Source organism: Pistacia vera, unplaced genomic scaffold, assembly GCF_008641045.1.
Source record: "Pistacia vera cultivar Batoury unplaced genomic scaffold, PisVer_v2 Contig276, whole genome shotgun sequence".
NCBI lineage: Eukaryota > Viridiplantae > Streptophyta > Magnoliopsida > Sapindales > Anacardiaceae > Pistacia > Pistacia vera.
Window position 1 is genome coordinate 262,169 of NW_022196086.1, and position 72,089 is coordinate 334,257.

Below are 72,089 nucleotides of genomic sequence, written 5' to 3' on the forward strand. Positions count from 1 at the left end.
TCTTTTTGTCTTTTTTGTTATGATAAATTTTTTAATATTAAATTAAAACAATATAATAACATACGTAGTTAGCTTTAATTTATATATAATATTTGTTTTATTTTGATTTCCATAATTTAATAATTTAAAATTGTTTAAAGCATATAAAAAAATCATATAATATTTAATAAGGGTATATGTGTCAAAAATAATTTTAAGATATTTACGGTACATAAAAGAAAAAGTTCAACAGTTATAATTAGACGTGGAATAATAAAAAACAAATATATAATTTATACATCTAGACTGATACAATTAACAAATGCATTAAGCTCACATACAAAAACAAGCATAACCTAAGGCCTTTTATTTGGTTTATTTTGGTTTTTTCTTAAACATACAACATTTTTCATATAATATGATATGATAAAAGATGAATGACTGATTTTAAATTAAAAATAAACGTTCATTCAATCATCTTTTGTTACACCATGTTGTATGAAAATATTGTAGGTGTAGTATTACTCTTTTTTTAAATAACAAAAATAATTTTCTAATAGTCTTGGTAATGTTTTTTGGTCTTAGTCTTATATCAATTCAAAATTAACTGAAATTATCCCAAAACTTCGATATTATAAGTAGAGTAAACGACTTTTTCTCACCCAAGGTTTGCCTTACTAACATTTTTGCCTCCAAGAGTTTTAAAAGTACCACTTTCTCACCTAAAGTTAATATTTTGATATTATCCAAAGTTAATTCCGACTACGAAAATTCTCGTAGTCACCACAATTTGAACATCTGCTCTCCTCTTTACAAAATTCCTCTCACTTTGCAACTATTTCTCGCCAATTATCAGTCATCGCGAAGCTAGAGTTTTTGGTTCTTAACTAATTTCCGACGGCGAATATTCAATCGATCACTACGATTTGATCCATCGACCTCCACTATATAAAACCCCTCTTACATTGGCTTTTGATAACTTGTCGAACGCCGGCTGAGAAAGTAAAGTGTATTTTGGGTATTAATGGAATATAAACTTTGGGTGAGAAAGTGGTATTTTGAAACTTATTGGGTGAGAAATGTCATTTGGCCAAACCTTGGGTGGAAAAAAGTCATTTACAGTATTATGTATTTTCCCAAAGTCCCCAGTCAATGCAGGTTTTCTTCCTCTATTTCCTCGTGTTAAACCACAAAACCTGGCAAACCTTGTATCAAATTTAAAACAACGCCTAACCCACCCAGCTGAAATTGAGAATAAAAAGTAACACCCACTTTGTGAACTTTAACAAACTATCTTTGAGAATTGAATAATGCTTTTTATTCCAAGTTTTCATCTCAGATTTTACCTATCAAATGATATTTTATTGTTTTACCGGTATATAACTATATATGAATTAAATGATCATGTTGCTATAATTTTTATCTTTGCTTTCGTTTATAGATACCCTCGGCCTCAAATATGGCGAAATGCGTGCAAATCAGAAAATGGCTCCACAAGAGGCCCAAGAGACCAAAGCTGAAGGCCAGTTGAATCTCATCCCATTATCTATGGCCGAACATGCAGATCTTGAGTGGATTAATAATGTTTGATAGCAATGAAAAGTCTCAACAAAATTGTGACAACAATAAAAGTATATTGGGTGGATCTAATAAGAATAAAAAGCATGAACCCAATGCATAGTTTTGGCCATATTCTTACTACGTTTGTCCAATTACTTCGAATATAGATAACAAATTTGATGTAGGATAACGACATTTGCTTTTTGGCTCTTTGATTGAGATTCAAATGTTTTAGTTTGATTACCTGCTTTGAAAGCTATGCCGTCTGGGACCACATATTTATTAAGGGATAACGACTTATACGTACCCAAGGTTTGTCATAATGACAAGTTAGTACTCAAAAGGTTTTGAAATAACAAATAGGTACTTTCCGTCATGTTCTGTTAGTGATTTCTGTTTATTACTGTTTATTAATAGTGAAAAGACTAAAATATCCTTAAAAGTTTGAATTTTAGTTTTTTATAAATTTAAAAATTTCTAAAAAACCCCCTAAGTTTACGACACAGACCCGTCGGATCTGTGTCGTAACGCGTCGATCTGGCCTTTTCCGGCCAGATCCGTGGCTGCTGCTTCGACGGCCAGATCTTACCTTTTCCGGCCAGATCCGTGGCGGATCTGACCGGAAAAGGATAGATCGGCACGTTACGACACAGATCCGACGGATCTGTGTCGTAATGCAGTTTTCCGGCCAGTTTCCGGCGATGGTGGCCGGAATCTGGCACAGGGGTGGTGGGGGTGTTTTTGTTATTTAACAAACTTTTTATATATGGAGGTGTTTAATTAAATTAGCAAACCTAGGGGGTTTTTTAGATATTTTAAATTTATAAAAAACTAAAATTGAAACTTTGAAGGGCATTTTAGTCTTTTCACTATTAATAAACAAAAATCACTAACAGAACATGACGGAAGGTACCTATTTGTCGTTTCAAAACCTTTTAAGTACCAACTTGTCATTACGATAAATCTTGGGTATGCACAAGTCGTTCGGCCTATTTATTAATCAAGTTGTTTTAAATTTNTGATGAAGTAATGATATCTTGCTGGAAATGCATTATTCAGAGACTGGTTTTTTGAAAATGTTTTTGGCGCCAAGGAAGACTCTTTTGCTATGCTGTACAAAGTTGGATGTGGGGCAGCTGGATGATTTGTTTTTGTGATGTAATTAGGTAGATGGAGCCGGGATTATGGCATTATGTCTTTAAATTATAATGTATTAGTTTAACTTGTGTGGCTTAGTTTAAATTCTGTACAAGTGTCCCCGCAAGAGTGGTTGTAACAGTGGACTCTAAGCAAGTATTTTGTATAAGTTTGTTCCATGTTGTTCAATGAAATATAACCTTCTCTTCTCCTAGTTCTTTTCTTCTTTTCCTTCTTTGATTGATCTGGCATTAACACCAACAAATGGTATCAGGGCCATTTCACCAGACCTTTAGATAGAATCAAAAATCTGATCGTCAAGCTCAATCACCCTCCATTTTTTCCAAAAAAACAGCTTTATCCCAAGTCTCAAAACCTGCTTCTATGGCCTCTAAATTAGCCTCCCTTTCACCTCCTGTCTTCAATGGTGAGCAGTACCACATGTGGGCTATCAGAATAAAGGCTTATCTAAGAGGGTAGGGACTCTGGTAGTATATGGAAGAAGAGAAACAACCTCCTCAGTTGGGTCCAAATCCTACTCTTAATCAAATAAGGCTACACGAAGAGGAATTGTCAAAGGCTCCAAGAGCTTTATCCCATATTCATTTAGTTGTTACAGACCTTGTGTTTACAAGGATAATGGCGTGTGAAACAGCAAAAGAAGCATGGGACAAGTTGAGAGAGGAGTTCATGGGAAGTGACACAATAAGAAACATGTAAGTGCTGAATTTGAGATGTTGAGAATGCAAGAAGCTGAGAAGGTAAAAGAGTATGTGGATAGACTGATGAGCGTGATCAATAAAATTAGGCTGCTTGGAGTAGAGATGACTAACAAGATGATTGTTAAGAAGGTGCTAATGAGTTTGCCTGAGAGGTTTGAGTCAAAGATTTCCTCCCTAGAGGAATCTAAGGACCTGTCTCAGATCACCTTTACTGAGTTGGTCCATGCATTGCAAGCTCAAGAGCAAAAAAGGTTATTAAGGCAGGAAGATGTTAATGAAGGTGCTATGATGGCAGCTCAAAGAGGCAAGGTATGCCGGAGATAAGAAAGGGAAGGAAAAGACTAGTGGTCAGTGGGGAAAATCAAGTGGAACAAGAGGCTATCCACCATGTCCTCACTGCAAGAAAAAGAGTCATGCAGAGAACAGGTGATGATTTAGGCCTGGAATTCAATGTAGAGCCTGCAAACAATTTGGCCACATTGAGAAGGTATGTAAGAATGAAAGAACTCAGCCACAACAACAGGCACAAGCCGTGGAAGATCAACAGCAAGGCAATGAGTCTGAACAACTTTTTGTGGCTTCTTGTTATACAACTCAGGTCAGCAATGAGGTTTGGTTGATAGATAGTGGCTGCACTAACCACATGGCAACAGATTTGCAAAATTTCTTCAAGCTGGATAAGTCATACAACTCCAGAGTCAAAATAGGGAATGGTGATTATGTGGAGGCCAAGGGAATTGGTGATGTTGCTGTCCTAACACTATTAGGTACAAAAATTATTTCAAATGTTTTGTATGTACCCGAGATTAGTCAGAATTTATTAAGTGTTGGACAAATGTTAGAAAATGATTATTCCCTGCATTTTCAAAATCAATCATTTGTTATATTAGATAGAGAGGAAAATGAATTGATAAGTGTGAAGATGTTGGGAAAGAGTTTCCCAATTGAGTGGAAAAAATCAGAAACTCTTGCACTAACTAGTAGGCTAGAAGAGTCTAAACTTTGGCCCAAAAGATTTGGCCATTTCCACTACACTGGCCTTAAAGAGCTTAGAAGTAAAGACATGTCCTAGTTTACCTGAAATTGAAGAGAAGAAGCGCCATTGCACAGCTTGCCAACTTGGTAAACTCAGCAGACCAACTTTTCCATCAGATCAGGCCTGGAGAGCAACTGATAAACTCCAGCTAATCCACACTGATGTGTGTGGCCCCATGAAAACTGAATCACTGAATGGAAGTAAGTATTTTGTTTTGTTTATTGATGATTTCTCCCAGCTGGTCTGGGTGTACTTCCTAAAGCAGAAGAATGAAGTGACTATTGTGTTTAGAAAATTCAAGCTTCTGGTGGAGAATCAACCAGGGTTGAAGATCAAGGCCATAAGGAGTGACAATGGGACAAAATATACATCAAGTGAGTTTGACTCAATTTGCAAAGAAGCTGGGATTATGAATCAATTCACCACTCCATACACCCCATAGCAAAATTGGGTAAGTGAAAAGAGAAATAGAACAATCATGGAAATGGTAAACTTGCTATTTGATGGGACGTGTGATGACCCCACAAGGGCGTCAAGTCCATAATGAGTGATGACCTCACAATGATGCAAAACCCATAAGGTTTGTCCCATCCTATATAGACATGCAAGGTTCATAAAATTCATTTTAGGTGAAAGACGCTTGTGAAGCCTAAATGCAAATGTGCAAGCCTAACAAAGCTGTGCATTTTGATTAATGGACGCTTAAGTGATGCCCAAATACAAATCTGTGCAAGCCTGGTAAAGCGAATAATATCTACTCAATTGGACCTACGATTTTATTATAACTATTATAAAAATATTCTCTAAACATTGTAACTAGTAAGATACAGTTGTGAAAGGTTTCCATCATTATTCTAAGACTAAAAATATCACTTATATATCTAATTGTGAAACAGAAAAAAGTATCACTTCCACAGTCTAAATAAATAAAAAGAAAAAGAAAAACATGTCATTTGTGACTTGTTTGCCATAAACTCTTGGACAAATTTTCACCATCTGATAATGGAATTTACTTGGGCATGCAATTTACAAGAAAGGACATTTCAAAATTTGTTGAAGCCATATAAGCACAACTTCGATTAGCAAAGTACCGGATGTTCCCAACACAGTTTCCTTAAGGAACTGAATTCATGTTTAATCGCAACGGTCCTGAAAAGTTCTATGACAAAGTTGATGAGGGCAGCATCATTTTGAAGAAATCTCCAAGCTTCAGCTTTTGTGAAGAAGGCATCTTGGTTAATGGAGAGACCGAGCCTACTGATTTGGTGATATTGCCTACAGGATCGGTGAAAAAAAGCTCAAAGACTTTTTGTCTCCCAAACCTTTCAAGACTACATTTTAGGCTCGCCAAAGGAAGCAATCCACTTTACAGTTAGCATATACATTAATGAAAATATTCAGCAGCTACCAACCTCTTATTTTTCTTCACATGATTATACTTTTAATATGTTTACTTTGATCAGGGAAATCATTATCCCCGAATTCCTCAACTGGCAGTAATTGGATTCTCGGAAAGTGTGCAAATTTGTACACCTCAGAGGTAAGATGCCAGTGGCTCGCAGAACTTCTCTAGGGAACTTTATATTACCTAACATAAAGAGATGGAAAGGATATAAAGAATGGGATAATTCATGAAGCAATCCTCTGGTGAATACTACAGGAGATCGCATAGTGTGTCTCATATATGGTATATGATCAACTGTGCAGGACATGGGATGGAACCCCAGAGGAAGAAATTTTTTGCTGAACTATTTGAGCCTTATGGACCATCTGATTACCTCCCTTCTTCAAGAAGCAATTAAACTGAATGATAGTAATGTTCTGAAATGCTGATTATTCAGAGACTGGTTTTTTGAAAATGTTTTTGGCGCCAAGGAAGACTCTTTGCTTGCGGTACAAGTTGGATGGGGGCAGCTGGATGATTTGTTTTTGTGATGTATAGGTAGATGGAGCGGGATTATGGCATTAGTCTTTAATTATAATGTATTGTTAACTTGTGTGGCTTAGTTTAAATTCTGTACAAGTGTCCCCGCAAGTGGTTGTAACAGTGGACTTAAGCAAGTATTTTGTATAAGTTTGTTCCATGTTGTTCAATGAAATAACCTTCTCTTCCTATCTTTTCTTCTTTTCCTTCTTTGATTATCTGGCATTAACACCAACAAATGGTCTAGGGTTTGTGTCTTGTTTAGTTGAGACTTAGACTTGGTTAGGTGCTTGGTTTCTGCTAAAGTTGATTTGTAATAAGTTTATTATATTGCAGTAGGTAATACAGTGCTAAAAGTCTGTATAAATGACTCTGTTTTATGAATGAAAAATATAGACTGAAAAGTGCCTTTTTTGCCGTCTCCTTTCATTGCAAAACATTCATCCTTTCATTTGAACTTCTCTTTCAAGAACCAACAGGTTTACCAAGTGGACTTTGTAATTATATCCTTGGGGCGATTTAGTGATGTTCCAAACATGCCAGAATTCCCACCAAACAAGGGTCCAGAAGCATTTCATGGCAAGGTGATACACTCTCTGGAATACGTTGCCATGGATTACAAAAGTGCTGCTGAGTTGTGAAAGGGAAGCGAGTTACCGTGGTTGGGTTCCAAAAAAATGCATTAGACATTGCAATGGAATGCAGTGCAGTAAATGGTAAGACAAACTTAACAACTAATCATTCTCAACTAAAGTTTCCTGTAAAAGACCAAGCAATTTGTAGATCATTATATAACTTGTGCCAAAAGTAAAAGGAATCTCCAGTTTATTGCATTGATCTTCTATTAACCAATTTTATTGGATTCCAGGGTTGGAATTTCCATGTACGTTTATGTACAAGACTGAACACTGGAATGTCCCTGATTACCTTCCCTGGGGAGTCCCTTTGGCATACTTTTACCTGAACAGGTTCTCAAAGCTTTTGGTTCATAAGCCTGGAGAAGGAATTCTACTGAGCCTCGTGGCAACATTGTTTTCACCACTGGTACACTTTTTGCATTCCTTTATGAATCATTCAAAATATTTCTTCCATTCCAAAGAAAAATAATCACCNCCTTGCATTTGGGTTAGGTATCCTCCAAAAATTAAGTCTTTGTATTCTTAGTTTGAGTGTGGTGTCTTGAGTGTGAGTTGTGAGCTTTCTTTTGAGTGTTTGTATTTCTCTTCAAATTGTGAGTGATTTTTGAAAAGTGTTGTAGTATCTTTTATTGTGGGTATAATACAAGTAATTTATTTACTTGTTTGGGTCCAACATTAGTAAGTTTAGAGTTGTGCACTCTAAATTTTACTCAAAAATTGGTATCAGAGCGGGACGGTCAGGGATCGTTCTTGGAGTTATCTTGAGTCGTGAGGAGTTTGGTACTCTGCAAGTTTGTTAGTCAAGCTTGTTCGGTATGGTCGAAGTCCTGCCGTAGTTGGAGGAATCAAGAAGCTCAACAACAAAAACTACAACACGTGGGCAACATGTATGGAGTCTTACCTACAAGGTTAGGACCTTTGGGAGGTTGTCGGTTGTGATGAAGTTACACAACCAGAGGTAGAAGATGCCAATGGCGTCTTGCGAAAGTGGAAAATTAAAGCAGGCAAAGCAATGTTTGCTTTAAAGACCACAATTGAAGAAAAAATGTTGGAGCACATTCGGGATGCCAAAACACCAAAGGAAGCATGGGACACTTTTGTTACACTCTTTTCAAAGAAGAATGATACAAGACTGCAACTTCTAGAGAACGAGTTGCTATCGATGGCGCAACGTGACATGACGATTGCCCAGTACTTTCACAAGGTGAAGTCAATATGCCGCGAAATTTCAGAATTAGATCCAACAGCTCGTATTGGGGAAACCAGGATAAAGAGAATAATTATCCATGGTTTGAGACCCGAATATTGAGGGTTCGTTACCGCTGTACAAGGATGGCCAACACAACCATCTCTTGTTGAGTTTGAGAATTTGCTGGTTGATCAAGAAGCTATGGCTAAGCAAATGGGAGGAGTCTTGCTGAAGGGTGAGGAAGAAGCGCTCTACACCAACAAAAGCAGAGGAACTTTCAAGCGGTACAATGGTAGTAGATTTAAAAAGGATGGTGACAAAGGGAAAATTCCTCAAGGAAAGGGAGGCTCTCGTCCAAGGGAAGCTTCGAAGAATCGCGGTAATAACAGAAAATTCGATGGTGAGTGTTACAGCTGCGGGAAGATGGGTCACATGGCGAAAGACTGTTGGACCAAGAAAAAGCATGTTGAAAGTAATACTACTACTTCCAGTCCTAAGGAGAATAACGAAAATGATTGGGATGCCGAAGCGTTATTCGCTATGGAGGAAGAAGAATTAGCCCTTACGACAACAATACCAGGAAAGATTGACTATGAGAATGATTGGATCGTAGACTCGGGTTGCTCAAATCATATGACGGGTGATAGACAGAAGTTGCAAAATCTGTCTGAATATCAGGGAAATCATGTGGTGGTAACAGTCGACAACTCAAGGTTACAGATAACACACATCGGTAAAACAATAGTTACACCTCGATATAATCCTAACCAGGTGCAACTTCAAGATGTCTACCATGTTCCAGGAATGAAGAAAAATTTGCTATCTGTGGCTCAATTGACATCATCAGGCCACTATCTCTTGTTTGGGCCGCAAGATGTGAAGGTGTTTTGAGACCTCAAGATCTCAGAAAAACCAACGATGGAGGGACGACGATTGGAGTCAGTTTACGTGATGTCAGCAGAGTCTGCATACGTAGACAAGATAAGAAGGAACAAGACAGTAGACCTGTGGCACATGCGGCTGGGACACGTTAGCTATTCTAAGCTAAGCGTGATGATGAAGAAGTCAATGCTAAAGGGGCTTCCTTAACTTGACGTGCGAACAGACACGGTCTGTGCAGGATGCTAGTATGGTAAAGCACACCAATTTCCATACGAGGAATCGAAGTTTAAAGCAAAAGAACCATTGGAACTAGTTCACTCTGATGTATTCAGGCCCGTTAAGCAACCATCAATTGGCGGTATGCGGTACATGGTGACATTCATTGATGACTTTTCAAGGTATGTGTGGGTTTTCTTTATGAAAGAAAATTCTGACACATTCTCAAAGTTTAAAGAGTTTAGAGATTCAACTGAAGGAGAAGTGGGAAAGAAGACCCGTTGCTTGCTCACAGACAACGGGGGAGAATATAGCTCAAGCGAGTTCTCTCAATACCTAAGGGAATGCCAAATACGTCATCAGTACACTTGTGCCAACACGCCATAATAGAATGGTGTAGCGGAGAGAAAGAACTGGCATCTTGTAGAAATTTGTCGGAGTATGCTACATGAAAAGAATGTACTTGGAAGGTTTTGGGCTGAAGCAATGAGGACTGCAGCCTTTGTGATCAACAAACTTCCTCAATCGAGGTTAGGATTTGTTTCACCCTTTGAGAAACTGTAGAACATGAAACCTGCAGTTAGCTACTTTCGAGTATTTGGCTGTGTATGTTATGTATTTGTTCCTGATCATTTACAGAGCAAGTTTGACAAGAAAGTTGTTAGATGTCTCTTTGTGGGATACGACAGCTAGAGAAAGGGGTGGAAATGTTGCAATCCAATGAGTGGAAGATGATACACTTCACGAGATGTGGTGTTCGATGAAGCATCTTTTTGGTGGTCCTCAGAGAAGGAGGTGCTGCCTGACTCAAGAGAATTTGAAGACAAGTTGCAACAAAAGATGGGGGAGCATACTATTCAACTTCAACCAAGTTCAAATGAATCAGAAGATCCAAACGGCAACGATGTCGAACAAAGAGTGACTCATAATCCTTGGCAAACCGGCGTATATCAACAACTAACGAAGAAGGTGGGCCTAGTGAAACGGAAGAATCAACTCCACAATCTCAACTCCGAAGGTCAACAAGAACACAAAGGTCAAATCCCAAATACGCCAATGCAGCCATAGTTGAAGAAGCAACTATAATAGAACCTGAGACGTTTGAAGAAGCATTGCAAAGTTCTAAGTGGATGACAGCTATGAAAGAAGAGATCGATGCACTTCAGCAAAATCAGACTTGGGATCTTTTGCCAAAGCCAAGAGATGTGAAACCCATATCCTGTAAGTGGGCTTATAAGATAAAACGTTGTCCAGATGGGTCAATTGAGAGGTACAAGGCACGCTTGGTAGCTCATGGTTTCTCTCAACAATAAGGACTAAACTATGATGAAACATTTAGTCCAATGGCGAAATTTACAACTATATGAGTCTTACTTGTACTTGTAGCCAACAAAGATTGGAATTTTTGGCAGATGGATGTGAAGAATGCTTTTCTTCATGGAGAGTTGGACCGAGAGATCTACATGATCCAACCAATGGGTTTTCAGAGCCAAGATCATCCTAAATATGTGTGTAAGCTACGGAAAGCACTTTACGGGTTGAAACAAGCACCCAGGGCATGGTATGGTAAGATAGCTAAATTTCTAACACAAAGTGGTTATTCAGTAACACCTACAGATTCCAGCTTGTTTGTCAAAGCCAATGAAGGAAAGCTAGCTATCGTGCTAGTGTACGTAGATGATTTAATCATAACCGGTGATGATGAGGCAGAAATTCTTCAGACAAAGGAGAATTTATCAATTCGTTTCCAGATGAAGGAACTTGGACAGCTCAAGCACTTCCTTGGTCTAGAGGTAGATCGTACACAAGAAGGAATATTTCTTTGTCAGCAGAAATATTCCAAAGATTTGTTGAAGAGGTTCGGAATGCTTGAATGCAAGTCGATTTCGACACCGATGGAACCAAATGCCAAAATGTGTGCACATGAAGGAAAAGATTTGTAAGATGCGACAATGTATCAAAAATTGGTAGGCAGTCTAATCTACTTAACCTTGACTCGACCTGACATTTCTTATGTAGTTAATGTGATGAGCTGGTACAAGCAAAATCCAAAGAAGCCTCATTTGGAAGCAGTTCGATGAATACTGAGATATGTGAAGAGTACAATTGACTATGGTCTTTTGTACAAGAAAGGTGAAGACTGCAAGTTAGTTGGTTACTGCGATGCCGACTATGCAAGAGATCATGACACCAGGAGATCAACAACTGGATATGTGTTTAAGCTTGGTTCTGGAACAATTTCTTGGTGTAGCAAGAGACAGCCGACGGTATCATTATAAACTACTGAAGCTGAGTATCGAGCAGCGGCAATGGCAGCTCAAGAGAGTACATGGTTGATATAGGTAATGAATAATCTACATCAACAAGTAGATTATGCAGTTCCGTTATACTGTGACAATCAGTCAGCAATTCGTTTGACAGAGTCTCCAGTCTTTCATGCAAGAACTAAGCATGTTGAAGTGCACTATCATTTTATCAGAGAAAAGGTTTTGCAAGAGGAAATTGAGATGAGGCAAATCAAGACAGATGATCAAGTTGCGGACTTGTTCACAAAAGGCTTGAGCATTGGCAAATTCGAAATGTTTCGTTGTCAACTCGGCACAGTGAAAATAGTGAGAGCTGGTGTTGAGAGGGAGTGTTGAAGATCAACCCCAGCCCATTACAGAACCCAACCAATATTTTGATTTCAACCCAAGGAAAATAAAAGCCCAATCCATTTTATCTTAGTCCAAAACAATAGAAGCTTCTCAACAAATGTGGAAGAAAAATATTTTTAGAGAAAATTGTAGAAGGATATAGAAAAGAAATTTTTAGGAGAGTGTAGAATTTGGTAATAATGTGTAGTTAGAATTATTTCTTAATTTTATATTTATGTGGTGTAGATTGCATGGTGAGGACTATAAATACCCTCCCTTGCATTTGGGTTAGGTATCCTCCAAAAATTAAGTCTTTGTATTCTTAGTTTGAGTGTAGTGCCTTGAGTGTGAGTTGTGAGCTTTCTTTTGAGTGTTTGCATTTCTCTTCAAATTGTGAGTGATTTTTGAAAAGTGTTGTAGTATCTTTTATTGTGGGTATAATACAAGTAATTTGTTTACTTGTTTGGATCCAACATTAGTAAGTTTAGAGTTGTGCACTCTAAATTTTACTCAACATGTGACAATTTTCATGTCTGGTGCTATAAAACTGATCAAGGAAAATAAACCCATGGCTGCTGCAAATTAACTCAGCTCCCTCTTGAATTATGTGAATGAGTTTCACATTGAATTTCAACAAATTGTAGAGAATTAATCTGATCACATATATATTTTACTTTTCTGGTTTGCTTGCTGTTTAATTGGAAGAATAATTTATTAAAATTTACACATGGTTGATTATTGTGGTCAACTATAAAAATATTTAACTCCCCACTTCTATGTATAAATATATGCAGGCTCTAAGGAGGAAGAAGCATATGCAATTGATAGCTAATAGTAACAACAAGCAATGGAGAAAAGAATAGCCATCATTGGAGCTGGTATTAGTGGTCTTCTTGCCTGTAAGTACATTTTGTCAAAAGGTTTCCATCCCATTGTTTTTGAGTCATAAAGTTGCATTGGAGGAGTATGGACTAAAACTTTCCAGACAACAAAGCTACAGACTCCAAAATCACAGTATCAGTTCTCTAATTTTCCATGGCCCTCTTCGGTAACGAAACACTACCCTAACCAACATCAAGTCCTTGATTATATTCAATTTTATGCACATCAAATTCAATACCAAGGTGGTTGGCATTGAATATGGTGTATCAGATGAAGAATTGCGGTCTTGGAGGTTATGGAATGGCGATGGTACGCCCTTTAGCTCTCAGGGGAAATGGAAGGTTGTAGCAACATACTAAACCATTTAACTGAGGTATATGTATCCTCTATATATCTTGTTTAGTTTTTTAATAAAATATAGATTTTTACATATACAGTTCATTTATGGACCTAATAGTCATGTCTAGTATGTTTCTTTTTTCTAAGAACTAAATGAAAATGCAGGTTTACCAAGTGAATTTTCTAATTCTGTGCGTTGGGCAATTTGGCGATTGTCCACATGTTGAATTCTGATAATTGGCTGGAAATGTAGCAGTTTATCAGCTTGGTTTTTGAACATGTCTGGCGCCAAAATAGAAATGCAATCTGCCGTCTGTCATTTTGTGAGGCAGCATAGTATAATTCATTTTGTAGTGTTTAGATGTGTACTGCCAGGTTATATGGGATGTGTTTGTAATGGTTGTTGTAAGTTGGTATTAATGTATGGCTTTAGATTAATGTAGGATAAAATATGTCTGCAAAGTTGGTGTCAACAGTAAATTATTTGCCTTATTAGTTATGCTGTAATCTCAGTTGGTAATGCAGTAAGATAACTCTCTTCATTTTTCTCAAGTTGTTCTCTTTCTTTTCTTAGCATTCTCCGGTGTAAGCAACAACACCAAACATCCCAAATTTCCTCCAAACAAGGGTCCAGAAGCATTTCATGGCAAGGTGATACCCTCCATGGAATATGCCGCCATGGATTATGAAAGTGTTGCTGAGTTTGTGAAAAGGAAGCGAGTTAAGGCTACATTTTAGGCTCTCCAAAGGAAGCAATTCCACTCAACAGGTTAGCATATACATTAACGAAAATTTAAGCATGTGTAGCTACTAGATTCTTAATTAGGTGGAAACTTTTAATGTGTTTTCATTTGGTCAGGGAAGTGGTTCATCACCGAATTCCTCAACTAGCAGTGATTGGATTCTCAGAAAGTGTTGCAAACTTGCACACCTCAGAGGTGAGGTGCCAGTGGCTAGCAGGTTTCTTGATGGAACATTCAAATTACCAGGAATAAAAGAGATGGAAAACGATATATAGAAATGGGATGAATTCGCTAAGCGATCCTCTGGTGAATACTACAGAAGATCATGCATAGGTGGGCATCATATTTGGTACAATGATCAACTATACAAGGACATGGGATTGAACCCCAAGAGGAAGAAAGGATTTTTTGCTGAAATATTTGAGCCTTATGGACCAACTGATTATGTCCCATCTGGAAGAAGCAATTAAGCAATTGTCCAACCACCTTTTCTTTTTCTTTTTCCTGGATGCAAAAGGGTTGTGGTTGAAACATTTGATGTAATGTTATGTATGATGAAGCAACATGTAAAATACCGCAGCAAAATCAATAAAAATGAGTATTGCGTTCTGTAAATCATTCTCTGAAGTGTTAGAGGCTCAAATGATTGAGAATTAATTGTTAATAGAAGATCAATCTCTTACAATATTAAGAAACAGAAATGTATTTGTAGTTGAAGAAAGATAAATTGGTTAAGAAGTTGTGGGGTAGGATAGATACAAGAAAATGGAAAAGGATATAAAGAATGACATGTCGTTAAGTTCTTCCAAAACCCACCAGCAAATCATTCGAAAGAGTATGACAAGTCGTCCATTTGTGGAAAGTATGAACGAAATGTCGAAGGCAAGGGAAATGAAAGAGACTTACCACAATGTTATTGCAATTGAAGGGAACAGTTTTTCTTAATACTGGTAAACCGTTTTCAAACAATCTACAATATTCCTTTTGAGAATTCTCAGCCGTAACGTCTTTACTTTTTTTTCTTAAAATCAACAACTCAATTCAGAGGTAGGAACTGATAATGTTGTCAAAAATCTTCCCTTTTTGCTTTTTTTCCATGGCTAGATTGAATGAATTTAGTAAAACGACAAAATTCTATTAGTTATTATATATTATCCAACTTTCAAGATATGCGGTGAGTTACTTTTTACAGTTTTTGACCGACGATGAATGGAACAAAGTGGACTAAAATATCTTTGTGCGATCAAAATGATTTACCTCTTTTGGGTACATGGACCAGAATGTTTTAGCTTCAATAATGGTGTTTTGTAGAAGATAAGGCCATGCTCAAGTTGATCNTCCTAGATCACGGGACCACCAAGGTACGGGACCACCTCCGGGACCACCTAACACGGCTGACCAACGGTTAACAAGCTGACCAAGCGCAACCTAGAATCAGTTCTAGAGTTCTTCTAGATTAAAACTTTCTAAATTTATCTAACCCTTAATTCAATCAAGTCGTGAACAGTGTACAGATGAACAGTAATCTACAGTAACTGCTACAGTGCATAACCAGTAATAGTGAATAGTGATGAACAGTAATATCCTATGAACAGTAATTTGCTACAGTACTTCGTTATGGGCGTTGTTTTGTGCAGTTTTTAATTCATAATCATAACTTCTATTGACACTACTTGGTTCTGATACCATATAAAGCAGGATCGTTAAAAAACAAAGTAATTGAAACAAAAAAATGTAAATGAATGAAGTAAAAGCAAAGTAATTGAAAGAAAAGTAAAGTCAAGTCAAATATTTAAAGCAAAAACAATGTAAATTAATTGAATGTAAACTGAGTCAAAATAAATTGAATGTAATGAAGAAACTTACAACTTTTATTGCTTTGATAATTTGTACACGAGAGGAAACTTTCTCTCTCAAAGTGTTTGAAAACTTAAAACTTAATTTTTATGACTTTTCTGTGACTTCAAAAAAACTTTACGCTTACAACGGAAGTGATCAATATTTATACTACAACAGACCGGATTTCAAAAAGATTTGAATCCATTACATTAAGACATTACAGAGAAAAGATAAAATTGTTGATAAGTGATGAACTGTCTTGGATACGTGTCTTGAATTATTGAGGATCTGTTCTGAAAATGGAAGACAAACTGATAAGGATATCTTGAAAGTCTTGCTTGTTGTCAGGGGAGCTTGACAATTGTAAACTTTGGGAAAGGATAAGTCTGGCGGATGTCTTTAATGTTGGAAGAGATAAATTTGATAAATTACTTTTGGTTCTGACAAGTACAAGTCTTGAAGTCTTGATATTTTGCAGAGATGCTTCCTACAAGTGATAAAGTCAGTTGGAGAAAAATCTTCTTGATAGCGCCGAAACTTTTGAATCTTGAGATTTGAAACTATTGCATAAGCCACGTGAAAGGATTATCTTGAAGAACATTTATTGCTGCAGGAAGGTGATGCAAGCATGTGATAAAAGTTTTTGTTGAAACGCAAGTAACTCTTTCTTGAAATGTGTTGTAGAGAACCAAGAAAATTCTTGAAGATCCGTCGAAAGTGTTAAAAAATGATGCTGAGTCATCAACCTTTATTGAAGTCATAATTGATCTGGTTTTGGAACATGACAAAATAGTCATCCTCATCTTGATCGCTCAGTGATTTGGTGCTGTCCGAGTCTGCTTTTTGAGATGTTGAAGATCCAATGGCCATAATAATTTTGTCCATATCTTGAGGGTTTTGACATTGAGCCAACAGAGCAAGAAGTCTTGATTTTTGCGTCAAAAATGTTGATTGTTGTTGAGGCTGACATAGCTGCGAGTGTTGAGAGATCCATATCTGCACAGCTTGTGGACTAATATTTTGGATGGAAAAACTAGGCCACCATTTAATAAGAAATTTTCTTTGTAATTCTCGAAATTTTGGAGGAGGAGTAGTGATGTGAAATTGCCAACTCATCATCCAGGCAATTAAGAAATTGCTGGAAAAAGCTAGCAAAGGGTCTTCACTGTTGTTGAAATTTTTTGTAAACAAATGATATCCTTCCAAGACCGAAGGTGGAAAGATTTTTTCATTTAAACCGAAAAAATTAAACCATTGTTGAAACCATTTTGGAAACGTTTTTGGGCAAGTTTTGTCAAAAATGAAAAACCAGGAATGTGTTGTATGAGTTAAACAGAAAGCATGAAACCAAGCTTTTTGATAATCTTTATAAGAAAATTCTTGGGGAATGAAGGATTGAGAAAATGGGCGTTTTTGATAAATTCCAGTGCGTCAATCTTGAGGTCTTAAAACCTTTTTAATTTTGCATTTTGAAAAAGCAATTCTATTGGGATCATTTTTATCAGGATTATGGGTAATCTCTATTGAATCAGTATCAACTAAAATAAATTCATAAAATGTTCTTGTTTTTAATAAATCATCAGGAATAAAATAAAAATCTGGAGGAAAAATTTTTGATAAAGTTTCTTGCATAGTTTGTCCCCAATATTCGGGTTCAACAATGCAAATCGATTGAGTTATATTTTTCTCAATGTATTGAAAAGTGGGATTAATGTCGACAGGTTTTGATGAGGAAGGTGTATAGGTTGGTGGTATGGTAAGGGCTTGTTGGTAATTTCTTGGTGGAGATGAAGAAACAGATTCTTCATCAAGAAGAGTAAACCGGTTTGGTTGGGTGATAATGTTTTTCTGTTTATTGGGTTTTGAGGATCTTGATTGTGAAGGTTTTGTTTGTGGGGTAATAGGTTGTTGAGGTGGTAGCATCGCATACGATGCCTTTGATTTTGGATCGTTTTTGGGTTTGATGGGAGTGCCCATCTTTTCCTCACTCTCACTCTTTCCTAATAAATCTGTGTCCTGAAAGTTTTTGTGATGAGAGAGACTATTAGAAAAACTTTTTGATTTTTGTATTTTATCGAAAATATAATTTTGAAACTTTTGAAATCTTAATGCAAAAAGTTGAAAACAAGTTTTTGTAATGCAAGCATCCAAAATTTTGTGATAATCGAGCCATTCTTTGGTAGGGACAATTTCTAGACTCTTTAATTTGGTAATAGTGTTTATCTTAGATATTGAAATATTTTTTAATTTACTAATATCCTTTATTAATGGTGGATTGACAAATTCAAATGTTACTTCTTGTCCTAAAATATTGGTTGTAATTCCTTTATTGGTTACACTAAAAGGGTAAATTTGAGTGATAAAAGGTGTACCTAATATAACGTCTTGATCTAAATCTTTTGCTAAAATAAAGGTACTTTTAATACAAAAATTTTGTATACAAATATGAGCATTAGATAATTTATAATTAATGTTTAATTGTTGACCATTTGCTCCATATAATCTTTCTTTTGTCTTTTCATAATATTTTGTTGGAATTAATCCTTCTCTTATACAGTTTTGATCTGCTCCAGTGTCTACTAAAGCTTGTGTAATAATATCTAATTCATGATTAATATTGATCCTAATGTAAACATGCCATTTTTGAAATTGAATTCTTGAGATTTCATTAATAAATGCTTCTTCAGTTTCTTACCCTGATTTTGAGGTTGATGATTGTCCTATAGTTTCTTTTGAGGCTTTTAAACATAATATATCTGTTTTAATTTCAATATTATCGTTTTGCAATTCTTTAACTTGATTTTTCAGAATATTGATTTCTCCTTGTAAATCACTTAGAGTAACTTGTGTAAGTTTGTCAAATCTTTTTAATATGTCTTTTAAGTTATAAGAATCTACATCTTTTTGTTTTTCTTCGGATAAAATTAATTCTTTGAGTTTTAATAAATATTCTCTTTTAATTTCTTCATCCTGAATTTTGTCAATAATATCTAATAAAAATTATTTTGATTTGGTGATAACGTTTATTGACTTAGGTCTAGATGTTGATATCATATTTATTGATTTCATTGCACAATAGCATGGCCCCATGCAATCACAATCATCAGAGTCTTGTAAAGACTCACTCATTGATTCAGAAGAATTTTCTTGAATTTGATAAATATGTCTTCATTATCTGTATTGTAACTAGATTCTTCTTCAGAGTCTGTTTGAACAATTTTTAATAATTGTTGTTTTAATTCTAAATCTATTTCTAATTTTTTAATTTGATTTTTCATAGGACATTTAGTTGCGTAATGACCTTATTGTTTACATTTCCAACATGTGATAGGTTTTTTAGATATTTTCTTATTAGAAGATTTTTTTCTTTTTATAAGGTTTGTCATAAGATTTTTATTCGTATTTGTAATCTTTTTTATAATAAGGTTTTATATAATGTGTTGTTGAATTATGCTTTGTTTTAAAGGGTATATATGGGATAATAATCTACCTCAAAAGATCCATAAATCTTAACAATGGCAATTTTAAAAAACTATTAAATGTCTCTTGAAATTACCAAAAAAAAAAAACTTTAAAAATATCCAAAAACCTCTTGAAGGATATAAAAATCCCTTGTAAATATTGCAAAAAAAAAAAAAAAAAATTCCTAAATATGGGTATTTAATTGTTTTCTAAAATTTCCGTATTTAATTGTTTTCTAAAATTTTCGTAACGTCTTAGACTTATTGGTCTCTAAAGAGTAGGTGATATTATTGGTAGGGGGGGGTTTGTTTTTATTAAAGGAGATTATCTTATATTGGAATCTTGAAAAAGTTACTCATCATATTAACATGGTGAAACTTTTCAAATCAAAATTAGTCATACATTAAAAGAATAATAGTTAGTCGTAGTAGTCTCTATTTATTTATACTGTAGGCTGAATGTAAAATCTGGAATTTTTTTTTAAATTCAGATACTTGTTGGTAAATATTGAGGAAAAAAAAGTTTACATTTTTTTAGCATATTCTATAACAAGTTATTTAATTATGAGTGCTATGATTTTTAAATAAATAAAATTCATAACATATTCATGTTTGTTCATATTGATGATTTTTAATTCATTAGTGTCATGGTGATACACACACACACACATATATATAAAATTTTTGTGATTTTTCATTTAAAGATTGCATAATCGTTTAGGGGATTTTATGACATTTATTTAATTTCGTATGTTCCTAAATGATTAATATGATTAAATTATTCCAAAATTATCCTCTTGATTAGATTAAGTAGACGACGCAATTATCTTTTCTATACAGTTTACTTGTTTTTGTTTTTAATCAAGGACATCTGAAATTCTGGAAGAAGAAAGCAATGGGCATCGAGTTCACAACATTTAGATCACACCTTGGTCCAATTGAAGGCCTTGGGGTGGGCTCTTATGCCTTGTATGAATTCACACATCCTTATATGTATAATGGCTAGTTTATTTTTATAATGGAAGATTGAGATATTGGAGTGAACTAAAAGTAAAGCTTTCTTGACTTAGATTTGGCTTACTAGCTGGTGAGCCATATTCCACCTTTCGGTATCGATTACGGTAAAAATTGATGTAAAAATAATGTAAAATTCAGCGTTATGTACCGGAATTAAATATGATTTTTTCTCTCTCCAAAATTCTCACCTACCTAAAAAAAAAAATTAATTTTTTCATAAGAATAAAGGTTAACATCCAAATATAGTATGGACTATTTTTAGCACATTAATTTTTTTTTTTTTTAAATTCTTTCATTTCTAATAAATATTTAAATAAGAAAAAAAGAATAATATAAACTTTTTATTGAAAAGTCTCATGTAATTGGACTAAGCTGTTTACATCAGATAGTAATGGAGGTAAAATGTNTCAGCCTGGGTTGACCTCACTAGAAAAACCTTAACCGATGTCCTCATTACAGACCCTAGCATGTACTCGATGATCTTGAACATATTATCACAAAATTTAAGGATTTTATCGTACTTTGTGTAATATATTAAATCACCGTGCCATTAAGAAAAATAAAAAACCTTGTGAAGTTAATCTCTAATAAGAGTTATTCAATGGCTTCTCCAGCAAAGCTGAAAGATACATCTCTCGAAGCTCTGGTCCTCGATCAAGCTTCCTCCCAACCGCCCATTTCAACTTGTTGAATCCAATGCTTTCAATCAGCGGCGTGTAAACCTCCTCCAACTGCTCACCCACACAGAAGAAATGGTCCAACCAGAACAACCCACCTGGCCTCAGAACTCTATATATATCAAACATCAAAAAATGTAACAATGTCGTAGGAATCCAATTGCTCAAAACGTGCATAGAATGAACAATATCCAATGTGTTATCAAAAAATGGAAGCCTCTGTGAAATACTTATATACAAAGGCACCACCCCTCTTGAAGCAATAAAATTATTGAAAGGACCGTTCAAATTCATTGAACTTGTGACGATTGTGATGTTCCTCGCCATCATTCTTACCGCAAAAGTGGCAACGCCACCGCCAATGTCGAGCCCTATTCGAATGGTGCCCGGTTTCTTTGTTGCCAATACTTCATCAATGGTGAAATCAAGTCCTCCATTACTGCTTTTATCTGATGACCAACGAGTTTTCTCTCTGCCTTCAAGGTCAAAACAGTCTTTACAATCGTCAAAACCCTTTTGTGTGCGTCTGTTGATGAGACAATTGTAGTTCTTGCATGTGTATGCTGTCCAAACGACTGATGAATCGGAGGGTGTGGTCCATAGGCTGGTAGGGAGAGGGTAGGGTTCTACGTAAGAGGGCGGTGCTGCGGGCCGGCAGCGGCGGCGGGGGAGGGGCTCGCAGCCCTTGAGGAGGAGTTTTTGGGCGAGGAGCTCATCGTCCGGGCATGAGCCGTTGACTTTATATGACATATATGGATTGAGTTCGTTGGGGAATTGAGTGCATGAGCTGCCAACGGGAGGGTAGACGGTGTCGGAATCAAAGTTAGTGTTGAAACCGAAAGGAAGGAATTGGCCAGAAGTGAAGGCAAGGAAATCTGATGGAAGGTTGGAAGTGGTAGTAGGTGGAGGGATATGGGAGGAAAGGGTGGTGGTGGGGTTTGAGAGGGAGCATGATGTGTAAAAGGCTGATGAAAGGAACAAGGTGAGGAGATTTGTGAATAGTAGAAGGAATAAGAAGAAGAGATTTGTGGTTAGAGACATAGGACGTTTATCATGAGGGGAATCCATGTTTTCTCTTAGAGACGAAGCTAGTTAGATTCAACTTAATTAAGCATCATTATGCTTTGCCATTCATGTCATCAAAACCTACCATTAAAAAAATAATGTAGCAGGTTACTCAAGGTCGACACTCTGTGAATCTAGCCATTCGTTTTCAAAGTCCAACTGGACTAACCAACCATTAAAAAAATAATGTAGCAGGTTACTCAAGGTCAACGCTCGGTGAATCTAGCCATTCGTCTTCAAAGTACAACTGGACTGACCAATTTAATTATCGGTTGGATAAATTAGTCATATTTCAATATCTGTATGAGAATTATTAATACTTGATTTGGACACCAATTATTTACACGTGAGAAATACTAAACGGGTTTAGAAGTCACACGTGATATAGGAGTATTTAGTTAAATAAAGGATGAAGAGTAGTGTTTAAAATGATTCGGATGCTCAAAGGCGAATCCTACTTCCACTAATACTATATTAATGACAGTAAAGTCAGGTCGCATTCAACGAGCTGAGTTACAGCTTAGAAAATACAAGAGAGAGAGAGTATACTATTCTAGAGTGAAATTAGCCAATCCCGAAAATGATAGAAAAGACTTCTATTTATAGTGGGATGAATCAAGGTAATGATTACTAAATCTGTAAGTCGGTGGGTACCGTGCAAATTGTAATAAATCCTATATATTAATGCTACTGGTTGGGCTTTATCTTGATAAGTAAGATTAGAAGCTTTTAAATTAATAATTAATGAAGATAGTATTGTGGGATCATGTAAACCTACTGTAAAGTTAGGATAACAATCAAAATAAACGGGACCACTTTCTAAATTAGAATTTAATACTGCTAATAAAGAGTTATTGAAGTTTAAATTTCTTGCGTCTCTTAATATTACTAATATTGGAATGTTTTGTCCTAATCTAAATAATGGTTTTACTGCTACTTGTAATAATCCTATGTGTAAAAATTTATAGTTATTTTGTCTATGTCTGTGTATGGCTTCTTCAGAAAGGAGTTGAATTTCTTCAACCTTTTCTTCGGTTATCATTATTGTATCTTCTGTTGTTTTAATAGAGTAATCTGACATAAATTCAAAACTACCTATTTGATATATTGTGTCTTTTTTAACTGGTGGTATGTTCCAGTTATGTAAGTGTTGATCGATTTTTGCCATATTGATTTCTTGAGTGTTAATGGATTTCATTAATTCTTGATTATTATTTGTGTTTTGTTGTTGATTATTAATTCTAATAGCGTTACTGCTACTGCTATCATCTCGTTTACTGCTACTTCCTAATCTCCTTAAGAAATTAGACATCTCTAAAATAATTCTAACCTAAAAGTTCTGGTTTCTTTCCTAGATCACGGGACCACCAAGGTACGGGACCACCTCCAGGACCACCTAACACGGCTGACCAACGGTTAACAGGCTGACCAATGCACCCTCCAGGCTGACCAAGCGCAACCTAGAATCAATTCTAGAGTTCTTCTAGATTAATCTAATCCTTAATTTAATCAAGCTGTGAACAGTGCACGGATGAACAGTAATATACAGTACTGCTACAGTGCATGAACAGTAATATCCTGTGAATAGTAATCTGCTACAGTAAACACGATTATGGGTGTTGTTTTGTGCGGTTTTTAATTCCTAAGCATAACTTCTATTGAAACAACTTGGCTCTGATACCATATAAAGCAGGATCGTTAAAATAAAGTGATTGACGCAAAATAATGTAAAAGAATGAAGTAATAGCAAGTATATTGAAATAAAAGTCAAGTAAAATAAGTAAATGTAAAGACTATTGAAATAAATGCAATATAAATTAAGTCAAGTAAAACAATGAATGTGTTGAAGAAACTTACAATTTTATTGCTTTGATAATTTGTACACGAGAGGAAACTTTCTCTCTCAAAGTGTTTGAAAACTTAAAACTACTAAAACTTAATGACTTTTTTGTGACTTCTAAAAACTTTCTAAAAACTTTCTAAATACTTCTTCAAAAAACTTCTTTTAAAACTTACTTCACGTTTACAACGGAAGTGATCTATATTTATACTACAACAGATCAGATTTCAAAATGATTTGAATCCGTTACATTAATACAACACAGGAAAAAGATAAAGTTGTTGATAATTGATGAGCTGTCTTGGATACGTGTCTTGAATTATTGAGGATCTACTCTGAAAATGGCAGGCAAACCGATAAGGTTCATAAAAGATATCTTAAAAAGTCTTGCTTGTTGTTAGGGGAGCTTGACAAAGTATGTCTTGAAATTGTTGAAAATCTTTGCAATAGTCACGTGAAAGGATTGTGTTGAAGAAGTCTTGATGTCTTTAAATTTTTGCAGAAAATCTTGACTAATTTGCTTCTGGGCAAGAGATAAAGTCGACTGGAGAGGAATCTTGTCAGCGCCGAAACTTTTGAAAACTGATGCCGAGTCATCAACCTTTATTGAAGTCATAATTGATCTGGTTTTGGAACATGACAAAATAGTCATCTTCATCTTGATCGCTTGGTGATTTGGTGCTATCCGAGTCTGCTTTTTGAGATGTTGAAGATCCAATGGCCATAATAATTTTGTCCATATCTTGAGGGTTTTGACATTGAGCCAACTCAGCAAGGAGTCTTGGTTTTTGAGTCAAAAATGTTGATTGTTGTTGAGGCTGACATAACTGTGGGTGTTGAGAGAGCCACACTTGCACAGCTGGTGGACTAATATTTTGGATGGAAAAACAACCACCATTTATAAGAAATTTTCTTTGTAATTCTCGGAATTTTGGAGAGGAGGAGTAGTGATGTGAAATTGCCACTCATTATCCAGGCAATTAAGAAATTGCTGGAAAAGCTAGCAAAGGGTCTCACTGTTTTGAATTTTTTTATAAACAAGTGATATCCTTCCAAGACCGAAGGTGGAAAGATTTTTCATTTAAACCAAAATTAAACCATTGTTGAAACCATTTTGGAAACGTTTTTGGACAAGTTTTGTCAAAATGAAAAACCAAGAGTGTTTGTATGAGTTAAACAGAAGTATGAAACCAAGCTTTTTGATAATCTTTATAAGAAAATCTTGGGAATGAAGGATTGAGAAAATGGGCGTCTTTGATAAATTCCAGTACGCCAGTCTTGAGGTCTTAAAACCTTTTTAATTTTGCATTTTGAAAAAGCAATTCTATTGGGATCATTTCTATCAGGATTTGAGTAATTTCTATTGAATCAGTATCAACTAAAATAATTCATAAAATGTTCTGTTTTTAATAAATCATCAGGAATAAAATAAAAAACTGGAGGGAAAATTTTGATAAAGTTTCTTGCATAGTTTGTCCCCAATATTCGGGTTCAACAATGCATATTGATGAGTTTATACTTTCTCAATGTACTGAAAAGTGGGATTAATGTCGACAGGTTTTGATGGGAAGGTGTATAGGTTGTGGTATGGTAAGGGCTTGTTGGTAGTTTCTTGGTGGAGATGAAGAAACAGATTCTTCATCAAGAAGAGTAACCGGTTTGGTTGGGTGATAATGTTTTTCTGTTTATTGGGTTTTGAGGATCTTGATTGTGAAGGTTTTGTTTGTGGGTAATAGGTTGTTGAGGTGGTAGCATTGCATACGATGCCTTTGATTTTGGATCGTTTTTGGGTTTGATGAGTGCCCTCTTTTCCTCACTCTCACTCTTTCCTAATAAATATGTGTCCTGAAAGTTGTTGTGATGAGAGAGACTATTAAAAAACTTCTTTGATTTTTGCATTTTATCGAAAATATAATTTTGAAACCTTTGAAATCTTAATGCAAAAAGTTGAAAACAAGTTTTTGTAATGCAAGCATCCAAAATTTTGTGGTAATCGAGCCATTCTTTGGTAGGGAAAATTTCTAGACGCTTTAATTTGGTAATAGTGTTTATCTTGGATATTGAAATATTTTTTAATTTACTAATATCTTTTATTGATGGAGGATTAATAAAAGACTTTTCGGGAGTGTGAACCACCTTATGAAGCTCTTTATGGAATCGGTCGATGTAAGATTGGAGGGATTCATCCCTCTCTTGCCGTATGTTGCTGAGGTGGCTCAAAGGCATTGAAAACTTCCTGTTTGCTTGGAAGTGTCTCAGGAACATCATGCTCATCTAAGGCCACGAGCTAATCGATCTTGCTGGGAGCGACCTGAACCACCGTTTAGCATGAGAGGTTAGAGTTACTGTCAAACAACGACACTTTGCCAAGTGTGAAACGTGGTGAAGCTCCATCAGGTCGTTGAATTCATACAAAGTGATCCTGTGGATCAGAATTTCCATCGAACGCCTGCATATCGAGCATTCTAAATCTTGATGGGAGAGGGGCAGCTAATACCATCGGAGAAAAGGGAGACGCTGCTAGGACCTGCCCTTACTCATTTTGCTGAACTTTTAGCTGATCTAGAGCTTGCTGTAGCTCCTCAATCTGAGGCAGTGAAGCTATCTAGGGATTGCTTTCCCCCATGCAAGTTCGACCCTCGCGATTACGGTTGTGAAAAGTCAGGAGGTCGGATTCCTTTTCGCCTCAGCCAGCAATTTCGGTCGCTCTTGACACACGCTAGCTAGAGCCGTGTGATGGCGATGAATGGTGCGAGGAATTTTCAAGACCTTCGCGGTGGTACAAATTGCCCTGCGAAGTGTGGGAGTCTCCCGCACGATGACGATCAGGATCGTTATTCTGGCGGTGATAAGAATCGCCTGCCCTAGCACTTTTATGGGAGTGCTCATGTGACGTGGCATGGGACGGCTCAGGATGCAACTTGTCACCAAGCCTTAAGGCCATGGGTATTCTACTCGGGACGTGGTCTGTATTTGTCGGCCCTTTGGAGCCCTTAGGCCCACTGTTCGCCACTTGCTTACCCTTCCTTCGACGTGCTGCAGTGCACATGGCATGGGCTATAGCTCTTTTTCGCACTTTCACACAACCTGTAGGCATTTTTGGCGGTTGCACTGCCCCATTTTATTCGGGTGGCATGTCCCAGTCCAAATTGTCTAACCTTTGATTGACCGTTTGGAGAGTATTGTTGAACCTCTCCAGGTAGCTCATGACGGCTGGGTCAAGTTGTGAGCTTGAAGGGATATCCCTCACGGTATTTTGTGGAACTGCGGGCACCTCGGGAGAAGTGTCCTCTTGTACTTGGGGGATCTCCTCAGCACCATGATTAGTTTGCTCAAGTTTGAATCGGCGAGCCATTTGCTGTTGTAGGACCAATTAGTCAGAGATTCTCCTGATGAAGGACAAATACTAAATCAGGCCCTCATTTTAGCGCCAAACTGTTGATGCGTGATTTTGACACCAACTAAATGCACGTGTGAAATGCTGAGCTGGCCCAGAAGACACACGTGAATGGGAGTAGTGAAAATGAATAACAGGTGGAGAAATAAAGTTTTAAAGTGGTTCAGATGCTTAAGTAAGCGACTCCTACGTCCACTGGTATTGTATTAATATGGAGGGTCATGTCGCATTCAGCGAGCTGACTTGCGAGTGATTACAGAAGAGAGAATAAACTATTACAGAGAGAATTTTAGCTATTACAGAGTAAAAATGAGCCAGTCCCACAAATGAGAGAGGAGCTCTCTATTTATAGTGGGATGAATTAGAGTAATGATTACAGAATCCATAAAAAAGGGGCAGATACCGTGCAAATCTTTCTTTGCGTCCCATTACTCACCCACTCGAGTGATTTCCTTGTTTAGTACAGGGGTTGAACACGTGGATGGCCTCCACCCTTTCGTCAGTCTGACGCGCACCCACTACACTGGCAGGAGCATGCTGCTCACGCCAGCATGCGACGTGGTAGCGTCTGAATGACTGTAGGATCTGCCTAGTCTCTGACCATTTACGCTGATTGGGCTCTACGTTAGCCCTACTTTTTCAGGCATAACAAATGTATAAAGAATAGAGGTGGAAAAGTAACCCGCCTGGCCCGACCCGGCTCACGGGTTACACAAATTGGAGGGTCGGTCTTGACCCGCCCGCCAACATTGGCAGGTCGGGTTAGGCCTGCCAATTTTGGGGGATTGGCTGGCCCAACCTGGCCCTGCCAACCCTAACCCGCCTGGTTAGGCTGCGGGTCTGGCCGGGTTAACCCCTTTTTTTATTTTTATTTTGTTTTGTTTAAGTTTAAGTTTAAATGTTTAATTAACTTTTCAAATGAGTAATTAACAATTTATAAATGAATAAATGTAATTGTTTTTAGTTAACTTCTTTTCAAATATCAATAATTAAATTAAATTAAATTAAATTAAATTTTCTGTTGTTAACATTTCAAATATTAATTCAATTTTAATACATTAAAATTGTAATATAAAAAAAATTAAATTTATTCATTTATCAAAAAATAAAATAAAAAATTATAATAATTATTTCCTCATTAAAAACCTCACCAAGAAAAACTCAATGGGACAAAAACTTGGTAAGGAAAAAAAAGTGCAATAATTAACAATTAATTTACCAGTTACAATTTACAAAACAAGTAATTTTGGAGTTGACTAGGACCTCCCCATTCGTATCATCTATATTACAAAATTGAAATGATTCTATTAAAGTATCGTCAACAACCTCGTATTGACTTTGATGGCACGACCGTTCCCAATCTCGAAGACATGTGAGGATTTCAATTATTTTTTGTGAAAGTTTAGTCCTCCTTTCACTTAAAATTCTTCCACTTGCACTAAATGTTTGTTCGGATGAGACGGTTGAGACTAGAACAGCAAAAGCATCCAAGGAAAGTCTCGATAATACCGGAAAAATACATTTTCTGGTTTTCCTATATTCAAAGACATCAAAGTTGGCTCTTTGCTGTGGATCTATTCGTAACATTTCAGGAGTTCCCAAATATTGTTGAAGCTCGTTACTCTGTGACTGCATGGCACACAATAGATTCGTTGTTGCCGTTGGTGCTTCTGAAGAGGAGGCTGCGCCTATGCTTCGGGTTTGGTTCCTCTTCGGCTTATTCAATGCACTCCAGGTTTAGAAGTCTTCATTTGTTTCTTCTGATGAAACTTTCCTTTGTATTTCGTGTCTTTGCGGGTTCCCATACCTGTTTTCATATTAGAAATATATCTCTGCAAGACAATTTTTTACCTCTCCTATTTGATTGACAAATGCTAAGTTTTGTAAATTTTCAGTTAATGTCTCTAAACCATTTTCTAAACCTTCTTGCTTAATTCTAGCATAAAAAATGGCACCTAAACAATAAAGAAAAGGAATTGGTTTAAAATATTTTTAAAAAAAAATTCCATTGCCTTTATTGGTTCTTTTAAAATTTCATTGTTTTTTTTTTTTTTTTTGTAAATAACTCTGAAATTTTTACAATTGTATGTATTACCAATAGACTAGTAGGATAATACACACCAAAAAGTTGTAAAGTGGATTGGTAAAAAATTTTAAGAAAAGAATGAAATACTTTAGCTATTTGCCAATCATTTTCTACCAAATAATGACCTCTATTATTTGCTACAAAATAACTAATTAAATTAGCATAAGGTAAACATGAATCAAGTATTAAGTAAGTACTATTCCATCTAACAGGCATGTCTAATGCAAATGTTCTAGGAGACATATTTGATTTTACACAAGCATCTTGAAATTCAGCATTTCTTTTATTACTACCAGTAATCTAAGCTAAACAATCACTAATTCTATCAATATTTTCTTTAATTATTTTCATACCATTTTTCACAATTAAATTAATAACTTGACATGCACAACGTTGGTGAAAAAACTTCAAATTGTTTATAAAGGATAATTACTTTGAAAATAATCTATAACTCTACTATTAGAACTTGCATTATCTAAAGTTAAACTTATCACTTTACTAACAATATCATAATCTTCTAAAACTTCAACAATTTTGTTATAAATTTGTTGACCACTATGATCAACATTCATTAATCTAAATCCTAATAAATATTTATTTAATTTACATTCATTATCAAAATAATGACTAGTCACACAAATATAATCTTGTTTAGCTCTACCCCTCCAAATATCGGTAGTTAGAGCCACTGTAACATGGCAACTATGTATTTTATTTTTTAATTCTAATTTTATTTTCTTAAACAATTTTATTAAATCATTTCTAGTTGCAGTTTTAGAATAACTTTTAAATCCTGGAAAAAAAGGAATTTTTAATAAATCTTTCAAAATATTTATCTTCAACCATATTAATAGGTTGATCAGTTGCAGCAATATATAAAGCTAATTGTTCCCTATATACATCAGAATTATAACGCCAAGTAGTACCCATATTAGTTATTTGAGTTTGATTGGTTTCTTTATTTCCATGTTGAGCAATATATTTATTAGTATGCCTTTTTAAAGTACTAGTACCATTACCTGAATCAGTTTTATAAACATTTTCACAATACTTGCATCTTGCTTTCTTCACTTGAACTTCATTTTCTACCTCGTAAAACTTATCGAAATGTGTCCAAACGTCTGATGTGTGTCTGTCATCGCTTTCGACAGCAGTTGATGAACCCGCTTCAACTTGAGATGAAGTTGGACGAGGACGCTGATTACGAGGACGAATTCTAAAACCACCGGGAGCTATAGGTGTAGCAGCATGGGGAGGAATCGGGGGCATATTTTGAGGTGTATCAAATTCTGAGACTGGGAAAGCTGCGTGACTATTTGAATCTCCTGCATTTATGTTAGTAAAATCAGCAGGACTAGGACTATGATAGTAGTTTTCTTCATCATTGATATTGATGAGAGATAAATATTTATCCATTGTAGTTGGAAAAAAAATTGATGTAGAAGAAATAAAAAATTAAAAAAAGAGAATTGGAATATGGAAATTGGAAAAATAAATTGAAAATTGCAAAAACTAATAAAAATTAAAATAAGAGAAAATTGATAAATGATAACAAAGAGATTAAGAGAATAAATGAATAATTGAGATTTGAGAGATTAGAGATTAGAGAAAATGAGAGAATGAGAGAATTTGAGTGGTGAGAAAAGATGAGAGTTTAAGGCTAATTTATAGAGAAAAAAAAAAAAGAGAAAAGAAAATGATGAAAAAGACCCCTCCAACGGCTATAAAACGGCTATATTTCAAGGGTAAAAGGGTAATTGGAAAAAAAAATTTATTTGTTTTTGGGCCAACCCCACGGGTCAACCCGATGGGTTGGCGGTCCTTTCTCTAGAAAGGACAAAATAGCAACCCACAGGTCACCGGGTTGCCATTTCTCAACTCGGCCTGCCTGGTGGTTGCTGGCAGGTTGGGTTCAACTCGACCCGCCTTCTTGGCGGTCCGGGTTGAATCCTCTTGAATGTGGGTTGGGTTAGGGTTGACCCGCCTAACCCGGCCCATTTGTTTCACCTCTAATAAAGAATCTTTAATTTAGTATTTTGATGAAAATGCACACAAAACGGTAAGTCTCACATGCATGTGTCCCAAATCTTTAACTCATGGTATGTAAAAAATACATTGGCTATTGCCTGGTTGATTTTCATTTACCATGTAACTTATAACATAGAGTACCATGTTTAGGGCTAGCAAAACGGGTGTTGAAATGTCAACCTCACATGAATAATATTTGGGTTTTGTTCGAATTCTAAAACTTAACACGTTTATTAAATGGGTTGGGTTAGGGCTGAGGGTTTTCAATCCGCAAACCCGTTTATGACACGCTAACACTTTTATGACACGATTAACCGTTTATGAAAAGATTAATCAATTTATTATAACAAAATTAACACATTTATAATACAATTAGTTAACTATAATTTTAATAATTAAAAAAAATGGCATAACCGAAATTTAAATAATAAAAAAAATAAACATATTAAGTAATTTTCCAATGGTATTTTGTTAACATATTGAGATTTATACACAATAACATAACATATAAATATAATATTATATCAACTTTATATCATACTTAATATAATTTTCGATGATAGTGTTTAAATGACAATGTAATTGATGTATCACATTTTTATGCTATAGTTTTACAAATACTCAATGTCAAAAGCAATGTTTTAAAACCCGGCTAGGCCGATCCTACCGGGACCCGGAAGCTTCAACGGGCCGGGTTTAATTTTTTCACATTCACCCAATACCCTAGGATTTCCGGTGATGATCGACAAACAATTAACTATCGGAATGTTGGGGCTTTTGAAGAGCAATTTCCGGTGAATGTAATGGTGGTGAAAGAGTTGATTTCCAGTGAGTAAATCGACCGAAAATCGAACAAAACTGGCAGCGGCAATGATGAGATTTTTTTGGCGATTGACGAGGCTAATAGGGGTGGGGTGAGGTGGATTTTGGTCAGGAGGAAAAGGGGAGTAATTCTAGGGTGATGGGGAGGGTTGTTGTTGCCGGAATCGATGGGATCTGGCCTGGAATGCCGACATCGACGAGATCTGGCCGAAATCGAACCTATTTCGGCCAGATCTTGGGTATATTTTGATGGAAATTGGCTCAAGGGACGATTGGGGTTGCATCTGGGGTGTCGCTACCACTAATCAGTCGCCGATCGATTTGCAGTTGGGGTGTGTTTGATAAATTTCAAACTTATAGGGACTTAACTGTAATTTTTAAGGGTATATTTGCTGAATTTTAAAAGTTTTTATCTGGTCAAACCGGTTAAACCAGTCAACTCGGGACCCAGAAGCTTTGCCGAGTTTCACCCCAGCTTGGGTTTTAAAACATTGGTCAAAAGTTCAAGACTCCATAAAATTGATGATTGAGAGATAAATATTTTGCCAAATAATATAATATCATAACATATAACTACGGTGACTTGGTGGCCTTTTTTGTATTTCTAAAAAATTAACAAAAAAAATATAGCAAAATGAATTATGAATAAAGAGGTGCACTATTGGTCACGTAAATTGTGTCAAACAGCATATGAGAAATTTGTTGGGTTTGTAGGATGAGTAATGCTACAGCCACCGACGGTAGTACACCGAATTTGTGCACCGAATGATGTGGCAAAATATTGATCGTTGATTAATATTTAGTTAAAATTAATCAACGGTCAGGATTTTGCCACGTCATTCGGTGCACTACTGTCGGTGGCTGTATTATTTTCCTTGCAGGATTTTGCCTTTTGACTTTAATTTTGAGCATTAAAAGACGTATACTGTCTTGGAAAAACTACCTAAGGGATTTATGAATGTTAAAGTAGATAAAAATCTCCCCAAAAAGGTGAAAAAGGGTAGCAAGAGAAAATCTGGAGAGATAACTGTAAAAATTCTTTGTAAGGTGAAGATTTATTTAAGTCCAAAATCCATTTATTTATTAAGTTTGTAAGGATTTCTTTGTTATTTGTAGGTTTTAAACTTATGTTTGGACTGTGAAAACCTTGGCTGTGAATATTTGGTTATTGGACTTAAAATGATTTTGTGATTTTCTTTTCCTTCTACATGAATCTATATTGTTATTATATTCAAATGTTAAATTGTGATTCAAACCCAGTTCAATTTGGGTTTGAAAAGAACCAAACCGATCCACACACACCCCCCAACTTCCGATCTTATGAATGAACCTTAAACTTGTTGATACAGAAATCTATACCAACTAGAGTGATCTGATTGACCTTGGTGGGATCGGAACTAGTATGTGCGTGATTACAGATAATCAACAATGAACAAATAATGGATGTAAAGAAGAAGATGACACAGAGATTTTTAAAGTGGTTCGACGAGATGAACTCTTAAGCCTACGTCCACTGTTCTTTGTATTTGCTATGAGAGCTTATAGTCTAAATTCTATTAGAATTTCCTAACCCCTTTTACATCATTTGAGGGATTTATATACAAAGTTTGTACAAGCAAGAGCGAAATTAAAGGGATTACAATTAGATTGAAATGTAACTCCGATATTCTCGTGATTGGGCGCTATGATTACGCAAGAATGGCTGTCAATTTGATCATTCCCGTAATATCTAGGGTCTGAAGTTATCTAGGAATGGATTGAATGATCATTCGGGTTGTTCGCGATTAGCTTGTGCTGAGTTGAGCTATATCTCGACGAGCTTATGCTGGGTCAGACAACCGGTAGAGTTGAACTGATTCTGGTCGAGCTACTACCTTGCAACTCCCCGAGCATGGTGGAAAAATCACACACAACACAACTTTTTAAAGCTGTCATCCCTCTTAAACAAATCATAAATCAATTATAATAATTTAAAATACAATTTGAAGCCTTAGTACTTAAAACTCTCAATAATCAACTACTAAAATCTTTGACCTTCATGATTTACGAAACATTTGCAATGCCATATCCTACAACTTTATAAACACAAGCAACTTAATACACACTAACGAAACTTGCATCATTTTTTAAATAAAAATAAAAAAAGTTGCCTTTAAAAGATTACTTTTAAAATTTTCTTAAATTTTTTTTTTTTTATTTAATTCGCCCCAAAGAGTCAAAGATAGCTACGTCTTAAGGGCTGCAACGAGTTTCGGAAAGTATTGGTACCTCCCTAAAATTACAAATGTCCCACGGAAATATCATAAACCCAAAATGTCAAAAAGCCCCCTATAAACCCTAGTCAACGGTGTTTTCAAAAAATTTCTTTGGAGTTTTGGATTTTCAAAATCCAATCACTTATCAAACATTAATCACGGTAAAGATTGATTAAAGTGACCATTTTGCTTGCAACATTATGACTTTCGGCCAATTCTTTGTAGGGGAGAATGAACCGAATTCGCTAGTTTAAATTGTTATGATTTAAGATAAATGTTAAGAGTTTAGGATTAAGAATTAAAAGCTTTATAACTTTGGTGAATCTCGTTAATGTGTTTGTTCTTATTTTTATGGATGTTGTGGGTGTTGTTGTGATTGATTCTATTTAGAAGTGTTGAGTGTTAGATTGATTTGGATTAGATTTGCTTTTGTGACACTTCACGTGATTATCCTAGTTTGCGGTGATTCTTCATGCTAACCGAAGGAAAAATTACACTAACCTAGGGAAATCAATAGGGGTGTTCGGTTCTGGATACCCTACACTTTTTGAAGGAACCGGAACCGGAATTGGAACCGACGGTTTCCTGAAATTTGGAACTAGAACCGGAACCGACGGTTCAGGTTACTAGGTACTCAGAACTAGAACCTATAACAATGGTTTCAGTTCTGGTTCTGGGTACCCTGTAAAATTACATGACCCCCCAAAAGTTTTAAAAATGGTAAAAAAACCCTTAAAACATACAAATACCAACAAACCCCCCTCCCGCCGCCCCCCCCCCCCACTTGGCACTTGTTAACAAAAATAAAATTACAAATTATAAATTACAAATTCCAAACTCTATTACTTTATAAAGGTAGATTCTCAAAAGTCAAACCAACTTATTTTAAATGTTATGAAATATAAATATAAATGTATTCACATTATTTTTTCTACAAAAGTTTTTATTAACCCCCCTAATCTTTAATTTTATTTTATATTAGTCTCAGTTCCTGGTTCCGGTTTCGGTTCTGGTTTTTTTGGAACCGGAATCAGAACTGCACAATAATGGTTCCAAAAATTTGAAACCGAAACCTACCCATTGACGATTGGTTCTGGGTAGGAACCGAAACTAAACCCAGGGTATCCGTCGGTTCCAGTTCCAACCGGTTCTTTTGAACACCCCTAGAAATCACACTAGGGGGAAATACGTTTTTTTTTTTTTCCTCCTAGTGTTGGGAGGTTAGTGACAAGGGTAGTTTGGTATTTAAATGAATAAGTTGGTTATAAAGGTATAGGATGGGAAAAAGTGGTTAATTATATAAGTAATATAACGCCCCAATATTTGGCTAAACTAATTAATAACCCATTAAATAAACCCTTATTGGGCCTACTTAACAAAACAAGAATAGCCAAGTCCACTATAAGTTGAAGCCCACAAAAAAAAAAAAAGAGGTCGGCTAAACTTAAAAACAATTTTAGCAATTGGCAACAGAAACTCCACACTCCTTTACATTTCACTCCTTCGACTGAAAACAACTGAGCGAGCTAGACGAAACAAAAATGGGGTTAGGGCTGTTGGCTTCAAGGGCAATGAGACCCCTCAAATCTTCCAATTTCAGAATGTGTGCGCGCTATATTGTCACTAAACCTGAACTCCAGTCACCGGAATCTGCGGCGGCCGAAGCACCTGCCCAACCCGATCTCCCGCCGCGAACCCCCGTTGGCGGGGCTCGGATTCACTTCCCCAATCCTGAAGATGCGATCGAGGTGTTCGTTGATGGGTTTCCGGTCAAAATCCCCAAGGGCTTCACTGTTTTACAAGCTTGTGAAGTCGCCGGCGTCGATATTCCCAGATTTTGTTACCACAGTAGACTATCGATTGCTGGAAATTGCCGCATGTGTCTCGTTGAGGTCGAGAAATCGCCCAAGCCTGTTGCTTCTTGCGCCATGCCTGCTCTTCCCGGTTCGATTTTGGTTCTTTTCATATTGCTTTATAATTTATGTTTTATCTTTTCTTATTTAAGTTCCTCTAATATATGATTATATGTAATTAAGTTTATTTATATGTTAGGATCAGGATATGGGTTATAATTTGTCATCACAGTCGATCAATAAATTATTTTTTTATGTATGCTGTTCCATTTCTGGCTTTTATGATTTATCATTTGAGTTTGGTTGGTTTTTTTAATTAATTGGTGTTTTGAAGTTATTGTTTTTGAAACGATGGTGTTGTTGAATATGTGTGTTGGTTTGATCTTAAAGAGTTTTAGTTTTTAATATGGGTTTAATATCCTTATCTTTATGTTTCTGTTCATATGTGGGTTTTATTTATTTGTGTGTTATGGGTTTTAGGGATGAAAATTAAGACGGACACACCCGTCGCTAAGAAGGCACGGGAAGGGGTGATGGAATTTTTGTTGATGAATCATCCTTTGGATTGTCCAATTTGTGACCAGGGTGGAGAATGTGATCTCCAAGATCAGTCTATGGCCTTTGGATCTGATCGCGGCCGGTTCACTGAAATGAAAAGGTCTGTAGTTGATAAGAATCTGGGACCCTTGGTGAAGACTGTCATGACTCGGTGTATCCAGTGTACAAGGTCAGAATCTATTGAAATCATTTGTCTTTCAAATGTTTATTGCAGAAGTTGTTGTATATTATAAAAATTTGGCTCATTCTCTTCTTTGAAATTTATGTGTGTTTATAAGTTAGATAAGTGTCATAATTTTTAGTTGGGAAAAACTACACTAAAACCAATTGTCTTATCTTGGACCAACAAAAATTACAATGTCCAATTGAGCTTTCACTAGTTTGTATTTGTGATTAGATGATTTTTGAAATTCAAACTGATTGTATCATACTGCACAGACAACCCAAAACACTGGGCTTATTAGCATATTTGGTCATCAATTGAAGTAACAGTATTACATATTTCTGTATATGCTTAAGCTGTCTTATTTTATTTTTTAAATTCGAATTCATTTTATCAAGTTAAATAAGCTAGCTTGAGTAGATAAATAAATATGCAATAATGTTATTTTATTTGATGATTAAACTTGGTCATAGCCCCTTGTTTTTGTTATTTGTGCAATATGCTGCAAACTTGGGATATAAAAATTATCGATGTTTGTAGTATTTTCCTCGTTGTTTTTGTGTGCTTGCTTCAAGGTTGTGGTTTAGAAAATTCATTATTGTTTTTTTTATATTTTTATTTATTATTATCCTGTTGTTTTGTGTCATTACTTATTCTCATGTGCATAGTAAATCTATGGTATCTTATATATATTAAGTAAATAGTGCAAGTTTAGTGTAAATGTTGATACCTTAGAATTACTTTGGTTTCTCTTTTCATACTATCTTTGGCCTGCTGAGCTTTTCAACATTTAATTGTCCCAAGCTTGTTCTTCTGGAATCTACCACCAAACTTATTAGCTGATTCAAACTTCAAAAGTAAAAGATGCATTTTTTTTTACAAAGTATGAATCATTGAGGAGATAAACTTTATTTGAAGATAATTATCATGTGCCAATGTTTGAAATAAATATCTAACTTGGCAGAATTTGGAGATTCATATTTATCTCCTACTTTACAAATCTGAAACAATAACATATGATAAAGCAAAAACAACATCCACATGATCACTGAAATTTTCAAAGAGAAAAGACATGAGAAAAGAGACCCAATATTTTGCACTAGAAAGCCCTCCGACTGAAGGAACTAGAGATAACAGAAGCAAATTCATACAACAGGGGTTGATAGAACCCTGTATAATTGTATTTCCTAGATTCAGTAGACGCTATTCTTGTTATAAGATTGATAAACTGATATTAAACAGATTGATCCATTGCTCAAGGTTTAATATCAGTGGTTATGATTTCAAGTATGTGTGGAGAGGCTATTATTCTCGATGGGTTAGAATTTTTGGAGACAGTCTGCCTTTTGACTGTCCATTCCAGGTCCAGCGAACAGCTGGTTCACAATTTTTATATCCCCCTTTCCATTGGTTTCTTAATGGGATTTGTTTATCATCAAAAATGTGTGGAGAACATAAAGATTCAGTAACAAATTCAGATAATAAATTAAGAACTTTAGGAAGTAAAAAGATGGAAATGTTATGTAAAAAGTACAGTGCCTCACATGGTTTTCCAATTTTTCTATGATTTACAAAAGATTTCCATTTCAGTGATGTAAAAAGAAAAAAAAAAGGTTGTCTTATCAACCAACAGGGAGCAATTATATTGGTAAAACTTTGCTGCACGTTACAATTAGAATAAAATAAACTACAGCTCCAGCATTACAATTTCCAGCAAATATAGATCATAAATGATATGTTTAGCTTCCAACAAAAAAGGATGAATTTAGATAAAAAATTAACTCCAAATGTCAATTCTCTAGATAGATAAAAAAAAAAAAAAAAAAAATCTTGAGAATTGTAGAAACTGCATCCCAATGACTGTCACAAGGAGACTGTAGAAACTGACTAACAACACTGACGGAGAAGGAAATATCAGGCTGTATAATGGTGAGATAGTTAAGTTTACTAATCAGTCTTCGATATTTCCCAGCATCTGCAAGAGGCTCCCCCTGTCCAGGTGAGAGCTTTGAATTAGGATCCATAGGAGAGTCTATCGGTCTATAGTCAGACATCCCTGTTTCTTCCAAAATATCCAGTGCATATTTCGTTTGAGAAATAACAATACTTGAGCTAGATTGAGCCACTTCGATACCAAGGAAGTATCTAAGTAATCCCAAATCTTTGGTCTGAAAGTGGTGGAACAAGTGTCTTCAACTGTTTAGTGCCATCCTGGTCACTTCCCGTAATAACAATATCATCGACATAGACAACCAGATATATGCATTGCCCTGATGAGTTATTTTTATAGAAAACAGAGTGATCAGACTCACATTGAATCATCCCAAACTCTTGAATGACATTACTGAATCGTCTAAACCAGGCACGAGGGGACTTTTTTAAACCATACAGAGAGCGACGAAGTTTACATACCAAGGCAGACTCCCCCTAAGCAACAAAGCTAGGCGGTTGCTCCATATAAATTTCTTCTTGAAGCTCACCATGAAGAAATGCATTCTTAATGTCTAATTGGTATAGAGGCCAGTGGCGGAGAGCAGCCATGGATAAAAACAAGCGGACAGAAGACATCTTAGCCATAGGAGAAAAGGTCTCATAATAATCCAATCCATAAGTCTGAGTATACCCTTTTGCAACCAACCATGCCTTCAGTCGATCAACCTGACCATCTAGGCCAACCTTGACAGTATAAATCCAACGACAACCAACAGGCGATTGGCCGGGAGGCAGAGGAACTAATTCCCAAGTATTATTATGATCAATCAGTGCCTCACGAACATTAGAAGGAACAGAGACAAGAAATGGTTGACACAAAAGCATAATATGATGGAGATAAGCGGTGATAACTAAGAAAATTGTAGATCGGATGAGGGTTGCGAGTGGACCGCATACCTTTACCAATTGCAACGGGAAATTGGTCTTTAGGAGGTAGAGCCACATCAAGAGAGGAATCTGATGTAGGAGGATCAGGAAAAAGAGCCTTAAGAACATCATCAAGAATAGTCAGTAGTCGTACTCGGAACAATAGCATCACCTAGAGGAGGAGACTCGCCCATAGGGGTAGGACTTGGAGGAATAGTAACAGACTCTGCAGGATGATAATAAGTAGACTCAATGTAGGGTATAGGAAGGACAGTGGTGATAGAATCACTGTTTGATGTAGAAAAGAAAGGAGAAGACTCAAAAAAGGTAACATCAGCGGATAGAAAGTATTGACGAGTGGATGGAGAATAACATTTATAACCTTTTTGAAGTCTTGAGTATCCTAGGAAAATACACTTGATAGATTTGACAGACAGTTTGTTGGTACCTGGGGAAAGGATATGGACAAAACATGTGGAACCAAAGATACGTGGAGGAAGAGAGTGTAACGGTTGATCAGGGAACAAAAAAAAAATGAGGGACCTGGTTTTGTAGGACAGAAAAGGCATCCTATTAATCAAGAAACAGGCAGTTAACACAGCGTCTGCCCAAAACCGGAAGGGAACTTGATTGTGTAAAAGCAGGGTTTGAGCATTGTTGTGGAGTCTAAACACAAGGATTGATGGAGAATTCCCTGAGATGACATGAATTTGGTAAAGGGAGCAGAAAAATATTCATGAGCACTATGACTCCGAAACACACGAATAACAGTATTAAATTGTGTCTTTAATTTCAACACAAAAGGATTCAAAGATAGAAAGTAATTCGGGACGACTTTTCATTAAAAATAACCAAGTGCAACGAAAATAATCGTCAATAAACGTAACAAAATATTGAAACCCTAAAATGGATGAGACTCGACAAGGACCCCAGACATCGAAATGAACTAACTCAAAAGGGGACGTAGCCCATTTATTGACACGCTTTGGAAACGTACTACGAGTATGTTTTTTCAAGTTGACAGGACTCACAATTTAAAGACGATAGAGTCGAGAGCCCTGGAACCATCTTTTGAAGCTTTGCTAAACTAGGATGACCCAAACGATTATGAAGGAGAAGAGGAGACTCGGAGACAGTGCAGGCAATGGGGGCAGAAGGTAACTTGAGATGATAGAGGCCTTGTGACTCATGTCCTGCGACAACCATTCGTCCCGTGCTGCAGTCCTGTATAACAACATAATCATTAGTAAAAGTGATAGAACAATTTAAAGAGTGGGTGAGTTTACTGACAGATAGAAGGTTAAAAGGGCAATGGGGAATATGCAAGACAGAATCTAAAGTCACGGAGGAGAGTGGTTGTGCCCGACCTACTGCTTTAACAACTGCTTTGATCCCATTGGCTAAGGTAACAGGAGACAAAGAGGTAGTATTAATAAGATGAGAAAGCAAACGGGGTTTACTAGAGATATGATCCGATGCACCAGAATCAAGAACCCAAGACCCTGGAGGAGACGACTGAGTGAGGCATGCAACTGATTTACCCGACTGAGCGATGGAAGCAACAAATGAAGAAGACTGTTTATTTGCCTGGAACTTGAGATATTCGTCATAATCAGCACCTGTAAGAGTCAAGGATGGCGGACTTGGTTCTTCAGAAGATTCAAAATGATGATCAGGATAAGCGACATTGGCAACCCGAGGAGGATGCCCATGTAATTTATAGCATTTCTCTTGGATATGTCCCTACCTATGATAATAACTACACTTGGATCGACCTCCCCTGCCACTACGATCCCCTTGTTCTCCTTTAACAAAAGTTTGAGACTGAGAGGCCAGGACAGAAGAATCAACTATGGAAGATCCAACCATAACACCAGGGGAGGAGACTTGGAAGTAAACAAGTAAAAACTTCATCAAGAGAAGGCACAGTAGCACTTGCCAGAATCTGATCTCGTACTGGAGTGAGAGCAGGACTGATAGCGGCAAGTGTAAGAACCATAAAGAATTTGTCTCGTTGTGCCAGATCTTCTGCTTCAGATTTGCCAGTAGGTAATAACAAATTAAATTCTGCCTTGATAGAGGCCATCATGCCAAGAAAGTCAAACATGCCCATATCTTGCTGTTTGAGATTAACCAAATTGGACACAACAGAATAGTCTCTAGATATCATTAGTATAAAGCAATTTGGCGTGTCGCCATACATCAAAACAGGTTCGATATATTTTATAAGTAGAATGAAGGTGAGGGCCAATAGACTGCCATAATAAACGACATACCAAAGCATCTGTCTTTACCCAAGTAGTTTTATAATCCATGACATCTTCAGCCTTAGTAGTTAACTGATCCTCCAGACCATGTCCCATACACCACAGTTCAACAGAGGCAACCCATGAGGAATAATTGGAGCTGCCTATTAATTTTTTAGTTATGATCGGAGGAAAAGACAAAAAAGAAAGAAAACCTGATTTGGTGTTGGATCCTTCAGGGAGCATGATTGTCTTGTGGGAGAGATTGTACTGATCTGGGCTAAAAAACAAAACTGATTTTGGGCAGATCGGAAAAAAAAGTGGATATTCCGGCGGTAATGGGCTATTCTCGGCATCGGTGATGACAATGCAGGTCAGACAGTGGTGGCTGTGCTAGTCGGCAGTGTCTGAGTGCATAGGTGCCGACGGTGAGACCTCACGCTCACCGGAGAAGGAGATTGGAGAAGAAGCTATCGAAAAGAAGATCGGCGCATGCTGCAGCGACTGGCAATGAAATTTTCAGATTTGCCAGCGAGGAGAAGACGAATAGGTTGGTGTGGTTAGAAGAGCGATTCAACACCAGAAGGAGACATCCCCCCACCCCCCCCCAAAAAAAAAAAAAAAAAAACGTTGAAAAAGAAAAGAAATTTTTCTAGGGTTTCTAATTTCTTAGCTCTGATACCATGTGAAATCAGAAGAATTTTCTTAATATGATGTGAAAAACAAAATACAACAATATATACACATTCAACAGTCCATATAAGGAAATGAAATAGTCTAAACTAGGAAAGGGAATGATCTAATTTCCTATTCTAAAGATCTTATTCCTAAAACATTTGATTTGTACAACTCAACACTTATTTCAGTTGACTTTATATGTTTCTTACTTCCTTCCAGGTTTACTATTACTACCCATTCTCGGCTCTTTCTGATCCCGCAAAACTTTACAATGATCTTAGATGGAATATCACGAGGCCCCAAGGCTTTGAGGCAGTTATGCGTGTGAGATGCAGCCAGGTAGTCTTTTAGGATTTTGAATTTTTCTTCTTCTTTACTATCATAAGGCAATTGGTTTTCTGTTTTTGAATATGGTTCTATTCTTTTAAGTTGATTTTTGAATAAACTTTTATAGGGTATTCAAGTTCAAGATTACTATGGGAACTTTTGCAAACGCATTCCGACAGACATTGACCTACCTGCGGTTTGTACATTTCTATCAAACTATTGTCTTTCAATCATTCCATTTTGTTTCCTGATTCCCATTCCTATTGCAGTTGCTTCTATGTTTTACTGAGGCTAAGCATATTTTGGTAGCTATTTTCATCTTGACTTATTAACCAGGAAGTCATCTTGTTTATTGTGCAGATTGACTGTAACAAAGCTATCATGGTAACCTTAAAGCATGATGATAAATTGCAGGATGGCTCAGAATGTGCTTTTCAGGTACATATTTCCCTACAATATGTCTTAGTTTTAAAAATACGTTGTCTGTTAGTATAAGTAGCTTTTTGTATGGCTCTTAGTGTTCAGAAGTTGAATTTTCTTATTTTTAATTGCATTTTCTTTTCCATTGTTCAGTGTGCCCTTCTTTACACCACTGTGTATGGCCAAAGAAGAATTCGAGTTACAACTTTATCCTTGCCATGCACCAGTAATTTAAGTAATCTGTACCGCTCGGCTGACTTGGATACTCAATTTACATGTTTCATGAAGCAAGGTATTTGATTTTATTTTGTTAATTGTCTTTGCTAACTTGTTTCAGCTTCCCGGTATGATTCTGTTACATACATTTTCCAGTTTGTGACTGCAATTCTTTTTATTGTCCAATGTTTTCAAATAATGAATATGATTACAAAATATTTATTTTTTAATTCATATTCGACAGCTTTTAAATGTGAGCATTACGTGCTCTTTTCCCAACTCTGTTCTTTTGTTTTATTTTCACGCTAACTCTTGTCAAGCAGTCATTCTTTATTTCCTAGAAGCTGTAGAAATCGTATTGTTATTATTTTATATGATAGGAAGTTAGGAACTCACTATAATCCTTTTTCTTTTCTTAACTACTCTATTTGTAGCGGCAAATGAAATTCCTTCCACCCCACTAGTGAATGTCCGGGAACAGATGATGAACCTTTGTGTCAATGCTCTGGTTTCGTATCGTAAGTTCTGTGCTACTGTATCATCATCTGGACAACTTATTCTACCAGAGGCTCTCAAGCTTTTGCCTTTATACACCCTTGGTATGTACTTTTCTGTGCATTATAATTTGTTTTTAAGTTATGAATGAAGTAATGTTGTATCCAGCAATACTCATTAAGCACTTATTTACATCTTAAATTTCCATGTGGTACATATTTTTATGCTTTCTAAGGGTAAATGTGGTCCACCAAATGGTTTGAAGAATATATTTGTATGCTTTCTTATGCTTGTGTGAGCCAGGTTTTCTTGGCACGGTAACGAACATCCATCCATAGTCTTTCTTTTTGTAGGATGGATGCTCCTCTTAGAGTTCTTGTGTTCAATATGATCTGCTGGTCCATGCTTTATATTCTTTTTTGAATTATTATTAATACATTTCTCTTAGTTTCTTTTCACAGAAGTTAGAGAATCCATTCTTGAATAAATATATTTTCCTTTTTTTTTTTTTTTGTCAGTATCTTTTTTTTTATTTTTTCTTTTTTCGGAAGGGAGTGTAGTTGGGATTGGGACTTAGGAGCATTGAAGTCTTGGAGATTATCATTGTCAATATATCTACCAATATTAAGTATGCTAGGATCTTCAAAATTAGTTAACATGATAATTCGTGTAAGATTATGCTGGTCATGGTTTTAAAACCCGGACCGGCCCGGTCGGTTTAACCGAAACCCGGGGCCTTCTCCGGGTCGGGTTACCCTTTCAACCGTTTCAATTTTGAAATCTAGCAAACATAGCCCTGATTAATATGCATCAGTCCTTGAAGGTTTCAAATCCAGCAAACACACCCTTTGGCCAAATGCAAATCGGCGACCTTCCACCTTCCCTTGTTGTCGGAAACCACCTTCTGACTTTCTCCGGGGCCGTGACGCTTCATCTCCCGCCGTCGTGCGATGTTTCGTTGTCCAACAATTTTTCTTCCATTTCCCGGCGTCGATCGGCCTTCTTCGACATCGATAGGCCTCCTTAGCCACCGATCTACCTTATCCCAAGCTCCCTTGCTGTCGTTCACGAAGATCCATAGTCATCTCGCCAAAAAAAGCCATCGCGACCATTTGACTTCCAGCACCGATTTGCCATGTTCTGGCGATGTCTTAACTTGCTAGTTGCCGATTCGTCCTCTCCATCACCCGATCTACTCTCCCTGGTGTGTCGCCGCTGCTCTTCCAGTTGATCGCCAATTAGCATTTGGCCAGGGGTTGTGTTTGCTAGATTTCAAACCTATAGGGTCTGATGGTATTTATCAGGGGTGTGTTTGTTATATTTTAAACTTGTCAAACCATTGGTTAAACCGCCGGTTAACCTGTGACCCAGTCGCCTGAACAGGTCACCCCTCGGGTCGGGTTTTAAAACCTTGATGCTGGTTGGAGATGCATAACATGTAAATAAATTGTGTGGAATGAATTTCCCAAACCTTACGTTCTTTTTCCTATAAATCATAGTTATATGAAATCTTGAATGAGTTTCAGACCGATGCTCATTTTTACTTTTATATTTTATGTTGAAATGGCTACCATTCATGGCTAAACGCAGCATGTCTCTAACATTGGAGAATTTGAAGTTGTATAGTGTATTTTTATTAGCCATTTTTGTTAAGATTAAATATTGAAGGATGGACATGGATTGACAAGTTTCTTTCATTTGTTTTTCTTCAGCATTAATTAAAAGTGCAGGACTGAGAAATGATGGGAGAATAGATGATCGGTCATTTTGGATAACATATGTTTCCTCTGTTTCTATTCCTTTGGCGGTTCCATTTGTGTACCCAAGGATGGTGGCTATCCATGACCTTGATTCAAAGGTATTGTTTATGTCAAGCGTACTTTATGTTTGATAGTGTTTAAAATATGCTTCTAAACTGTTATATAACTTTCTTTTAATTGACAGGTGGAAGGTGGATCTCCTATTCCTCCCTTTCTACCTCTTTCTAGCGAACATGTTAGTGATGAGGGAATTTATCTTCTTGAGAATGGTGAGGATGCTCTAATATATATTGGGAGCTCAGTGGATTCAAATATCTTGCGCCAGCTGCTTGGCATTAATTCAGTTGAAGAAATTCCAACTCAGGTAATTCCATCTTAATCCTTGCAGAATATAAAATCCTTGCCTTTCTCTATTTGCTGTTATCAGTTTGTTGTAAGTTGTGGCCATTTCTTGGAAATAAGCCTCTGAGCACCAGACTTTGTCCTTCAGACTTAATTCAGTTTAGTATCTGGTGGAGTATAGGTCCATTAGGAGACTGCAGCAATTATTTGGTTTAGAAACCTTTTAGTGGTTCTATTCAGGGAAACTGAATTTAAAGGTAAAGCCTACATTACAAAGGTGTGTAATTTGATAGTGTGCCATATCAAAAAAGGAGCAAATTTTCTCAAAAGGGGATGAATTTTATTTGAAGCCATTTGTAATTAGACTACAGTGCCAATAGTTGCCTGGTGCTCAGATATAGTTCTCCTCTACTGGAATGGAGTGTCTTTTTATTTTTATTTATTTGTTTTTTGTTATTGTCCTTTTCCCCCTTGCCCTAACCATATACTGGTTATCATTCTCATTATGCAACTTGTCATTCTTTGCTAATAATTTGTGTGTACAGTTTGTGCTTCAACAGTTCGATAATCCGTTATCAAAGAAGCTAAATGAAGTGATAAATGAGATAAGGAGCCAAAGATGCTCTTACCTACGGTATGAATGACTTAATTTTTTTTTTTTTATTTGAAGAAATTAAAAAAAAAAAAAAAAATCTTTGAAATTTTAAATGATACTTTATGTAACTAAGTCTCAGTTCAATGCAATAGTTTGTAATTTTTCTTGTTTTATCTTCTTGCAGCTTAAAGTTGTGCAAGAAAGGAGATCAATCAGGTCAGTGAATTAGAACAGCCCTTTTCTGTTTTGCCATTTAATTGCTAGTGTTAAGAAAATGTCTCTCTCCATTATAGAAATACTGTTACCCCTCTTCTCTGTAGCCATCAGATATATCCTCTTCACATATCTGTTCATTTTCTTTTTTTTTTCCTTTTCAGAACCAAAATTGATCAAATCTTGTGTTGGCCAGTAGCTAGCCAAAAAACTTAACAGTGTCCAATAAGTGATTCGATATCTGATGATTGGATTCCCATGAGTTCAGCTCATTAGATGTCAATTCTTATGTTTCTATAATGCATTAAAGGAGTTTATCTAACCTTTTCACATCAGTTCATTTTGATAAATGTAATTAGGGTACATATTTAAGCCCTACCTGCAGCTAAGGTTTGACACTCCTAGGAAATGACAATAGATTTTATTGAAACTAAAGCATCACATCTCGTTGTCCATATTGGTCATGTAATTTGATTCTGTAATCCTATAATTCTTATGAGTTTTTTTTTTTTTCTTTTTTGGGATCAACAATCAGTTGTAGTTTCCTTATTTCCTCTTTGGGATCATATTGTGGTTTTGATTTATTTAATTGAAGTAGTTCATAATTTTTCCCCAGGGATGCTGTTCTTTTCGTATTTGGTCGAAGACAAGATTCCTACTGGCGGGCAATCATATGTTGAATTTCTAATAAATATCCATCGGCAAATTCAAGTTAAAATGTCTTAATCATTTTATGCTTCTGCCGTTGGTTTACAATTTTTTATCACCAACACACGAGCCCAAATGGAAAAATCCGAAGAGAAGATGAAAGTCTAGTTCTTGTTTTATACATGCACCGGGGATCAGCACCATCCGTTTTATATTCTGTGAAGGAAGTTGGCTAAGTTTTGCAATTAGAGGTTTGAAAGTGTAGTTTACATTTGTAGTTGTCAAATGCTGGTAATAAAATATAGAGCTTAAATTTATCTGTCTATTTAGTTTGTGTTTTTTTTTCTCTTTCCATCTCCCATCAACCTCCCTTGTGTACTGTTATAATCTCAGAAAAGCAGGTGGGGAAGGGGACAATGTGTAATTGATTGTTGTCTTCAAATGGACAAGTTTTGTTTTGTTTTGTTGATTTTATATTACATTCAATCAGATGTACTATAAATGATCTGCTATTTTGAATATATTATTTGATACATGATAAATAGACAATTAGTAGTTGCAGTTTCAATTATGCTACAGTTTTGCTAAATTTATTGTTCTGGAAGATGTAAGTACAATTATATGAAGTGGGAAAAACGAACTTTAAGAACAGTTAAGGCCTCACGGACCATCCAATATGAATATTCAAAATTATATTGTGAACTGTCAAAACCTGGATATTATGATTATTCAAATACTTCAGTTAAACCTGTTATAAATCTTCAACCCAAATAATGGCATAGTCTCAAACAATGTTTTAAAACCCGGTCCAGCCCGGCTGGCTGAACCAGTTTAACCAGGGCCTGGGGCGTTCAGCGGGTCAAGTTAGCAATTTTCTTATTAATTGAAAATCCTAGAAATTGGGATGGTGATCGGCAAACAATTAAAGACCGGGATGTTGAGATTTTTGAAGAGGAAGGGTCGGTGAGTGCAATGATAACAGCGGAGGTGATTTCTGGTGAGTGAATCGACTGGAAATCACAAAACTAAATCGGCAATAACTGAGGCAATCGGAGGAGGTGATATGGGTTTTGGTCTAGAGGCTGAGGGGAGTGTTTTCTTAGTGATGCGAAGTGTTGTCATCATCGGAAACAAGCCCTATTTGCCTCGGTTTGTCGACGTTGACGATGGTGTTTGAGGTGTTTTTGCAAGATTTTAAACTTGTAAGGACTTATTTAATTTTTAGGGATGTTTTTGTTATATTTCAAACTTTTAGACACACCCAGGACCTGGCCACTTTGTTACATCAGTTGATCTGTGTTGGTAAGCAACAAAATATTGAATGCCATCAAGTTTAAGAAAATTATGAGCATGCCAACACAAACAAAAGGAATGAAAACGTGACCAAACAGCCACTTGATTTTTAAATTGGATTAGCCATAACTACAATTGATTTGTGATTCTAGTTGTCACAAGTCATTGAAAGTCGTTTATTTGATACATTTTTCTGAGTTTAAGGGAAAATGAAGCAGCTAATACATTGGAAATTTGGCCCTTGTCTTCTCAAATACTTGTTCTGCAATTTCAGCATCAGTACCATCGGCTTTTTTGATCTCCAAGTTAGCCTTCTGATAAAACCCAGTACCTCTCAAAGCATCAGAAATGAAATCATCAAAACCAATTGCTATAGCAGCTTCAGCCTTGGCTCCATAAACCAATCTCTTTAAGTAAAAAATAGAAAGAGAATCAAAATTTTATTCAATATAAGGTGCAACTTTTAGGATCAAAGAAATGAAAAGGGATTATTTGATAATTGAACCTTAATCCTTGACAGGTGAATGGCACCAAAGCACATTGGACAAGGCTCACAGGAGCTATATATTTCACACTCAGAAAAGCCCAATTTGATTGACCTTTTTGCATGCCTGAGAAAGAGAGAGAGATCCAACCAAGAATTAGAACCAAGTGCATAAGGTGGAAAAAGACGATATATTCAGTGTAAATGCAAGTTTGAAGTCAAAACAATACATATCAAGATGTCTGCACCAGCATATTAAACCCAGAAAATATAACTCAACATTTGTTGAGTGTGTGTTTTATATAATTGCAATTCCAAGCATTGGGAGAGACCAGAACCACGCTGATAGCCAGAAATATGCAAATGAGTTTAGCAAATCGTGGTCCACATACAGAAAGCAAATCCAAATTTTTTTATCTAATGACATAACGGTTCCGCCAAAAGTTCATTAATTTTCAGTTCCAACAATATTTCTTTCAGTTCAGTGCAATTAGACAAATCAGACACAGAATATGAAGATTTTTTTAGCCTAACCTCTCTAATAGCTGTAACCTCTGCATGTGCAGTAGGGTCAGTGTTCTTCAAAACCATGTTGTGACAGCTCACAACTACTTCCTCATTACAAACAACTGCACCAAATGGACCTCCGTCTCCACATTCAACCCCTTTATATGCTTCTTCAACTGCTCGTCTTAAGAATTTGTGATCTCTATCCTGTACAGCTGGTTGAATGATGAACAAAAATGAATCCATGACATAGCATACTTACATCAAGTAGACTTACACAAGAAAGTCTCACATCTTCGATTCCACTAAGCACAAAGTTCATACTTTGATAATGATGAGAACCATCCATGATCAAATTAAATGAGCAGTAGAAAACAGGTATACATATCGAATGGACTGTCATGTTCTAAAAATACCCAATTGAGAAACTATGATGCAGACTAGTGAATACTAACAGGAACAGTTTAACAGTGAGGATAAAAACTCTAAGACACCAAACCATGGCAATTATAGAAAGCATGAGAAGAGGCTTCGGATATTACTTTTTTTTTCTTTATCAGACAAGGCACAAGTTTGGCTTACCTTCAGGATGACCAGGAAAAGAAGAAGCCACAGCAATGGTTCCATCTTTAGTTTCAACCACTGATGGACAAATAAGAAATACAACATGTAAATCACTCAAATTAATGAACAACGATAACAAAGATTAACATTGCTGACTACTTCAATACAAACCAATTTAACTTGAATTGCTATCAAAGGGCAAAACTACAGCTAGATGGGAAAAAAAAAAGAAAAAAAAAAAAAAGGAAGAAATATTGGGAAAGGGAAAAGAATCATTTGCAAGCAACAACACCATAGAAGACATCAGTGCGACATTATTACAGAATCAACTTCACATTCCAATCTCTACGACAACTCAATTACCATCCATTGTCTGGTATAATTGTCNAGATTCAAAAACATTACTCATCATCAGTTTCAACGCCAAATCCCAAGTGGGATTCGATTTCAAAACCCTTTTTTACTCTAAAACCAGGAGATCTTACCGATCAAACAAAGAGATCAAATCAAACAACCAAAGCATAAGATCACTACAGACTACAGACAGAAAAAGAAAGGAAAAAATCATATGTACCTCACAGTGCTGGGCAGTTTAAACGATAATCACTCAAGCTAGCTGAAGCTTCTCCTCTCAGCGGCAAACAAACAAACAACTGGAGGCAGTTGCAGGCTATAGTTCTTTAGATACCTTTTTCTTAGCCCCTTTTGACTAATATTTATGAAGAGTTAGTAAATAGAAGAGTGGGATTTCAGAGAGAACAGAAGACAGAGCCGAAACCGTGAGAATTTTCGCAGAGATCAGAGTGTTTGTTGAGAAATTTTCGTCAGAAAAGCTGAGAAAGACTGAAAGAGAAGAAGATGAGAAAGGGCTGCGTGACAGAGAAGAAGATGAGAAAGGGCTGTGTGAAAGGGAAGAAGATTGTCGCGTATTAGGGATTTAAATTGTGGACCGGTTTTTCCACCGGTCCGGTTGGACCATCGGTTCACTCACATTATCCGGTTTTCAACCGGTTTAAAGCGGCTTAATGTATATTAGCGGGTTTGAGTGTGACTCGAACTGGACACATGACCGGTTCACGGTCCAACCGATTGGACCGGCCGGTCCGGTCCAGTCCGGCTTTTAAAACAGTGGTCCTAGATATGAAAAATTCCTCCTTTTTATGTTAGACTTTAAACTAATTGAACAGAATGATGGAGGATAATTTGAGAAAGCTCCAATAATAGCATTATATTATTCTCTTGTCACTTAAAATTTCGTTAAATATTTCAATTTTTCATTGATTAAATGAAACGACATCATTCATCGTATTGATAGTGAAAACATTTAATATAATATAATTATTTATGACCAAATAAAATAATTGCAACTTCACTAAGTATTTCTCACCAAGTTAATAGCTACTCCACTAAAAATTTCTTGGCCACCAAGATTGTGATAAGATCTAAAATAGCAATTTGATATTTCACATGTTTCATTCTTGTTCCCTCCATTATTATTATTTCAGAAGTATATAAAAGAATCAATTCTAATTGTTATCTAATAACTATTACTGAGAATCTTAATCTTTGCAAATCAATTCTAAACAACTTTAAATTACATTATAATCAATAGTAATTATTATTGATTTTAGAAAATTACTAAAATCTTATATTATTTGACAACTAAATGTGGTGATCAAGTAATACAAGATGATATTACCTCAGTAATAGGAGATTACTCCCAACCAAACACACCCGAACTTTGTCAAATTATCCTCCATCATTCTACTCAATTAGTTTAAAGTTTAGCATAAAAAAGAAGGAATTTTAAATATCCTAGAACAAAAATTTTAAGCGCAGGAGAATAATATAGTGCCAAGTTCAAGCCATGCAAACTTCAAATCGCAAGTTAATAATAATGGAAAACAGGAATGTATTACTACTCAATTCTTTAAAAATGTCTTCGAGAGAGTTTTCAAAGTCTGACAATATAAGTGAACATTAGAGGCGCCAAAATCCACAACAGCAATAGATTTCATTTAAAAAACTGAACAAAACTACTATTAAATTTTGTTCTCCTGGCACTTAAAATTTTGTTCTGAGATACGAAAAATTCTTCGCTTCTATGCTCGGACAAAACTTTAAACTTATTGAGCAGAATGATGGAGGATAATTTTAGAAAGCTCTAATAACTTTATACATCTAGCTTAAAATAATGACCATCTAATCTGACTATTTTTATGATGATGTGGTGAGATAATCCACTGATATTCAGATGGTCATCCATTGATATTAAGATGATTGTGATGATGTGTTAAGATAAGAGTTAATGACTTTTTCCCACCCAAATAATGGCTTAATGACATTTTTTTTACCCAGAGACTTTTAAAATATTATTTTACTACCTAAATTTATATTAAATTTCTGATTTTGGCATCGTTACGACTCTACACCACTTATGTTTTAAAACTTGATCTAGTTGGTTAAATCGGTTTAACTGGGACCCGAGGCCTTCATCGGGCTGGGTTAACAATTTCCTAATTCACCCAAAAGCCTATAATTGGGATGATGATCGACGAACAATTGAAGGTCGAGTTGTTGGGGCTTCTAAAGAGGAAGTGCCGGTGAGTGTAATGGTGGCGACGGAATTGATTTCCGGTGAGTTAATCAATTGAAAATCGAAAAAAACTGATAACGACCAACAACTGGCTTTTGTTGGAGATTGATGAGGTGAACGAGGGTGGGGTGAGATGGGTTTTGGTTAGGAGGTTGAGGGGAGTATTTTTGTGGTGATGGGGAGGGTTGTCAACGTCGGCGGTGGTGAGATCTGGGGTTCGATTTCGGCCAGATCTTGGGTAGCTTTTCTAGGGAATGGCTCAGGGGATGATTGAGATTGCATTTGTTGTGTCGTCGCCGCTAACCAATTGACTGTCGATTTGTATTTGGGGTGTGTTTGCTAAATTTCAAACCTATAGGGACTTTATGAAATTTTTAGGTGTGTATTTGTTGAATTTTAAACTTTTGGACACCTGGTTTGATCGACAACCAATTCGGTTGAACCAATCAACCTGGGACCTTGCAACTTTGTTAGGTTTCACCTTGGGTTGGTTATTAAGACATTGCAATTATATGAACTGAGAAAAAATGAACTTCATGAACACTTTAGGTCTCATGGTCCATCCAATATGAATCTTCAAAATTTTTGATACTGTGAACTGTCAAATCCTGGATATTGAGATTGTTCAAATACTTTAGTTAAACCTGTTATCAATCTTCAACCCAAATAATGGCGTAAATTGTAGAGTCCCAAAATGGTGGTTGAATCTTGGAAATTACATCAGTTGATCATTGTTAGTAAGCAACAAGTATTGAACGCCATCAGTGGACAAGATGTGTGCATGATTACAGATAATCAGTTAAGTGATGGAGTTTGTGCTAAATAACGAAAGACAAAAAAGATTTTTAAAATGGTTCAACAGGTTAAAACCAAGTCTATGTCCATTGTTATATTATTGCTTTGGGTGTTTTTCCACTTGGTGTAAAAAATCAGTTTATATAGGCTATCACAGCAGCAACTGTAAGTGAAGTCTAACTTGTTGCTAGCCTTAACTTATGGACAATGTTTAACTTGAAAGCAGCTCTTAACTGTAAATGGGATTAACTCAAGTTGGTTGACACAGAACATAGATATGACTGTTGAACAAAAGCAAATTCTTGGGACACGCGACATGATTCCATGCTTATTGGATTTCCCAACAATAGCCCCTAGTTTTTGGAGTGCGAGTTCAGACGTCAAAAACTAGGAGCTTCAGAAACAATGAGCTTAGAAATGACGAGCTCTAAAAAAATGAGCTCTAAACTCAAGCTCTAAAATGCTGAGCTTTGAAATGACAAGCTCTAAGCGACGAGCTTTGAAACGACGAACTCTAAGTGACGAGCTTTAAGCAATGAGCTTTGAAGTGATGAGTTCTTTAACGAGGAGCTCTAAGCACGAGCTCTGAAACAATGAGCTTTAAGCAACAAGCTTTGAAACAACGAGCTCTAAGTGGCAAGCTCTAAGAGATGAGCTTTGGAACAACAAGCTATAGCAACGAGCTCTAAAATGACAAGCTCTAAAATGATGAGCTCTAAAATGACGAGCTTTGAAACAACCAGCTCCACGCTCTCGTTAATGAGTTATGGTGAGTTCGCGCTATCATTAATGAGTTTCGAGTTACATTCTCATTAACGAGTTATGGTGAGTTCGTGCTCTCATTAATGAGTTTGGAACATGCTTGGTATTTGATGATTACTTGAGCTGTAGACCTTGGATTTGGACGATTCTAGACCATTGGAAAGGTTACTGGAAGTTCTACAATTCTTCTATGTTTACTACTTCACTAGATTCAGACTTTTCATGCCAATTTCCCCATCCGGAAATGGCTTTGGTTTTGGAGTTGGATTGATTATATGAGCCATGGTTGACCTCTTACGATTCAGAAAATGGAAAAGAATCTACTGGAAAAAAGAGAGAGCTTTTCGGCTGTTGCTATGGCTGAGATGATTGTTAAAGGGAAGGGCTTTTTTCTAGCACCAAAATGTTGTTACGAAAATCCGTAAAAACCAGAGGTACCCAGTCGACCTCGGGGGGACTGAGCATACTTGTAGCAATTCTATGGGTGCCCGTGCACTCAAGAACAAACTCTACACATGCTTTAAAAGAGAAAAAATGGAAGGTTGCTTTTAAAGTTAAACAGAAAAAACAAAAACCAAATTTAGGACTTCATGTTTTTATCAGTTTTGTCTATATGCATATAAACCACCGACTTTTCAGCAAAAATAAAATAAGAAAACATAACAAAGGGACCCATTAAAAAAAAATTGGAATGATAGTAAAAGGTCCAACTTTCTGAAAAATGCATATCCATAACAAAATCTCCATCACAGTCAAAACACACAGGCACAAAACAAATCCATCAGTAAACTTGCTAAAACAACTATATCTCATCCTTAAGGCATAAACAGACAAAACAAAAATGAGAAGAAGGTTACAATTAGCATCCTCCATTATGAAAATAGTGGATTGGGAAAACAGAGAAAAGGGGAGTCACGAAATGGGTGTAAAAAAAGAAGAAGAAACGGGAAATATGAAAGAAGAAGAAACAGAAAACAGAAAGGGAAAGTGAAAGAAGCCATGCCGAACATAGACAAAACGGAATCTACAGTGTACGACGTTGAAAATTTGATATGACTTTAAAGTCAAATCTTTATATCCAGAATCTGTCTTAACGTTAATTCAAATTACAATACAAATTAGAAATTATTTATTTGTCTTGCTTCTAAATGAACTCATGAATATAATTTTAAAAAAAATTATGTATTGCATAAATGACAAGGATTAAAGTTTAATAATCAGAAACACTTAATCAAAGTTTAATTATAAATTAGTTAATTTAAAGTGATAGAAATTGAGGTAGGCTTGACTCCTCAGGTTGGGTCATGCTTATAAATAGAGGTAGTTGTTGACTCTAACTCCTCATCCGTTGATCAAACACTCAGTTTAACTAATTTAGGTGAGACTAACTCTTCACCCAATAAGACCTCGTTAAATAGGAGAATTACCTTTCTTATAAATTAGTAGGTTTGAGCATGCTTAGTTGGTTGGGACTTCAACATAAAGTTGTTTATAATTGATTTGCAAAAGATTAAGGCTCCGTTTGGTTCCCTTATGGGAATACTATTATTAGTATTCCCAATAAAGTTAAACAGTAAAACTGCAAAAACTCACAAAATTATTCAATATTACTCAACTTTTTTTTAAACCCCCTAAATTTGTTAATTTAATTAAATACCCCTAATTTTTTTTTTAGAAATTGTAAAAAAAACCCCAGCAACCCATATTTACTAGATTTCGGCCACCACCGCCGGAAAATGACCGAAATCTGGTATAATGGCGCACTACCGGCTGAATCTGGCCGGAAAAGGCCAGATCTAAGGCCAAAGATTTGGTCGTAGCCAGTCGTCAACGACGGCCAACACATGGTCGTCGTTGACGAGAAAATAAGGCCAGATCTAGCCGTAGATCTGGTCTTTGCCAGCCAGATCTATAGTGGATCTGGCTGAAAAAGGACATATCGGCGTACGACCGGCAAGATCTAGCCGGTAATGCGCCGATACGACGACTCCGGCCACCCTCCGATGGTGGTAGCCGACTGTTCATATTTAATGGGTGGGTTGGGGGTGTTTTTGTTAGCTTTTAATGTTTTATTATAGGGGTGTTTAGTAAATAAACAAACATAAGGGGTATTTTTATTTATTTTCAAATCCTACATTGTAATACCCACCCAATTCAATTTTTTTTTTAACTTTTTTCCAAAAACTTTTCTAAAAAGTGTAAAAAAGTGAACCAAACGGAGCCTAATATTCTCAGTAACAGTTATTAGATAAAAATTAGAATTGATGCTTTTATATACTTCCGAAATAATAATAATGGAGGAGACAAGAATGAAACACGTGAAATATCAAATTGCTTTTTTAGATCTTATTACAATCTTGGTGGCCAAGAAATTTTTAGTGCAGTAGCTATTAACATGGTGAGAAATACTTAGTAAAGTTGCAATTATTTTATTTGGTCATAAATAATTATATTATATTAAATGTTTTCACTATATCAATATGATGAATGATGGCCGTATATGACCTATCGTGCGCCGAAAAAGCCAGAAATGGTCATGGATAAAAAATCCATGGCCTTTTCATGGCTAGATCTATGGCCATTTCATAGCCAAATCTTTGGTTGTAAAATGTCATAGCCAAAGATCTAGCCTTTTCACGGTCAGATATGTGGTCGTTTCACGGCCACATCTTTGACCGTGAAACGGCCATAGAAATGCTTGATCTGGCTGTTTCTGGCCATGGATCTGTGATCTATGGTGGGAAAAGGCCTTACCGGTGCACGACTAATCAGATCCCTGTCGTGCACAATTACGGTTACTAATGCCGGCGGTCGACGGTGGTGAGTCACAGTCGGCGGTGGTCTTCGATGGCTAAGGGTATTTTGTTAACTTTTAAGATCTCTGTGTTCAATGACCTTACATGAATGGAAAAGAGAGAGAGTCCCCGAAAGCCCCCACACTTGTGTAAAAAATCAGTTTATATAGGCTATCACAGCAGCAAACTTGTAAGTGAAGTCTAACTTGTTGCTAGCCTTTAACTTATGGACAATGTTTAACTTGAAAGCAGCTCTTAACTTGTAAATGGGATTAACTCAAGTTAGGTTGACACAGAACATAGATATGACTGTTGAACAAAAGCAAATTCTTGGGACACGCGACATGATTCCATGCTTATTGGATTTCCCCAACAATAGCCCCCTAGTTTTTGGAGTGCGAGTTCAGACGTCAAAAACTAGGAGCTTCAGAAACAATGAGCTTAGAAATGACGAGCTCTAAAACAATGAGCTCTAAACTCAAGCTCTAAAATGCTGAGCTTTGAAATGACAAGCTCTAAGCGACGAGCTTTGAAACGACGAACTCTAAGTGACGAGCTTTAAGCAATGAGCTTTGAAGTGATGAGTTCTTAAACGAGGAGCTCTAAGCAACGAGCTCTGAAACAATGAGCTTTAAGCAACAAGCTTTGAAACAACGAGCTCTAAGTGGCAAGCTCTAAAGAGATGAGCTTTGGAACAACAAGCTATAAGCAACGAGCTCTAAAATGACAAGCTCTAAAATGATGAGCTCTAAAATGACGAGCTTTGAAACAACCAGCTCCACGCTCTCGTTAATGAGTTATGGTGAGTTCGCGCTATCATTAATGAGTTATGGCGAGTTTACATTCTCATTAACGAGTTATGGTGAGTTCGTGCTCTCATTAATGAGTTTGGAACATGCTTCGGTATTTTGATGATTACTTGAGCTGTAGACCTTGGATTTGGACGATTCTTAGACCATTGGAAAGGTTACTGGAAGTTCTACAATTCTTATGTTTACTACTTCACTAGATTCAGACTTTATCATGCTCAATTTTCCCCCATCCGGAAATGGCTTTGGTTTTGGAGTTGGATCTGATTATATGAGCCATGGTTGACCTCTTACAATTCGGAAAATGGAAAAGAATCTACTGGAAAAAAGAGAGAGCTTTTCGGCTGTTGCTATGGCTGAGATGATTGTTAAAGGGAAGGGCTTTCTTTCTAGCACCAAAATGTTGTTACGAAAATCCATAACAACTAGAGGTACCCAGTCAACCTCGATGGGACTGAGCAAGATGTGGGCGTGATTACGGATAATCAACTAAGTGATGGAGTTTGTGCTAAATAACAAAAGACAAAGAAGAATTTTAAAGTGGTTCAGCGGGTTAAAACTAAGTTTACGTCCACTATTATGTTAGTGCATTGGGTGTTTTGCCCTCTGATTATAGATTACAAAGAGTTGCTCTCTTCTCTAAATGAGATATGTGTGTAGAAGAAAGAAGACCTCTCTACCCAGGGGCCTTAAATGAGTGAAAAAAGAGAAAGAGTTTTATATAGGCTGTCACAATAGCAAACTTGTAAGTGAAGTCTAACTTGTGGATATTTTTTATCTTGAAAGCAACACTTAGCTCAAGGTAGGTTGATACATGGCGTAGATCTGACTGTTGAACAAAAGAAAATTCTTGGGACCTGTGACATGAATCCATGCTTATTAGATTTCCCCCACAACAATAATCAAACATAAATGGCAAGGATTAAAGTTTAATAATCGGAAGAAGATGTGAACACTAAGCTTATCTAGTTGTTTGTTTTCATGTTAGTCAAAACTTTAATTATATAATATAATTAAACTTTAATGATCAAAAGTAAGTGTCCTAAACTTACCTTTATCTAAACATGTAACTCACGAGAATACTAAATAAATAAAATGTTCCTAGAGGATTAAGATTCTCCGAAATTGTTATTAGTTAGATCAGATAAAATAAGCACAATATACTCTATAATTTTAAATTGATAATAATGGAGTAACATGAATGTGAAGGGGACAAGAATGTAACATAAAATATGTGAAATATCAAATTGCTTTCTTAGTGGAGTAGCTATTAACTTGGTGAGAAATACTTAGTGAAGTTAACCACCACTAGGTAGTCGAGTGGTCAATTATAATTTTTTGATGTATTATGTTGATGCTCGTTTTTACACCAACGAATTTTTACGTGTATGATATCAAGTGACTGTTTGATGCACGTGAAAATTGAATATCCGAAAAGTAAAATAGCTGTAGAGGGAGTTTTTAAGTGGTTCGGATGCTAAGATAGCAAGTCCTACGTCCACTGATTGGTATTGATATTGGCGGGTGTCAGGTCGCGGTCGCGAGCTGACTTACATCAAACGAAAAAGTCAAAGCAAAGTTTACAAGAGAGAGATTTCCGTTTGTTCTTTTGTATGTAAAATGGCCGAATCCCCTTAATGAAGGGGTCTTCCCTATTTTATACTGAATCGAAACGTATAATCATTGCTAAATCCGTGGTTTGGTGTGATTGTCAGTATATAATCCGGCTTTATGTCCCATTTCCCTTTTTCCAAGCTGACATCGTACGACTTGTGGCAGGAGAATGGACGCGTGTGGGCTCCACATCACTTGGCAGGCCTGACGTGTGCGTGCTGCTCTGACGGGAGCAGGTCGCCCTTCACGTGACTCTTCCCACGTCAGCCCTTTATTTTCTTAGGCATAACAGATTATTTAAGAAGTTCAATTCACATTGCCTGTTAATAAGGGTGGTCACTAGAGTTTTTATTCGATTGATAGTTCTAACATCCCGAGGAATTATTTGAAACGCGTGCAAACTAACCCAAGCACCTCAATCATAATACACACACACTTAGGGAAGTTGCAATTTATTTATTTATTTGGTCATAAATAATTACATTATATCATTAATCAATGAAAATTTGAAATATTTAACTAAATAACTATTAACTTGACTGATACAATATTAACTGTCTCACGAAATCATTTTAATGAGAAATAATTATATCATTGGACAATGTAATAAATAAATAAACAAACCAAATTGATAGTCTCACCAAAGTCCACACTATCACTATATCAATTAATCATCTTAATCCTACCACATCATCAATTGATATCTTGGATTATCTTAACGAGTTAGCATACTTTTTCTCACCGACAGACTTTTAAAAATACCATTTTACTATCCAAATTTATATTCCGACAACTATCTAGGCTATTGGGGCTTTTGAAAAGGGAAAGTCATTGAGTCTTTTGGTGGTGGAAGGTTGAATTTTGGTGGTTGAAATTTATTAGAATTTGATTTGAGAGGGGCGGCTACACAAATTATAATCACTCGATTGCCAGTGATTGGCACGGTCGACAAGAGTAGAGTTTTAGGGGTTTTGGTGAGTGATGATCAGAGAATGTAATGGTGGTAGTGTAAAGTCACAATGATGCCAGAATAAAAAAGAAAATCTAAATTTGGATAGTAAAATAATATTTTAAACGTCTGTGGGTGAATAAATGTCATTAAACTATTATTTAAGTGGGAAAAAGTCGTTTACGCTTATCTTAACACATCCTCATGATCATCTTAATATCAATGGATGACCATCTTCATATCTGGATTATCTCACCACATCATCATAAAAATAGTCAAATTAGATGGTTATTATCTTAAGCTAGATGTTTAAAGTTATTAGAGCTTTCTCAAATTATTCATTTATCCTCCATCATTCTGCTCAATCAGTTCTGTAAAAGCATAGAAAAGAAGAATTTTTCATATCCCAAAACAAAATTACAAGTGACAGGAGAATAATATAGTGCCCAGTTCAAGCCATGCAAACTTCAAACCACAAATTAATAATAATGGAAAACAAGAATGTATTACTACTCAATTCTTCAAAAATGTCATCGGGAGAGTTTTCAAAGTCTAACAATATAAGTGAACATTAGAGGCACCAAAATCCACAACACCAATAGATTATTAGATTTCATTTCAAAAACTAAACAATGTTCTAAATAATAATAATATTATTAACAAGGAAGGGCAATTAAGTAAAAACCCCTCGATAATATTTTGTTCCTCCCAACCAAACATATTAATTATTCATGCTTACCAATCTAACCAAACATATTAGTATAAATTCCCCCATTAATCTTCAAGGTAATCTATCTCAATGGTAGTCCTATCTTTTCAGTGATAAAGAATTCCGTGAAACAAATGCACTCGAAATGTTATATTATTGGACGTGTTATATTAATAGAAAGATAAATTACCTTCATGATTACTGGGAATGTTTAAGAAAATGTGTTTGGTTAGTTTGGAATAAATTGGTGGATATGTTAAATTAATATGTTTGGTTAGGAGGACAAATTATAGGTATGTTATATAAATTACTAATTGCCCTCCTTTTTAAATATTAATATTAATATTATATTACTTTTATTATTATTTTTTTAACCCCCTACATTTGAAATTTTGCTAAAACACCCAAACCATATAACACTTTATGTGTAACAAAATCACCCTTCCCCACCCCAAGCCATTGCCGTTAGCTAGCCACCACTATTGACTATCGCCAACAGTTGTCAGAATGGTACACGACTGGCTAGATCTAGCCGGGTTGTGCTGGTAAAGCTGTTTCCGATCGGCCATGGATTTGTTATCCATGGCTGGAAACGACCAGATTTGGCCATGAAATAGTCTTACCGGTGTATAGTCGGCCATATTTGACTAGTCGTGTGCCATTTCGACGCTGGTGGTGGTAACCAGATCCAACCACCACTTTTTTTAAAGTCCAGGGGTATTTATGTCTAAAAAAATTTATATATAAGGATAAAATAGTCCATAAATATATTTGTAAATTGTTTTCAAAATAAGGGTATTACTGTCCAAAAATTTTAATAGTTAAGAATAAAATTGTTACAAAAATAAGATTACAAAGTAATTTAAAATACCTATGAAAATGGAGGTAGTCAGATTACCTCCTATATTACCAATAGTAATTACTATTGGTTTTAGAAGATTATCGGAATTTTATATTACTTGACAACCAAATGTTGTAATCAAGTAATATAAGATGACATTACCTCAGTAATGGGGGATTACCCCAACCAAACACACCCTTAGGGGGCGTTTGGATCATATAATGTTTTATTATAGGGGGATGTTATATTAACGGAAAGATAGATCACCTTGAAGATTACTGGAAATGTTTAGAAAATGTGTTTGGTTGGTTCAAATAAATTGGTGAATAATATGTTTGGTTGGGAGGATAAATGGGTGAGTTGTCATATAGATTACTAAATTGCCCTCCTTTTTAAATATTAATATAATATTTTATTATTATTATTATTTTTTGAATAATTTTTTAACCCCCTACATTTGAAAATTTGCTAAAACACCCTAGCCATATAAAACTTTAATTTGTAGCAAAATCACCCTCACCACCCCAAGCTATTGCCGGTAGCCAACTACCATCGCCGGTCGCCATTGGCAGTTGATGGAATGACGCAAGACTGGACGTATATGGCCGATAGTGTGCCGGTAAAGCCATTTTCGGTCATGGATCACAAATCCATGGTCGTTTCACTGCCAAATCTATGGCTAATTCATGGCCAAGATGTGGCTATGAAATAGCCATAGATCTGGCTGTGAAAATGCCAGATCTAGCCGTGAAACACCATAGAAACGACCAAATCTGGTCGTTTTCAGCTATAGATCATAGATCCATGGCCGAAAAAGGCCTTACCGGTGCATGACCAGCTAGATTCTGTCGGTTGTACACTACTACGGTGATTGACGTCGGTAGCTGATGGTGGTAAGTAATGGTTGGCGGTAGTCTTGGGTGGCTGGGGGTATTTTGTTAACTTTTAAACTTTTTTATGGCTGAGGTGTTTTAGCTATTTTCTCAAATGTAAGGGGGCTGGGCTCTAATTGTTATTTGGCAGACATTTGAGGGCAATTGTGTCTGAAATGGTTTTTAATTAAGGGCAAAATGGGTATAAAAATCAGATTACCCTGATGATGTTTTAATCCCAGCGGTGGGGGAGGGTATCAAATTATCCCCCACATCACTAACAGTAAACACTATTTGCAATAAAAGATTCCTGTAATATTTTATTACTTGCAAACCAAACACCAAAATCTTACAAAATAAACGAAGATTACTCCCGTCATCTTATATGCCCTCGATCCAAACACAACCATAGGAGGTAATCCGATTACCTCCATTTTCTTAAGTATTTTAAGATTATTTGGTAATCTTATTTTTGATACAAATTTACTCTTAACTATTAAAATTTTTAGACAATACTACCCTTATTTTGAAAAGTATTTACAAATATATTTATGGACTATTTTATCCTTATATACAAAATTTTTAGGACATAAATACCCTTGGACTTTAAAAAACTTACCTAAGGGTGGTGGTCAAATCTGGCCACCACTGCCAACTATTGGTCGTCGGCCACAACTGTCAACTGGCGTTGGAATGGCATACGATCAATCGGATCTGGCTAGTCGTGTGCCGATTTGGCTAGAAACGGCCAGATTCGTTTTTGGCTATTAACGACTAGATTGATGGCCCTTAACGGTCACATCTGTGGCCATTAATAACCATGGATTTGACTGGAAACGACCATAGTGATGCACATCGGCCATATCCAATCGTTGTGCTCCATTTCAGCGTCGACGACTAGTGAAGGTGGCTGGTAGTGGCTTAAGTGGTTGGGGTCTTTTGTTAATTTTTAAACCTTTAATATGGGGGTGTTTTAGCTAAATTTTAAAATATAGGGGGTTAAAAAATAGTCTAAATATTAATAATAAATAATAATATTTAAAAAGGAGGACAATTTAGTAATCTATATAGCATACCCACCAATATCCTCCCAACCAAACATATCACCAATTTATTCCAACTAACCAAATAGATTTCTCTAAACATTCTCAGTAATCTTCAAGGTAATCTATCTTTCCATTAATATAACATTCCCAATAATACAATATTCACTGAACCAAGCAAATCCTAATAGCATTATATTATTCTCGTGTCACTTAAAATTTTGTTCTGGAATATGAAAAATTCCTCTTTTTTAGGTTAAACATTAAACTAGTTGAGCAGAATGATGGATGATAATTTGAGAAAGCTCTAATAATAGCATCGTATTATTCTCATGTCATTTAAAATTTTGTTAAATGTTAATTTAAAATTTTCATTGATTAATGTTATGCTTGAAATAAAGGCTGACATACGTTGACATCATAAATCACTAATCAGAATCTAGGAAAGCATTCTACCATCTAGAACATGACATGTCTCCAAAGGCAAAAGGAATATAGCTATCACAGACCCAAACCGACTCAAGAATTTGTGCCTATGTGAATTTGGTTCACACACTTGTGCAAACCCCATTTAATTGAAGGATATTCTTTGAGTTCTCAACGAATGGGAAGGTAAGAGAGATCTACACAACACCAGGCCACTTGCAAAAGTGTAATCATTACCTTGAGCTAAACGGGTGTAAATAGGTAGCTCCCCCTTATAAAATAAAAGTTAGACATTCATGCATCCAACAAAGAAAATAGCAAAGACACATTACTGGGAAGAGACTGGTTTGACATTCTCTAAGAACACTTAGAACACCAAACACTTGTAATCTCAGATTGCAACTTGCGACCTCTTGTAAGCTTGTCTAACGATCACAAATTAATCTTTATATAAACGAACACAGTGGATGTAGGATTCACTTTAAGCATCTGAATCACTATAATAAGTAAGCTTGTCTGGTGATCACAAAGTAATTTTCCTCTTGCTTAGAATCGATCAGCTCGTTGATACCACTTTCGGGTACAAGCTGTTAAGCTTTATGGATGCATATTCGGAATACAATCAAATCCCAATGTTCATGCCAGATGAGGAACACACCTCGCTCATCACAAATCGTCGGCTGTATTGCTATAAAGTCATGCTCTTCTGTCTGAAAAACGTTGGAGCAACTTACCAGCACTTGGTTAACCAAATGTTTTCCAAGCAGATCGGGAAAACAATGGAGATCTATGTTGATGACATGTTGGTCAAGTCGCATGTTGCTTCAGATCACATAGCCCACCTCTTAGAAATGTTCAACATACTCTAAAAATACAAAATGAAGCTTAATCTACTAAAGTGTTCATTCGGAGTAGCTTTCGGAAAATTCCTGGGGTACACAGTTAATCATCATGGAATCAAAGTCAACCTCGAGAAAATCTAAGCTCTCCTAGATATGAGCAATCCTACAAAGCCCAAGCAAGTTCAAAGCTTGAATGGAAGGATATCGACTCTCAGTTGTTTCATATCAAGAGCTACAGATCGCTATTTGCCATTCTTCAATGTGCTTAGAGCCAACAAGAAATTTGAGTGGACTCCAGAGTATGAGTAAACTTTCCAAGGCTAAACGAGCACCTCGGAAAGCCACCTCTTTTGTCCAAGTCACTTCCTAAAGAGATATTGTTTCTCTATTTGCCCGTCTCTTAGCATGCGGTTAGTGCATCCCTTATATAGGAAGAAAGCAAAGTTCAATGGCCTGTGTACTACATCAGCAAATGACTATTGGATGTCGAAACAAGGTATCCAAAAATGGAGCGATTAGCCCTATCCTTAGCGATCGCCTCCAGAAAGCTATGAGCTTATTTCCATGCCCACACTATCTATGTTTTAACCAATTACCCACTCAGATAGGTCCTTCAAAAACTGGAGGCCTTAGGTAAATTACTTAAGTGGATAATGGAGTTAAGCCAATTCAGTGTGCATTTCAAGCCTAAAGCAACTATCAAAGGACAAGTTGTTGCTGATTTCATATAAGAGTTCTCCCATTAGCCAGATCAAGAACCCGATCAGCCAAATTGTGACACGATCCAGGAGACCATCCAAAATTTGTCAACATGGAGTTTTTATGTTGATGGATCCTCCAACTAAAAAAGAGCTAGAGCTGGTCTTCTACTCGCAAGTCTTAAGGGTTCTCGTATATATGGAGCCCTCAGATTCGGATTAAAAGCCACCAACAATGAGGCTGAGTACAAAATACTATTTGTTGGTCTATGTTGACTATTGAAAATGTGGATTTATTTTGTGATTTGGGGGTGAAATTGTAAGAAATTCAAGTTTTAACACATTATTTAGGATGAGTTTCCTTGTTTTGTTATCTTCTAGAATCACGTGTTTTTTGTGTTTTCAGGTATTCAGGCGCAAAAAGATGGATTATTTGTGCTTGTGTTGGTGTTCGGACATCTTGGACCCGTTGAGTGCGGATGAATCAAGGCGAGCAAAAAAATAGTAAAATTTTGCATCGCAACACACTTTTCTGAGCCGCGACGTGAAGACGACGAAACTGATTTTGAGCTGCATCAAACTTTTATGCGCCACGACATAAAGTCAACAAAATCCAAATTTCGCTGCATAAACCCCACCAGTAACTTACACCTAACAGTAAAACTGATGCAAGAATCCTACAAACTCGAGCTGCTCGTTACACTCTAATCGGAGACTAACTATATAAGCGAGGATTTAGCACTCATCTACTTCGATGTGTGACACATGAAGAAGCAGACTACATCATGAGAGTGATATATGAAAGGATCTATGGTAATCACATTGCTGTAGAATCTCTCGCCAATAAAATTATCCGACATGGATATTATTGGCCTTTGCTTCACGAAGATACATAAAACTTTACAAAGAAGTGTGACAAAGGCTAGAGATATGCGAACATACTGCGAGCTCCTTCCCATCAATTAACGATGATGACCAGCCTTTGGCAATTCGCTATGTGGGGAATTGATCTCTTTGGTCCCATGCCAACCGGTAAAGGTGGCGTCAAATATGTAGTGGACCAGTGGATTATTTCACAAAATGGATCGAAGCAAAACCTTTGCCGTGATCACTACAAAGAAGCTCAAAAGCATTATCTTCAAGAATATAGTGTGCCGTTACAGGATTCCCTTATCTAAGATAACAGGAAATAGTTTGACAATGAGAAATTCAAGTAGTTTTGCAAAGATATGGGGATTTAGAAAAAAATTCGCCTCAATAGCAAGATCATAAGCTAATGGACAAGTTGAAGTTGTCAACAAGACCATTAAGCACACTTTGAAGGCCAAACTTGGCGCAACTAAAGGCAATTGGGCCAACGATCTCCCAAAGGTTTTATGGGCATATAGAATCACTCCGAGGACCTCTACTGCGGAAACACCTTCCTTGCTAGCATATGGCTGCAACGCAATGATCCTAGTTGAGGTCGGGACAAGTTCTCTTCGGAGGGAATCCTACAATGAGACAGACAGTGAAGCAATCATACATGTTAGTATAGATCTAGTCGAAGAACATCGCAACAAAGCTCAGTTACGAATAGCTTCCTATCAACAACAAGCTAAGAGGTTCTTTGACTCCAAAGTTAGAAGAAGAGACTTTCAAGTCGGTCCTTAAACAAGTCCTTCTTGGTACTTGAGAACCTAGCATAGGAGTATTAGGACCTAACTAGGAAGGCCCTTACCGAGTCGCTAAAGTCATACGACCAAGAACGTATCACTTAAAGCGATTGAATAGTTTCAAGGTACCACAAGCTTGGAATGCTAAACATTTATGACCTTATTATTAGTAAAGTCCAAGTTCTTTTTTATTTTCATTCTTTATGATCTCATGAACATGTAATTTTTATCAATAAGATGATTACTTTTCAAGAATTACCAATGTTATCACATTAACTCTTTGTAATCTTGTTATTTAATCTTTACATTACCATACAAATTATGTGATCAAAGGGATTGTATTCATTAGTGACTTGCTTAAATAAAGAGTGTGATATCACAAATGAGGAAAACTTGTATATATTTATTCAAAAAATATATACAATGGGAAAACCCAAAGAACTACAAAAATGAAGGAAATAAAGCTTATCCAAGGTAAGCAGATGGGAGGACGATCACTTTTCCTTGTCTTCAGGATCCTTAGCCTCGGTTGCTCTGACCTCCAAATCGGTAGCTCCGACTTTAGGATTCTCTTGCTCCTCGTGATCACCCTCATTACGAGCGTGCCTCTCATTTTCTTCATCTTTAAGAGGGATGAACGATAGCAATTCTTCCTTGACTACTATCTCCTCATTGAAGAATGCTTCAATGGCATCTTGGTAGTTTTTGAAAGGCAAGTGAGGTCCATGTTAAGGTTATCTTCGCATATCATTCTGATAACCTATAGCAACCACTCCCCAACTTTCTTCTCTACCTCGAGCTTTGAAAGTTGCAACTGCTCATTCAAAGAGGAGATTTGCTCGTGAGCAATCTCGAGGTCTCGGTTCTTTTCTTTGGTAGCTTTCTCTATAACAGGCTATAGCTTAGCCCAAGATGTTTTGGTCTCCTTCTCACGATTTCTGCTCTCTTGAAGCTCTTTCCCCTTATGCCTAATTCTCTGGTGAGCTTCACCACTTTCAAATAAAGCTCCTTATTCAGATCCTCCTTCTTCTACAGCTCCTTTTGAAAATCAATCGTTTTTAGAAAGGTTTCTTTCTCCTTTAGATGCTTGTCCGCCAAAACATGGACTTCCCTCGTAGACTTATTATGTCATTGTGAGGGCTTCTCTCAGTTTGACAACCTCTTCTTTCAACTCTTGACTTTTCTCACTAGAATTGGGTTTAGTCTTGTTATTGAAGATGTTCAAGGCACAAACAGCCTGCAAAAGAGAACGAACACAAGTTAGTCGTAAAAAATAGGATCTTCGACCAAATCTCAATAGAGATTACAGGATTTCGTAACTAATTCTACAATTGGAGTATCATCACCAGTAGATCAAAAGGCTTGGCCTTTTGATACCTTTCAAAGGTTGTTTCTAGCTAACACTCGAGCATGGTAAAGAGCTGAGGCTGCAGATGCTCGGGAAGCTTCCTAATGAGGTCTAGAATGGAGTCGTCACAACCCATCACCTTAGAATTCCCCCAGGCTTCTTTTAGTGTGGCCTCACCAACCTCTTCTTGAGCAACTATTGGCGTGTCCTTTTGCTGAGGCTTCGATGGAGGGGCAGCTTTGGTAGCTGCCATGGATCCTCTTTTGGGGTCCCCTTAATGGTCATTGTTCAGGCTCCTCAAGAGAAGATTCAGATTCTTCTACTTCTATCTTCTTCATCTTCTTCAAAGCCATAGACTTCTTCTTGAGAAGCTCAACCCCAGGTTGAGAAGCTTCAGCAGGTCACTTCTCTTCCAAGCGCTTCTCAGCACCAGTCTGAGTCCTCACTACAAAGACATTGCCTAGAGTCTCCTTAGCCTTGGACTCCCTGAACAATCTAGGGAATGTAATCATCATTGTTCTCTTGATTCTTCTTGGTTGCATCGCTACATTAGGAAAAAAACAATGCGATCAGTGAACAACATAAAAGGATAAACAAAAAATTAAGTATTCGGCAAAGAGGAAAACTTATAAGCTGAAGGGTCAAGATATGCCTCCGCAACAAAGAACCCGTGCTTCCAAAGATTCTCGGTCATTACAAGTAGCTTCATGTCGCAGAATTCCTCTGGGAAGCGACCAAAAGTTTGAATATGATTGTGATCCTCTAATAGTCACAATTTAGTCACTTTGTTTCCTGCACAACAAAGAAGGTTGTTAGTCAACGATCAGACAAAGAGAAAGGAAAAAGGAAGAACCCAAACAAAAAAGGAAACCTACTTGGGTTCTAAAAAGTACAAAACTCATCGTACTCAAGGAAAAAGTATTTGGTTTCGTAATGTCCCACATAATTGGGATAACCAAATAATCCTTCGATAATCGCTTGGAGAGATAGTTTGAGTCATTGTCCTTGCTCTTCTTTAGCATATAGGCACATGCGAGCTCCAACGCCATAGGTCTCCTAGGTTGTGCTCGCAAAACAAAATGTACATCGCCATTGTCATTATGTACTCGTTTGGGATCATTTGGAATGGCACGACCCCAAAGTGGTCTAGTATCGATTTGATTTTTTTTTTTTTGGGGGGGGGGGCGGGTGGAGAGGAACCACAACCCCTTTCTTGAAAATCACTTCAGAAATTGTGACCATTCCCTTGGGAGGCTCTTGAGTTGTAAAAACTCTTTTTTTTGTACAAGTTCGGATGTGATCGCATACTAATTTGTGATCTCCTGAGGCTCTTCTCTAGTGATCATGGACCAACGTATTTCTGGTTTCCAAGTCCTATAACCGAGGTACTAGGTTTGGAGGTGTCCTTTTCACCAGCCTTCCGCATTTTAGCTCTTAGTGTCTACTCACTCCGGTAACCACTTGGGTATTATACTGGCTTTACCATCTATAAAGGGATGACAACCAAGGAGGATTCAAACTCTGAATAATCGACCTCGAAGGATGACTCAGAAGAAGACTCAAAGGGTCCACCCATGACTGATATGCTATCACTAACCCTAAAAACTCCTAAAAAGACCCACCAGGATTCTTTACCCTAAATTTTCAAAGCTTTCTAGTGAATCAATCATGTACAACCTAGAAAACACTTTTTATCTACCTCACCAGATACCCATGAACCACTGTGACTGTAAAAATACTAAAAAAGTGTGAAAAATGAGTAAAAGAGAAAAAGGCTTTTACCTAACAATCGTCGAAGGGAGGTATTCTAAAATAGCATTGAGTTTGAATCAACGGAATGAGAAGGTAGAGTTTTTTGGAGAGGAAAAAAAAAACTAGAGTTTTCAAAGAAAAATTTTTTAGTTTTCTGAATGTAGGGCAAATTTAGGGTTTTAGGGTGGAAAGACTACGTTTAAGGAAAAATTTGGACAGGAACAAATCTTTGACTGTTGATCCCAACTACGTGTCATCAATCCATGGAAAGAGTGACCCCCATGTTTTGCTAGAAATCAACCGATGACAACTCCCATCGAGAATTAAAATCGCTAGCGTAATCATCTCAACTGCATCAAATGCGCCCCAAGGAATGTCGTTTTAGCATGGCTAGCATTTAATGTTCATGGCTAACATTTAATGCGCACAATATCGCTTTTGTCAGAAAAAAGAATACTTTATTGCTATACCAGTTGTCAATGTGACAAAAAATATCTGATAAGGTCATTCAAAAGACGCATCAATGCTAATCGCCAAAAACAAACACCAACTCAGATCGTTCAAAAGTTCTAGCCATGGAAAAATCCAAGTTTTTTAGATCATGGGAAGCGACTAGAATTCATAACACTTTCAGTGATCTCAGAATACGATCAAGCTTAGATAACTAGTTCTTAATCAACGATCAGCTTCAGATCATTCCCAAGCTCTTAGATCGTAAGTCACGATCAACCATTAACTTATGGATCAGGATAAATCTTTCAGATAGCAGGTAGCGATCATCTTTCAATTCTCAACAACCAGCCTTAGGTCATCTCAACATGGTCACCCCAACTCTTAGATCGGGTGCACATCTCTAAGACCAGCCAAATCAGGTTGCGGCACAATCATGAAGTTCTGCTTTTTGAACTTAATTGTCGTTGCTAACATTTCATAGGTAGAATTCCACCTTGTTTTACAATGGAGAATAAGTTTCCGATATGGCAATTTAAGTT

The 72,089-nt window shown here is 36.4% G+C and overlaps 3 protein-coding genes and 1 pseudogene across 3 annotated transcripts; 2 read left to right on the top strand and 2 right to left on the bottom strand.

Moving 5' to 3' along the window:
• Positions 1-20,620: 20,620 nt before the first annotated feature.
• LOC116133869 (probable methyltransferase PMT15) lies at positions 20,621-21,946 on the bottom strand. Its single transcript, XM_031419544.1, has one exon. The coding sequence runs from the start codon at positions 21,943-21,945 to the stop codon at positions 20,785-20,787; it is 1,161 nt and encodes a 386-aa protein (XP_031275404.1). The 5' UTR covers position 21,946; the 3' UTR covers positions 20,621-20,784.
• Positions 21,947-35,829: 13,883 nt separating this feature from the next.
• LOC116133840 (NADH dehydrogenase [ubiquinone] iron-sulfur protein 1, mitochondrial-like) lies at positions 35,830-37,014 on the top strand. Its single transcript, XM_031419521.1, has 2 exons — positions 35,830-36,314; positions 36,704-37,014. The coding sequence occupies exons 1-2, from the start codon at positions 35,912-35,914 to the stop codon at positions 37,012-37,014; spliced, it is 714 nt and encodes a 237-aa protein (XP_031275381.1). The 5' UTR covers positions 35,830-35,911.
• Positions 37,015-42,410: 5,396 nt separating this feature from the next.
• On the top strand, positions 42,411-48,292 carry LOC116133841 (protein transport protein Sec24-like At4g32640). The gene is made up of 11 exons (XM_031419523.1): positions 42,411-42,422; positions 42,947-43,066; positions 43,182-43,250; positions 43,415-43,492; positions 43,628-43,766; positions 44,125-44,289; positions 45,898-46,043; positions 46,130-46,309; positions 46,833-46,921; positions 47,067-47,098; positions 47,712-48,292. Exons 1-11 carry the CDS (start codon positions 42,411-42,413, stop codon positions 47,819-47,821), a joined length of 1,140 nt encoding a protein of 379 aa, XP_031275383.1. The 3' UTR covers positions 47,822-48,292.
• A 962-nt stretch (positions 48,293-49,254) lies between these two features.
• On the bottom strand, positions 49,255-50,961 carry LOC116133842 (annotated as a pseudogene).
• Positions 50,962-72,089: the final 21,128 nt, after the last annotated feature.

What these genes read in the sequence shown, in the direction of transcription:
- LOC116133841 (XM_031419523.1), top strand. An exon ending in CAAAGATGCTCTTACCTACG is followed by an intron (nt 46,922 to 47,066) that starts GTATGAATGACT and finishes ATCTTCTTGCAG; the next exon opens with CTTAAAGTTGTGCAAGAAAG. An exon ending in CAAGAAAGGAGATCAATCAG is followed by an intron (nt 47,099 to 47,711) that starts GTCAGTGAATTA and finishes ATTTTTCCCCAG; the next exon opens with GGATGCTGTTCTTTTCGTAT.
- LOC116133840 (XM_031419521.1), top strand. Translation starts at nt 35,912, where the DNA reads ATGGGGTTAGGGCTGTTGGCTTCAAGGGCAATGAGACCCCTCAAATCT. An exon ending in CGCCATGCCTGCTCTTCCCG is followed by an intron (nt 36,315 to 36,703) that starts GTTCGATTTTGG and finishes TATGGGTTTTAG; the next exon opens with GGATGAAAATTAAGACGGAC.
- LOC116133869 (XM_031419544.1), bottom strand. Translation starts at nt 21,945, where the DNA reads ATGGATTCCCCTCATGATAAACGTCCTATGTCTCTAACCACAAATCTC.